Raw genomic sequence first — 72089 nt, 5'->3', positions numbered from 1 at the left:
AAATAGGGATAGAAATTAGTGCAAATTGCTGAAACAAATGTCTTAAAAATGGTGAAACTTTCTTTTAAACTCAGAAATGTACTGTAATGTTCTAGCATCATTCTTCCCATTCTGCTTGAAGCTTGAGATTATGGAATAAAGAAGACAATACAGTTCAATGTCTCAGCAAGCACAGGATAGAGGGCATCATGCATAGGAGGAATCTCATAAATCTTCCCTGTGGTCAGGGTTGTGAGCTAAGAGAGATATTCTTACAGGTCATAAGGGAAAATTAGAAAGTGTTACTGTCAGATCCTAGAGGATCCTACCACACTGTGATCCTTGAATCCTGGAATCCTGGGAACGACACATATACTACTGGTGTTTTCTTTTACTTAAGATGAATATTCTTCCTGATACATTGAAGTATCCTTTCTTTTTTTTTTTTTTTTGGAATTTACTGTTTATTTTTCCATCTTTATTAACTTGAGTATTTCTTATTTACATTTCGATTGTTATTCCCCTTCCCGGTTTCCGGGCCAACATCCCCCGTACCCCCTCCCTCTCCCCTTCTATGGGTGTTCCCCTCTCCATCCTCCCCCCATTACCGCCCTCCCCCCAACAATCCTGTTCACTGGGGCTTCAGTCTTGGCAGGACCAAGGGCTTACCCTTCCACTGGTTCCCTTACTAGGCTATTCATTGCTACCTATGCAGTTGGAGCCCAGGGTCAGTCCATGTATAGTCTTTGGGTAGTGGCTTAGGCCCTGAAAGCTGTGGTTGGTTGGCATTGTTGTTCATATGGGGTCTCAGCCCCTTCAAGCTCTTTTTAGTCCTTTCTAAGATTCTGAAGTATCCTTTCTTACTCACATGATTTACCTGACCATCACTTTTTTTCTTGTTGAGACTTTGGATACTAAGACTCCAATCAGGCCAAAGAAAATGCTTTTCCTAAAATGCCTCCATAGAGGCAAGGTCAAGACTGTTATAACATTAGGGTAAGTGATTTGCAATATTTCCATATTAGAAAAATTACTCTATTGAAATTCTAATAAAATTGAATTATAAGTTGAATAAAAACCATGGCAGATTAAATATGTCTTTTACTGCTTGATGGTTTGTTTTCCTATTAGGCTTATAGTTGTGGATCACCCATAGCGCTTTCTTCTCAGTTTTCTCACCTGTTTGTTGGTAAAATATACTGTGACAATGACTTGAAAATAAATACTTTTGGGTTGAGAAATAGTATTGCAGTGTTTGCTATGAACCTAATGATATGGGAAAAATCATATTAATAAGTGATGGTATCAGGTCTTAGGAGATGCTCAGGCAGTTCCGAGTTTGTCATAAAAGAGTGAAGAACTAACTTTGGGTTCTAGTGTTCATGTAGAAAAGCCTAGGACAGCATCTTATGTCTTAAACCTTCAGTCTCATTGCCAGGAAAGTAGCAAGAGGCCCCTGGAGCTTAATGGTTGACCAGTCTTGCTATGTCAGTGAACTTGGATTCAGTAAGGAACCCTATCCTCAAATAAATGTTAAAGAAACAGATCCACAGATGCACAGAAGAGCAATTGAAGACATCCTTTGCTGACCTCTGAGTTTCATGTACACACACACATAAGCATGGAGAATTGTACATAAACTTGTAGACCCAAACACAAATTCATACACCCTCATTAAATAAGTCATTACTACTACTACTACTAATAATAATGCAAGCATGATGCTTCTCATTTATTAGATTAATCCTGATTTCCAAAGAACTTAATTAAAAAGCAAACCTTCTTTTATCTTTTCAGGTTATTATATAAAATTCTAATTATTTTATTTAAAAAGTCAAGCACAATACATTTATGATTTTGATGAAATCTACTTATTTTCAGTCTTAGCCAGTGGATCGTTTTGTTAGTGGAATATACTGTTATAATAAGTTGAAAAATAAATGCATCATGTGAGAATTAGTTTCAAGTTGCTTGTATATCACTGAATGCAGTCCAAATTTGAAAAAAGAAATACCAATCCATCTATAGTGTTTATTTCCTGAGGTCTGCTTTCTGAATCCATTGTCTAAGAGAACATTTTTATTAAAAATGCTGGGAATGTTCATACATTTTCTTAAGTGTCACCTATAGTATTTTTTCTACAGAATTAAACAAAGCTTTCCATTATACTGAAATTTTTAGCTAATAAGATAGGGTACTTCTGTCCTTTGGGTCTGGGTTAACTCCCTCAGGATTATAATTTCTAATTCTATCCATTGGCCTGCAAAGTTCATGATGTCCTTGTTTTTAATAGTTGTGTTCCATGGTGCAAATGAACCATGTTTTCTGTATCCATTCTTTGGTTCTGAGATTATGTACTCACTGAGAAGTGAATATTAGCCACATGGTACAAAGTACACATGATATACCCCACAAACTAAAAGAAAATAAATAAGAAGGAAGGACCAAGCACAACTGCTTGAATCACACCTAGAAGGGGAAAAAAATAGTCATAGGAGGCAGAGGGAGGGAGGGAAATGGGAGAGATGGGGGATTGGGAAGCTGGATCAAGTGTTGGGGAGACAAAAGAGAGGCCCAGTGGATCAGGACAATGACCAGAAATCTGCAGTTGCCTGGGGTTGGGCACTGGAGAATCTCTGGGAAGTCCCAGAGACTTGGGATAAAGAAAGCTCCCTGTAGTCAATGTGGATGGCAGGTGATCTTAACAGTAGAGATACAGAACCTGTAGAGACCACCTCCTGTAATCAGACAATACCTTCAGTAGGTATTGTCACACCAACCTACCAATTAAACATCCGATCCCAAAATTGTCACATCTATAAAGAAATGCAGGGATGGAGCACAGACTGATAGAAAGGCCAACCAATAACCAACCACCTTGAAACCCACCCCATGGGCAAACTGCAGTCCCTTATATTATTAATGAAAGTTATGCTTGCATACAGGAACCTAGCACAACTTTCTGCTGAGAGACTATACCGGAGCAGTAGATGGAAACAGAAGCAGATACCCACCACCAAACATTTCCAGAGGAAGACCAACAGAATTACAAACAAACAAATAAACAAAACAAACACTGGACCCTGGGAGCTCTCAGAGTCAGAGCTACCAATCAATGAACATATGTGGGTTGGAAGAGTCCTCCTCCCACCCCTACACATATATGTAGCAGAGAGATGGCTTAGTCTTCATGGTTGTCCTTCCTCATCTCAGTGGGAGATTACATCTGACAGAGACTTGATGTAATATCTATATCTATATATCTATGTATCTATATCTATATCTATATCTATGTGTGTGTATTAAAGTTAAAACAAAAATAAAGGGTATTCCATGAGTGTGTAAATAAGGTATTAAATCTCATCACATCACTCTGTATCACTGTAACATTTTATGTCCTTCAACTCAGCCTACGTTTGAAGATACGATAGCTTAGATACAGAACAAAGCATATAGTCCATTCTTTTCTTATTATGGACTTACTCAAAAATTCTATTCATTTTGGGTAAAGGATTAATCTATTTCCATTTAAGAGTTTAACTGAAAGTCAAATTGAATTGAAATTAATTGATAAAACTCTGTACATTCTGCTAAGCTTTTGGCATAATTGCTCACATTTTAGTCTGATCTCATTTAAGCCTGTATTTATTATTAACTTTAGATTATATGGTAATTAGGTTAACAGTAATGAGGGCCTGATGAATTAGGATACTCCCTCACTGCAGGTTTTCTACCTGAGTCCCACTGTGTGTGACTCAATTCATTATTCTTTTTGATTAAAGGGAATATATCAAGCTACTGACCCATAGATTTTTTAAACTAAGGTCTTAGCTGCAACCCAGCCTCCTGATGTTTAAAATAAATATTTTATTAGATGTTATATTAACCAGCATAATTTATTAACCAGTGACAAATGTTTGGAAAGGCTTTGCATACTTAGAAATTCACTAGAATATCATCCTGCTGGGAGGATAAAAACTCTGAAGACTTGTAATGAGGTACATATTCACATCTCTAGTCCCAGAGAGAAGCCATTACCACATGGTGAAAGGAAGGCCAGTTTTTGTATATGTGAGGCTCTGAAAAATGTACAATTTGTTTGTCAAACTGTATTTTTCAAATAACCTTTGCTTTCACAGAAATGTTTAAAAGTACCAAGTGTAAGGTTTCAACATTAAGAATGAAATTTCTGTTCTGAACAGATTTGATCCATTTGAGCTCAATGTTTTGTTTTCTTCAATCGCCCCTTTCTATTAGTGCTATGATGAAATTTCTTCAACAATAACATTGTAAGTAAATTAATTCTAGTGAGAAATGGAGGTGGGAGAGAGGCGAGAGGAGGGAATACAGGTATTATGTTTTCTGTCAACCTAATAGTGTATTTTAGTTTCTACTTGAAGGGTCCTTATATTTAATGTGGAGAATTCAATTCAGACATTATTTTTAATCTCGAAAAGGTAATATATGTTAAATGACATACTGGAATGGAGACACATACTGATTGAGTAGACTTGGGCTTAATAGAGAATCTGAATTGGTTAACTGTAAGACAAGAAGCAGATCCATTACCACACCATCTGAATGAATGGGTGTAGGAGATACCCTGCTGGGAAAACCTGGTACCGAGTTACTAGAAATGGAAGTTAGCAACAAAGCAGTGCAGCATTTATAGCCGATTATCTATTTATTTCCTTTACTATATAATTATTTGAATAACTTAATAAATAAATAAATAAAAATTTCATAAGTGACTTGATTATTAAAGATCACTTTTCTTTCTATAAATGATACAATAAATCACTAGATTAAAGACAAAATAAATGTGTTATGTTGGCCATATTTTAGACAACTGAGTTGACTATCCTGTCCATTATTTTGACAAATTGTTTCTAAGTACTATTTAATACTTCACATTGAAATTATGTGATTTGTATGTTTACTAAATTTAAATAGACATTTGTCAAAGAGCAACATATTAAATGTTAATTTTAGAATATATGCTGTACAACTGTTGGAAATTTTCCTAAGGGAAAAATATTCAAATCTTTTAAATTCCTGGCAGAATATCATTTGAAATAAAGAAATTTCAATATGAATCACAGAATTTGCTTCATTTTTAAATGTCTTAGAATTATTATCCTTTGTTTTGCACACAGGAATTAATTAACAAGTTTCCCGATAGTTCCATAACCCCCACTTAGAGAATTCTGGCTAAATAACTGAAATATTAACCTTTGCTGTAGTAATATATTTAACTATAACTACTTCACTTTTCTTCTTATAATAATGATTTTTTGATATACTTACTCATGTCAATTGATATTTAATGTGCAATCTGTAAAACATAGAAATAAAAGAAGCACAGAATAAAAAGAGGCAAATGGACCCTACTGTTTTCTTAATGGAAAATTTTCCTAAGCAGAGGGTCAGTTTAGGCTTTGTCTCTCCTTTTAAACATAATGTGGCAAGTACAGGAGACCTACCATAAGCTGGAGTTATGCACGCACACACACACACACACACACACACACACACACACACACACACACATGCAGAGAGAGAGAGAGAGAGAGAGAGAGAGAGAGAGAGAGAGAATACATATATGTGTATTATACTTTAAAGTTGAGATTATACCAAGGAGTACAGTGAATGAAGGAATCAGAATCTAACATCACTCAATTATTATACACATTCGAAATATCTGTCTTGGGTATTTTTTATATTTCTTCAAAACTGAAACATTGTTTATTGGAATAGCAGATGGTCTATTTTTTTTTTCTATTTTTCGGAGCTGGGGACCGAACCCAGGGCCTTGTGCTTGCTAGGCAAGTGCTCTACCACTAAGCTAAATCCCCAACCCCATCTATTTTTGTTGAATATTTTATGTATTTACATTTCACATGTTATCCCCTTTCCTCCCTCTCCCATACTCCTCTCTCCCCTCCCCCTGATTCTCTGAGGACGGTCCTACGCCCATCTACCTAACTCCACCTCAACACCCTGTCATTCCCCTACACTGGGGAAATGAGCTTTCACAGGACCAAGGGCTTCTCCTCCTATTGATGCCAGACAATGCCATCCTCTGCTATATATATGTGGCTAGAGCAATGGGTCCCTCCATGTGTATTCTTTGGTTGGTGGTTTATTCCCCGGAAGCTATGGGGAGGGGTCTGGTTCGTTGATTTTGTTGTTCTTCCTATGGTGTTGCAAACCCCTTCAACTCCTTCAGTCCTTTCTGTAACTCCTCCATTGGGTTCCCTGTGCTCAGTCCGATGGTTAGCTGAAAGCATCCTCATCTGTATCAGTAAGGCTCTAGCAGAGCCTCTCAGGAAACATCCATATCAGGCTGCTATTCGTAAGCACTTCTTGGCATCAACAATAGGGACGGAAGGAAAGCAGGTGGCCTCTTAAGAAACAGTTCCATAAGAAAATGTAAAGATCCAACAGGGATGACATTAGCTGAAATAACCAATAAAAGAGAGAGAGAACCTATAGGGACCATATTCCGAGGTTAAGCACATCCCCCAGTAAAGGGTTGGGACCAACCACCCTACACAAAATTTTAACCCAGAATTGTGCCTGTCGAAAGGAAATACAGGAACAAGAGTGGGGCAGAAATTGAAGGGAAGTCCATTAAGAGATTGTCCCATGTGGGGATCCATCCCATATTCAGCCACCAAACCCAGGCACTTGTTGATGCCAAGACTATACGTGGAGACACCCATTGCTCTAGCCATATATTTAGCAGAGGATGGCATTGTCTGGCATCAACGGGAGGGCAAGCCCTGGGTGTTGTGAAGCCTTGATGCCCCAGCATAGGGAAATGATAGAGCAGTGGGGCAGTAGTGGGTAGACGTTTTGGGGAGCACCCTTGTGGAGGAAGGGCAAGGGAGTGAAATAACTGGGAAGGGGGATAATATTTGAAATGTAAATAATCAAAATAACCAATAAAAATTAAATACTTAAATAGTAAAAAAAATTAAAGAGCCACCAAGCTCAGGTATCTTGAAAGACCATAGGATCTCAGAAGGTTACAAGATACACAGGCCTATCCACAAGCTCCTATAAGCAGTAATAAGTTGGTGGAGAGAAGATGATTCTTTGTGGAGCAGGCTGCCTATAGGGAGCTCAAAAAGTCTAGATATTATGGCTCATCCCAGTGCTAGAGTGGAGACTGGAGACTGACTGTTATCAAGCTCACAAAAATCACCCTGATCCATAATCTAATAAAACTCATCCAAGTTCCTGTGAGTTTTATTAGATCACTAACCTAGAGTAATGCCTTTGTTCCTGTCTGTTCAATATTTATTTGTTCACAAGAAATTTTACACAATTGTAAAACATTTACCACCAATGATGTTGTCATCCAAAATATTCCATTGTTTCCAAGATGATATTTTCCCCAGAAATTTTAGTAAGGATTCTACATTTTAAATGTAATTATGGAAAAGTTCCATTTACAATTCCATTTAAATGGAAATTCCTGGTAATTCCTCACTAAAATGCTCATAATTTTTTCTCCCTACTTCTACAAATCATAGCTGATAGGATGATGTTCGATGTATAAGTATTTTCATTTCTTATTTTCATTCCTAGAACATTTTGAGTCATTAGTATTATTTTTTTTTTAATTTCAGCAAAGCTTTCTTAGAAATCATGTCTCTTCCACTATGTTCCTCTGATTTCCTTCCAGGTGCATTCTTGCTCTAAATCAGATTTGAATCTTCATTCCTGGGAATCATTCTTCCTCTTCAGATAGCGTTGCCAACATGTGGTATGTAATGAAATGACGTGAGGGGACTGCTCCCACCCTGCTAGCAGAGCATCCTGGTGTTCTGTCAAGTAAGTCGCGTGCCTGAGGAAGTGGTCTTCATGATTATTTGCTCATGAGAATGTAGCTTTGTTTCTAGTTAACATTAGATAACATATAAAAGAATTGGACTGCTAAGAGATTTCTCAGTCCAAGGTTTGAGTCACCTGGAACAAAGACAAGCTATTGCTAGGGAAAAGAAAGCTGCTGAGTGTTAGAAGCTATTGGAAATCTTTATTCTGCTAGGCTATAAAAGAACTTTGGAATATTCAATAAACTATGCATTGGTTCACTGTGCCTGTGCATCCTCTGTGTCCTGATAAATGCAGCCATCACTTAGGGCTCCAATGCAGTAGATTTTGACTGTAATACATTTTAGAAAGTCAGGTTATAAAACTTCTAATATTTTTATTTTGATATAGAACCTAGAAAAGAATTTTAGTCCAGTAACATGGCTGTTTGGGAAGGGATCACATCCAAAGAACTTCTATTTCTGTGTGATACTGCTGGAATGCACACACATCTTTAATCCCTCTGGATTGTATACAGACAAACCCTTAATGAAGGCAAAATTGGTTTGAAGAAGAAAGCAGCCATGTTTGAAATTTATATCTAATTAATAGGCAGACAAAGTGATGAATCCAAGATGGAATATGCCCAACTCTCAGGAGAACAGGACAGGAAAGAGAAGCTAATTAAGAGCAGTAAAGAGAGAGAAACTCTGTCATTTGGGAGTCCGTACAGTGAGTTCATTGTAGGGGAGCTGAGTTGTTTGTGAGTCCCTTACAGGGGAGCAGAGGCAGTTGTATCCAGAGAATAAGAAAGGCCCATAAGCTTAGAACACATTGCCAGAGATGTTTTGAGGAAAGCAGAGCAATTCAGTGAGAAACTGAGAGCAGTCAGACTGAGTAAGGTAGCTTGGAGAGGTGTTTGAGCCAGATCAGTTCAGTTGAATCAGTCAGCCACAGTATTGAAAGCACTAGAAAGGCTGAGCTTACTCAAGAGTAAGTCAGAGAGATTACATTCACATGAGGTGAATAAAAGTTTCTTTGACAAGAACCACTAACTCCTTTTGATATGTATTATATGAGAGATACTATTTTTTATCTCCCTTACTAATTTTTTTTGCTGTTGTTTCAATTACTAAATCACACTGAATAAAGGGGTTTTTATATCATCTCATTTGGAATTAAATCTAATATAAACCTTTATTCTCTTTTTAAAATTTATTTTACTTCCGTCTCTAAATAGTTCAGTATTGAATGAGGAGATGCCATACCACAATTCTCAGCCAATCAATGACTGTCTTTCAACTGAGCACCCTAATAGTAGGAGAGAAAAACTCTTCAGAGATTTGAAAGCACTCAGTCCTCTAGAGAGACTCGAATTTTGGATTTATGATTCACTTTAACAGATGTTCTTTTTCTGTGTGCCTGCCGCATATGTATGTTTCCTTCTCACCAACAAATGTCTTTCTGAACTGCATGTAAGATTTCTCTGTGGCTACTTGTACTTAAGATTTTTCTTACCTTTCAATTCTTTAATATGCAGAGAAAACGAACCTGATCAAAACCCCTAGACTGTACTTTTTCAAGACCCTAAACTGTACCATTCAAAACCTGGAGGCTGTACCATTTCAAGATACCTAAGATTTTATTAAAAGAAACTTATATTAAATTAAGTGCTATGGTAATGAATTACAAAAACTGATTTCTCAAGGTCCAACTTTCAGGGAGATCCAATGAAGAACATTCCTCTTGTTCAATAATTGTTTACCTAGCCTTATAATCTTATTTAAGGTAGATAGAATCTTAGAACTTTCTAAGTTTTGTGACCCTGGTTAATGCTATGTTTTTTTTCCAGAATTTTCCATGTATCATTAATGTCTTGATGTTAAGTGGTTTGCAAAGTTTTAAAAATATGTTTTTAATGCAAAATATAATTACAACACTCTCTTCTGTCCCTGTCCTTCCTCCAGGCCTTCATAGGTATACTCTCTCAACCCCTCCCATGATAGCCATTTACATGAAGATGAAAGTCTCCTTTCTTTGTTTATTGGTGTGTGTGTGTGTGTGTGTGTGTGTGTGTGTGTGTGTGTGCAAGCACTCACACACATGTGCATAAATACAAAAATACTACCAAGTAAGCTCAATTACTCTGTTTGAGCAACCTAAAAGGGATCATTCCCAGAGAATGCTAAGTGAATCTAAACCCTTCCTACAACATTGAACCCCATAAACATTTTCAAATAATCAAACATCCATATTATATCCTAAAATTTTTATTGGTGCAATAGATTCTAAGACTCTAAGTATGTTAAGAATGTTGTATTGAAATTATTCTGAGAATATTATGCTATTTATACACTTAGAATTTTTGTAATTTCCATAATTACTACAATTAAATCACTTTATCCTGATTACCTACAGCTAGACTTTCAATTTAATTATTTTGTTTTAATATGATCTTCATTTTAATACAATGTCATCCACAGTTCATAGCATACATTTGAAATTATACTTTTATTATAAAATAATACACAATTGTAAGAACCATTGGATAAAAAATTTTAATGACAGATTGAATGCTAGATTGTATTTTATCTTCTTACATCAGAAGTTTGCAAAAGACACTGATATAAGATTTTTAGGCTTTCTTTATTTTGCCCTTGTATTTTCGTGACCAGAACAATGCCTGGTAGATAACAGGGGGACACACATACCAGTTATGTAAGCGAATGCAGAAAACTGGAAAGGTTTTTGTTTTTATGAAGTATGCATAATTTTGTCATTCTTAAGGTTGGGGTAATCTTTGTACTTTTAATTTTAGGACATTAATCATTTTTAGAATCTCAGAGATAACCATGAACACATATTATGTAAGTTTATATTGCTTATTGAGTAAAGTGTTGCTTAATTATTTGAAGAGGGCATTAAACTACCCAAATGCTATAAGAATCTTGAGAGGTTTATAATTGAGATTATTCTGAGGTAAACATGAAGCACAATCATGCATAATATAAAATTTTCTATTGAGCCAATGATAGTTTTTATGTTTCCTTGATTTTCTATATATTCTTTGAGATTATATAGCAATATAGAATTAAACTATGGTTTTGTTGAAATATAATTAACTTTATTGTTACTTAATCCTTTACTATAATAATGTATAATGGGACTATGGATGAATTTTTTTAAAGCAGACTGAAGATGGATGGGCAGTACAACTCCATTTTCACCATTGATGGCGAACAATATATGCTAGCACGTGCATTTGAAAAAATGTTAACAAGTATCCTACTTTGTGGGATTCTTAAACTAATATATATTTTTTATTTTCAGGAAAACAGAAAAACTATATTAATCATTGAACAGCAAGAAGTGCCCTTATCTCCTCTAATAAAATCTTTTATCACCTCCTTCCCTCAGGTAAGATATATAATGATGAACTTTTGAGAATATTTATAGCCCCATTCCTACTGCTCTTTACAGTTAATGCTCAGGGGTAGACTTGCAACGTCAAGCACATACGTAGGAAGGCAAGATGCTTCGGGATAGACTGGCAAAGTCAAATGCCTATGGAGGGAGACAAGATATGTGGATGTTTGAAATATGCTATGTTACTAAATAATCCTCACTTGGAGGAAGCAATAGGACTCTTTATCTTTTCTTGAAATATGTAGCCCTCTGGATAGATTTTTTCTTTCCCCATTTTGGAATAGATAATAATGTAAGATATCGTAACACTAAGTTAAAATAAAAGCAAGAGGAGATTGTGACAGCCCTGATACTTCTAAGCATTATTACAATACAGGGAATGGTGGGAAATAACAAATAGGACTCTCAGTTTCTTGGCAGGCCATAGCTACCATGGTGTATGAAACTGCAGCATACTGTCAGGAGCAGGTTTTTGATGTGTCAAGCCCAACTTCCTAGCTCAGCTAACTTTACAGGGAAGAGTGAAATTTCTATATGAGCAGCAATGAAAGTTTTGTTTCTACACAACTAGTAACAGTTTTATTTCTAAATTCCACCTTAAGAATATATGTAAATAAATATATGTGTAAGAACAGCTATACTGTTCTTGGGCATATACCCAATGAAGCCCCATCATGCCACAGGCATATGTATTCCACTATGGTCATAGCAGCTTTGTATATGTATATACACGTATTTATTTTGCAATTCTCTGACCAACCTCCAGATGGATTTCCAGAGTGGTTGTATCAATTTTCAATCCTGCCATCAATGGAGAAGTATTCTCACCAACATGTGCTGTCTCCTGAGGTTTTGATCTTAGCCATTCTGATTGGTTTAAGGGGGAATCTCGGGGTCATTTTAATTTCCATTTCCTTGATCACTAAGTACTTTGAACATTTCTTTAGTGCTTCTCAGTCACTCAAATTTCCTCTGTCATGAATCTCTATTTAGTTCTATTCCCCATTTTGACTTAGTTTGGTTTATTGGATATTAGCCCTCTACAGGACGTGAGATTAGTGAAGAATTCTCCTAATTTGTAGGTTGCCAATTTGTCCTATTGTCTATGTCTCTTGTCTTCCTAAAGACAAAGCTACATTGTTTTTTTATATCCAATGATGCTGCACCATGGCGTAGGGGTATGTGTTCCACTATTTTCCTAGCAGCCTTGTTGTAATATCCAGAAACTAGAAACAACCCAGATGTTCTAAAATGAAAGAATGCATACAGAAACTGTGGTTCATTTACTCAATGGAATATTACTCAGCTATTAATAACGAGGACATCATGAATAGCAAATGAATGCACTTAGAAAATATCATCCAGAGTGAGGTAACTCAGACTCAAAGGACATGTATGGTATGTACTCACTGTACATATACAGAATGTCCAGAATACAATCCACAAATCTCAAGAATGTTAACAAGGCAAAGGGCCCAAGTGAGGATGCCTCAATCCAACTTGGGAGGGAGAAGAAAGTAACCACAGGAAGGGGGAGGGAGGTAGAGACAGGAAGGGAAAAGGGGAACATGATAAGGTATTTTCGGGAAGAACTAAAGTCCTGAGGGCAAGCAGGAATAATGGAAACAGTCAACCTCAGGATCTAGGAGGTAGGGGAACCATCTTGACTATACCAGAGACCTGGGAGATAAGAGACTCTCAGGAAACAAAGGAGGGTCCTTAGATAAGATGCCCAATGGAGGGGAGAAAGAACTTGTAAAGTCCACCTCCAAAGGGAAAAACAGGGCATCAAATGGAGGGATGGAGCTGCCACCAACAGTCAAAAGCTCTGACTCATAATTGTTCATTTGTGAATATGAAAATAAAATATTTGGAAACACAAGACTAAAGAATTCAATGTATTCATTGGTTTTCAGATAAAGTGAGCTTATACACAGAGAGACATAGATACACACACACACACACACACACACACACACACAAAAACACACACAGTTTGTATGTGTGGGAGGGAGGTGCCACTGAAAAGACCAGGGTTAGAAAATTGTAAATCTATGTAAGACAAGAAGGAAATCTGACTCAGAATAACTCACTAGCCAGTGTTGATTCAAACTACTAGAAAATGACACTGACCAGGTTATTTTAACCATATTTGAGCTGAAAATTCTGGAAAAAATAAGTTCCCGCTTTAGTCATATTTACACTAAACTCCTTGGAAAGTACACACAGGATGAGGTATAATGACTGCAAAATAATGGTAAAAAGAGGGCAGAAAGAATAACTGAGAGAAACATAAAAGTCTGTGAGAATCAGGATGGCCTTAATTAAAAACCATAGAGGTTACCAAGGTTATTGTAAAGTACAGGTGTCATCTCCAATAAGGATGAATTCTCTTGACAGAGTATGTTCAAGAAAAAAGGCCTAGGGAAGAAGAGCTAGGATGAAAGTGATCATCTGGAGATGAAGGTACAGCTTGGTCCTACAGATAACACAGATCTCCAGCTTATTTTTTTATTGGTTATTTTTTATTTAGATTTTAAATGTTAACCCCCTTCCAGGTTTCCCAGCCATGAACCCCTTATCACATCCCCCTTCGGCTGCTTCTATAAGGGTGTTTCCCCACACACCCACCCTTTCCTGCCTCCTTGCCCTGACATTCCCTTACAACAGACCAAGGGCTTCTCCCCACTTTGGTGCCCAACAAGGCCATCATCTGCTACATATTCAGCTGGAGCCAAGGGGCTGTCCGTGTGTATCCTTTGGATGGTGGTTTAGTACCTGGGAACTCTGCTTCGTTGGTATTGTTGTTCTTATGGGGTTGCAAACCCCTTCAGCTTCTTCAATTCTTTCTCTATTTTCTCCATCGGGAATAATGGTCTCATTTCCATGGTTGGCTGAAAGCATCTGCCTCTGTATTTGTCAAGTTCTGGCCAAGCATCTCAGGAGACAGCTATAACAGGCTCCTCTCAGCATGTACCTCTTGGCATCAGCAATATTGTCGGGTTTTGGTGACTGGATCCCCAGATAGAACAGTCGCTGGTTGGCCTTTCCTTCAGTCTCTGCTCCAAAATTTGCCTCCCTATTTCCTCCTATGAGTATTTTTGTTCCCCCTTCTAAGAAGGACTAAACATATGCCCTTTAGTCATCCTTCTTCTTGAGTTTCATGTGGTCTGTGGATTGTATCTTGGGTAATCATAGCTTTTGAGCTAATATCCACTTATTAGTGAGTGCATGCCATGTGTGTATTTTTCTGATTGTGTTACCTCACTCAGCATGATATTTTCTAGTTCCACCCATTTCCCTATAAATTTCATGAGTTCATTGTCTTTAATAGCTGAGTAGTACTTCACTGGATAAATGTACCTCATTTTCTGTATCCATTCCTCAGTTGAAGGGCATCTGGGTTCTTTCCAGCTTCTGCCTATTCTAAATAAAACTGCTATGCACATAGTAGAGCATGTGCCCTTGTTTTATGTGGGAGCATCATTTAAGTATATGCCCAGGAGTGGTATATCTGGGTCCTCAGGTAATACCATGTCCAATTTTCTGAGGAATTGTCAGACTGATTTCTGGAGTGATTGTAACAGCTTGCAATCCCACTAAGAATGGAAGAGTGTTCCTTTTTCTCCACATTCTCACCAGTATCTGTTGTCACCTGAGTTTTAATCTTAGCCATTCCGACTGGTGTGAAGTGGAGTCTCAGGGTTGTTTAAACTTGCATTCTCCTGATGACTAAAGATGTTGAACATTTCTTTTTTATTGGATGTTTTTTATTTACATTTCAAATATTGCTCCCTTTCCCAGTTTGCCATCCATAAGCTTCCTCTCCCACCTCCCTCCCCCTCTACTATAAGGGTCTTCCTTCTCCACAACCATGCCTCCTACCTGCCTCCCTACCCGGATATTCACTTACTTTGGAGGTCCCGCCTTGGCAGGACAAAGGGCTTCTCTTCCAATTAGTGCACAACAAGGCCATCCTCTGCTACAAATACAGCCGGAGCCATAAGTCTGTCCATGTGTACTCTTTGGATGGTGGTTTACTTCCTGGGAGCAATGGTTGGTTGGTGTTGTTCTTATGGGGTTGTTAACCCCATCAGTTCCTTCAATCCTTTCTCTATCTCCTCCAATGGGGACTCTGTCCTCAGTCCAATGGTTGTCTTTGTCTGCAAGCAAGCATTTTCTTCTGTATTTGTTATGCTCTGGCAGAGCCTCTCAAGAGACAGCTAAATCAGGTCTTGTCAGCATGCACTTCTTGGCATAAGCAATGTTGTCTGGGTTTGGTTTCAGCTACTTTGAATCTATCTATCTATCTATCTATCTATCTATCTATCTATCTATCTATCTATCTATCTATCTATCTATATGCATATATGCTAGATCCCCATGTGAGCCAGGCTCAGAATAATCATTCCTTCAATCTCTGCTCCAAACGTTGTCTCCATATCTCCTCCTATGAGTATTTTTATTCCTCCTTTTAATAAGGACTGAAGCATCCACACTTTGGTCATCCTTCTTGAGCTTCATGTTGTCTGTGAATAGTATCTTAGGTAATGGGAGCTTTTGGGCTAATATTCACTTAGCAGTGAGTGCATGCCATGTATTATTATTATTATTCTTTTTTTTGTGATTGCATTACCCCACTCAGGATGATATTTTCTAGTTTCATCCATTTGTCTATGAATTTCATAAAGTCATTGTATTTAATAGCTGAATAGTACTTTAGTGTGTAAAAGTATCACATTTTCTATATTCATTCTTCTGTTGAAGGATATCTGGCTTCTTTCAGCTTCTGGCTATTATAAATAGGGCTGCTATGAACCTAGTGGAGCATGTGTCCTTGTTGTAAGTTGGAGCATCATTTGAGTATATGCCTAAGAGTGGTATAGCTGGGTCCTCAGGTAGTACTGTGTCCAATTTTCTGAGGAGTTGATAGTCTGATTTCCAGTGGGATTTTACCAGCTTGCCATTCCACCAACAGTGGAGGAGTCTTCCTCATTCTCTTTTTTATACAATTTTTTTATTTACCTATTTTGATCTATATACATATGTTTCACCTGCATTTACATCTACATGAGGGTGTCATTTCCCCTGAACTGGAGCTATAGAGAGTTGTAATAGTGGATGTTGGAAATTGAACCCAAGTCATCTGGTAAATAAGCCAGTTATCTAAGTCACAGAGCCATCTCTCTTGCACCTAAAAGATCACTCTGAATTCAAAGTCTATGGTTTTGTAGGAAATCACTTTAAAATTCAGGTACCACTTTATTAAGGTAGAACTGAAATATTGTCTTTCATCCAAATTTTGCTTTAGAAACAGCAGCACCAAAACTACAATATGTAAATAAACAAACAAAAACAAAATAATAAATTCCATTCACTTATCTTGACACAGTTATTCTCTTTTTTCTTTTTTTTTTTTTTTTTTTTTTTTCTTTTTTTTTTCCGAGCTTGGGACCAAACCCCAGGGCCTTGGCTTGCTAGGCAAAGCGCTCACCACTGAGCTAAATCCCCAACCCTTGACACAGTTATTTTCTGTAAACGAATTCGCAAGTCATAAACTGAGTGAAGTTGCCTATATTGGCATATGTATTATACATAATTTATTTTCATTTGAAATATTTTATAATATATAGACATCAGAACATTGTTGTGTTCATTTATTTTTTTAGTCTGCAAGATCTTTTCTCTTGCTTACCACATAGAGATTACATGCTTTAAATATTTCAGTATGCCATCTACATGGGTCATTTCCAAAGCCAGAAAAGAAAAAACCTGATTTATATGTTTACACTTTTATATGTGCTTTGTAATATTTTCATAAATATATGACATTGACTGCACACACCTATTTCTTATCACAACATTACATTTAGAGTATTACAGTTATTTTTCTCATACAAGGCGTGCTTGTGAATCTGTATACAGCTTGGACATCATGCTAGAGAGAAATTCACTTTGGCATATATTTTACAGTGAACACATGTGAAAAGATTTTTATCATTTCTGTGAATAGTCAAAATAAGTTTTGTATTGGTATCAAATAAATCATAAGACTGGGTTGATAATTTTGAGTTAGTAATACTATCTAAAAACAAAACAAAGCAAAAAAAAAATCTGGGAATTAACACATGCTTTTACATGTTGTAGGTGCTCCTGGGGTAAAAACACATTAACACACACACACACACACACACACACACACACACACGCACACACACACACACACACACACACACACACACACACACACTCACACACACAGAGTTAAGCATCATTCTTTTATTTTTTATTTATTTTTTCCATTTTTTTAAAATTAGGTATTTCTTATTTACATTTCAAATGTTATTCCCTTTCTAGGTTTCCTGTCCTATAGCCCCCTGACTCCTACCCCTCCACTTATATAATGGTGTTCTCCTCCCCATCCACCCCCATTTACTGCCCTCCAACAATCTCCTATACTGGGGCTCCAACCTCAGGAAATTTTCAAACACACACACACACACACACACACACACACACACACACACACGATTAAGCATCATTATTTTTTTATCTTTTATTTATTTTTCCATTTTTAATTAGGTATTTATTTACATTTCAAATGTTATTCCCTTTCCTGGTTTCCTGTCCAGTAGCCCCCTAGCCTCTCTCCCTCACCTTCTATAAGGGTGTTCCCCTCCTTATCTACCCCCACTTAACGCGTGTGTTCAAGACTCTTCCCCACCTTTTCTTCTATTAGTTTGAGTGTATCTGGTTTAATATAGAGGTCCTTGATCCACTGGGACTTGAGATTTGTACAGGGTGATAAGAATGGATTGATTTGCATTCTTCTACATGCACACCTCCAGTTGAACCAGCACCATTTGTTGAAAATGTTATCTTTTTTCCATTAGATAGGCTTAGCTCCTCTGTCAAAGATCAAATGACCATAGGTGTGTGCATTAATTTCTGGGTCTTCAGTTCTATTCCACTGGTCTATCTCCCTGTCTCTGTACTAATTAATATCATACAGTTTTTTTTTATCACTATTGCTCTGTAATACTACTTGAGGTCAGGGATGGTGATTTCTCCAGAAAGTTCTTTTATTGTTGAGAATAGTTTTAGCAATCCTGGGATTTTTGTTATTCCACATGAATTTGCAAATTGTTCTTTCAAACTCCATGGTGAATTGAATTGGAATTTTAATGGGAATTGCCCTGAAACTGTAGATTGCTTTTGGTAAAATGGCCATTTTTACTATATTAATCCTGCCAACCCATGAGCATGGGAGGTCTTTCCATCTTATGAGATATTCTTCAATTTCTTTCTTCAGATACTTGAAGTTCTTGTCATACAGATCTTTCACTTGCTTGGCGAAAGTCAAACTGACGTATTTTATATTATTTGGGACTGTTATTAAGGGTGTCATTTCCCTAATTTCTTTCTCAGCTTGTTTAACCTTTGAGTAGAGGAAGGCTACTGATTTATTTGAGTTGATTTTATACTCAGTCACGTTTCTGAAGTTGTTTATGAGGCTTTAGTAGTTCTCTGTGGAACTTTAGGGGTCACTTAAGTATACTATCATATCATGTACAAATAGTGATATTTTGATTTCTTCTTTTACAATTTGTATCCTTGATCTCCTTTTGTTGTTTGATTGCTCTGGCTAGAACTTCAAGAACTATATTGAATAAGTAGGGAGAGAGTGGGCAGCCTTTTCTAGTCCCTGATTGTAGTGAGATTGCTTCAAGTTTCTCTCCATTTAGTTGATATTATCTACTGGTTTGCTGTATATGGCTTTTACTATGTTTAGGTATGGGCTTTGAATTCCTGTTCTTTCTAGTACTTTTATCATTAAGGGGTTTTGAATTTTGTCAAATGCTTTCTCACCATCTAATGAAATGATCGTGTATTTTTCTCTTTGGGTTTGTTTATATAGTGGATACTTTGATTGTTTTCCATATATTGAACCATCCCTGCATCCCTGGGATAAAGCCCACTTGATCATGAGGGAGGACCATTTTGGTGTGTTCTTGGATTCAGTTTGCAAGAATTTTATTGCGTCTATATTCATAAGGGAAATTGGTCTGAAGCTCTCCTTCTGTGTTGGGTCTTTGTGTGGTTGAGAAACAGCATAATTCTGGCTTCACAGAAGTAATTTGGTAGTGCTCAGTCTGGTTCTATTCTGTGGAATAGTTTGTACACTATTGGTATGAGGTCTTCTATGAAGGTCTGATAGATTTCTGCACTGAACCCATCTGGAACTGGGCAATTTTTGGGTCGGAGACTTTTTATTAACTTCTTCTATTTCTATAGGATTTATGAGGATGTTTAGATGGTTTATTTGTTCCTGATTTAACGTTGGTACCTGGTATTTGCCTAGAAAATTGTACATTTCCTCCAGATTTTCAAGTTTTTTCAATATAGACTTTTATAGTAGGATGTGATGATTTTTTGAATTTCTTCATATTTTCTTGTTATGTCTCCCTTTTCATTACTGATATTGTTTATTTGCACACACTCTCTGTGCCCTCTGGTTAGTTTGGCTAAGGGTTTATCTATCTTTCTGATTAACTCAAAGAACAATTTCTTGGTTTTGTTGATTCTTTATTTAGTTTTTTTTCTTTCTACTTGTTTGATTTCAGCCTTGCATTTGATTATTTCCTGCCTTCTGGTTCTCTTGGGTGTATTTGCTTCTTTTTGTTCTAGAGCTTTTAGGTGTGTGGTCAAGCTGCTGATTTATGCTTTCCCTTTTTTATTTTTTATTTTTGCAGGGACTCAGTGCTCTGTGTTTTCCTATTAGCACAGCTTTCATTGTGTTGCATAAGTTTGGGTATGATGTACTTTCATTTTCATTAAATTCTAAGAAGTCTTTAATTTCTTTCTTTATTTCTTCCTTGACCAAGTTATCATTGAGTAGAGTGTTGTTCAACTTCCATATATATGCGGGCATTCTTTCGTTATTGCTTTTTTTGAAGACCAGCATTAGTTCGTGGAGATCTGATAGGATGCATGGAATTATTTCTATCTTCCTGTATCTGTTGAGGCCTATTTTGTGACTGATCATATGATCAATTTTGGAGAAGGTACCATGTGGTACTGAGAAGAAGATATATCCTTTTCTTTTAGGATGGAATGTTCTATAAATGTCTGTTAAGTTCATTTGGTTCATAACTTCTGTTTGTTTCTCTATGTCTTTGTTTAATTTCTGTTTCCATGATCTGTCCATTGATGAGAGTGAGGTGCTGAAATCTCATACTAGTATTGTGTGAGGTGCAATGTGTGCTTTGAGCTTTAGTAAGGTTTCTTTTATGTATGTAGGAGTCCTTGTATTTGGAGCATAGATATTTAGAATTAAAAGTTCATCTTGGTGGATTTTTCCTTTGATGAATATGAAGCATGTTTGAAAGTCGATTTTATTCAACTTTAGAATGACTACTCCAGCTTGCTTCTTCCGACCATTTGAGTGGAAAGTGGTTTTCCAGCCATTTATTCTGATGTAGTGTCTGTCTTTGTCTCTGAGGTTTGTTTCCTGTATCTAGCAAAATAGTGGGTCTGCTTTATGTATCCAGTCTGTTAGGCTATGTCTATTTATTTGGGGAATTAAGTCCATTGATGTTAAGAGATATTAAGGAAGAGTGATTGCTGCTTCCTGTTATTTTTTTTTATTTAGAAATGGCATTATGTTTGTGTGTTTCCCTTCTTTTGGTTTTGTTGCAAAGAGATTACTTTCTTTCTTTTTCTAGAGTCTAGTTTTCCTCCTTTTATTGGTCTTTTCCCTCTATTATTATTCATAGGCCTGGATTTGTAGAAAGATATTCTGTAAATTTGGTTTTGTCATAGAATATCATGTTTTCTTCCTCTGTGTTAATTGAGAGTTTTGCTAAATATAGTAACCTGGGATAGCATGTGTTTTCTCTTCGGGTCTTTATGACATCTGTCCAGGATCTTCTGGCTTTCATAGTCTCTTGTGAGAATTATGGTGTAAACATATAAAGGTCTGCCTTTATATGTTACTTGATCTTTTTCCCTTACTGCCTTTAATATTCTTTCTTTGTTTTGTGCATTTGGTGTTTTGACTATTATGTGACAGGAGGAGTTTCTTTTCTGGTCCAATCTATGTGGAGCTCTGTAGGCTTCTTGTATGTTTATGGGCATCTCTTTCTTTAGGTTAGGGAAGTTTTTTTTTCTATGATTTTGTTTAAGATATTTACTGGTCCTTTAAATTGGGAATCTTTAGTCTCTTCTATACCTATTATCCTTAGGTTTGATCTTCTCATTGTGTCCTACATTTCCTGTATGTTTTGGGCTAGGAACTTTTTCCATTTTACATTATTTTTGAAGGTTGTGTTGATGTTTTATATGGTATCTTCTGCTCCTGAGATTCTCTCTTCAATCTCTTGTAATCTGTTGTTGATGCTTACATCTATGGCTCCTGATTTCTTCCCTAGGTTTTCCATCTCTAGGGTTTTTCCCTCTGTGCTTTCTTTATTGTTTCTATTTACATTTTTAAATCCTTGATGGTTTTGTTCAATTCATTCTCTTGTTTGCTTGTGATTTCCTCTGATTCTTTAAGTGATTTCTGTGTTTCCTCTTTAAGTGTTTCTACTGCTTTACTTGTGTTGCCCTGTATTTTCCTAAGGAAGTTACTTATAACTTCTTAAATTCCTAAATCATCATGATAAAATGAGATTTTAAATCTAAATCTAGCTTTTGGTGTGTTTGGCTTTCCACTGTTTTCTTTGGTGGGAGAATTGGGCTCTTATGAGGCTAAATAGTCTTGGTTTCTGTTGTTTGGATTCCTGCACTTGCCTCTCAATATCAGGTTGTGTCTGGTGTTAGCTTGTCTTCCTGTTTCTGAAGGTGGCTTGACCCTCCTGTAGGCCTGTGTGTCAGCACTCCTGTAGACCTATTTTTCTGTTTTATTTCAGCCAGTTCTTGGAACAGAGAGTTTTCTTTTCAGGTGTGTAGTCACTTCTGGAGGAGGCTGACTTTCAGTTCTAGTCGAGTGCAGCAACTGGAAGGTTCCTGCCCCTGACTGCTACTAGTTCCCTGTGCTCAGGGGGCACAGATGGCACTAAGCGTTTTTCTCTTGGGTCAGGAGTGTGGTCAGAGAGTAGTCTCCTCTGATTTCTCAGGAGTGTCCACACTTCTGAGGGTCCAACTCTCCCTCCCATGCCATTTGGGTGCATGGAGCTCTTTGACCAGTTCAGTTCAGTTCTGGGCACAGAGTTGAACCAAGGACTCCTGCAGCTGACTGCTCCTATAATACTGTGTCTGGAAGCAATATGCAGTTTCCTTTTGGGCCAGGGATATGGGGAAGGGTGGGCAGAAATGGCAGTCAGTCCTGCGGTCTCTGGATTGTCCAGACATCTTGGTGTTCAACTTTCTCTCTCAAGTGATTTGGGAGCAGGGAGCTGTACAATGGGATCAGATGCGTTCCAGGCGCAGCCAGAAACCCTTAGCATCTTTTTGAAGGAGTGAAATTGATTTCATTGTTAAAAGTTCATTCTGGGAAAAACCATTTTCACTTCATTTTTTCCTATATTTTATACAAGCTTCCTTGAAGAAAAGCATTTTCTCCATCATTAATACTATTATTTTTAAAGTTATTCTACAATTAGAGCTTAATATTTTGTAGGTCTTCCTAGTTAAGTAGAAAATTAAATGACACTAAATGGGTTCTTTATTGACAGTTTGAAAAATATTATTTTTCTTTAATGCTTGAGAATTTTTTATATGAATACACTGAATTTTGATTAAATACCCTTCCAGATAAAACTGAGATTGATTCATCACATTCAAAGATTCAAGTATGTATCTTCAGCAGTAGTATCCTTCAGTCACGTTCTGGAGGGTAGACAAGAACGTCCTACCGAAGCTTTCACATTCTATTATTTTTGTTTCCCCTTAATGCTCTCTGGACTTAATCTCACCTTCTCTGATGGTTCCTTCCTCATTGTGACCACTTAAAAGTGATGTGACCATGCTATTTGCAGCATGAATCCAATTTGCCTGATGGATCTCTTCCCTCTATGTTCTGGGTGTAATGAGAACTCCCTTGATTTCCTGGATTCCATGTGGGTTTTAGAAATCAGAACTCTGATCCTAGTGTTTGAATAAAGTGCTATGTATATTTTCCTAATACTTTTATTTTAGGGCAACTTATAGAAAGATACATGCTGAAAGCATTTGTGCATTTGTCATTATGAAAACAACTAGTTTCAGCAGCACATTTTGTTGCATTGAAAATACTGAAACCATATCTCAAGGAGACACTATTCTCATAGTAAATTTTGCAATATAATTTCAAACAATTGAATCATAGCTAATTAATGTGTAGCTCACTATTCCAGTTCATTTAGAATAATTTTGTTCTCTCTTGGCATTGAGTTTGAACATTTATTAGCTAACTGATTGAATTAAGTGAATGCAAAGGAAATTGAATTGAAACAGGAATCTTTGTTTCTCTGTATATATAGAAATAAATAACAGTGACAGCTTTGAATGTAATAGTGCCTGTCAGATGCCAGTTGCTCTTTACTGAAAAACATAGGAGTGTCACACTCACTGTTTCCAAAGACAACTTGGACAGTGTTCTTACTTTATATTCTCATAAGAGTAAACAATAAAGATGCTGACTCTAATGGGAGTATGAAACACTGCATGCAACTCTGAAGCAAACTTTATTAAGAATTACACAGAGGTTAAAAAAAATGAAATATAACTGGGAGGTTAAGTAAAAAAGAAAGTCCTGAAAGATGGATGGATTTCTAGGAGACAAAAATGGTATAAAGTATGTTCCCTGTTGGGTAGTATAAGGTCATGGCAAAATTTACACAAAGGCAAAGGTAATATGCATTGGAGTTGCTTAATTAACTGGTTCTTCAATGGCCACACAAATGAAGCTTCACATCTTCTATGACTATCTCTCTGGCCCAACCAGGTAGATAACCATATATGACTTCCATTTTCTGCCAAATCATTTAGAGGTGATTGAAGGGACCCTCTCTGTCCAGTTAGTGACCTTGATTGTCAAGAAGCTTGATTGTAACTTTGCTGGCTTTAATATCTTCAGTTTCAAAAGTCTTACAAGTACTAACAATAGTATTGAAATTTCTTTGAAAACACAAGTATCCAGATATTTCGAAATTCCTGTTTATAATCTGTTTTGTTTATGGATGCAACCAGATCTCCTTTTTTGGTGAGGGTGCAGACTATTAGTAGACATATAATTTCTGTTCACTCTAATGTAAATACCTGTAAAATAAACAAGAAAATGATAAAAATAGTACCTAGCACATGTTTCCCAGACGATCGCGCAGATTCTACTGAATGAGCCTGCAACTACCCCAGTTAGCAGCTTCTGTCTGTCTTACCTCTGATCCACTTGGCTATTCCACATCACGTTATAAGCGACCCGACCTCTGTTTCCTGCCCTCACTATAACCCTATTATTTTTCTTTTGTTTATAATGTTATTGTGTTTATAATTTAATTGCATATTTTCTTTTTCCATTCCCTGCCTCCAAGACCTCTCTGCTCTCTGTCAATATTATAACATCAATTCTTTATTAGTTGTTGTTATTAACACACACACACACACACATTCTTAAGCAAAGAAATACAACCTTCTTAGTCTGTATAATTTTATTTGTATGTTTTTTTTTGTTCCCCTCCACCTCCCCCATTGCCGCCCTCCCCCGACAGTCTAGTTCACTGGGGGTTCAGTCTTAGGGACCAGGGCTTCCCCTTCCACTGGTGCTCTTACTAGGATATTCATTGCTACCTATGAGGTCAGAGTCCAGGGTCAGTCCATGTATAGTCTTTAGGTAGTGGCTTAGTCCCTGGAAGCTCTGGTTGCTTGGCATTGTTGTACATATGGGGTCTCAAGCCCCTTCAAGCTCTTCAGTTCATTCTCTGATTCCTTCAGCAGGGGTCCCGTTCTCAGTTCAGTGGTTTGCTGCTGGCATTCGCCTCTGTATTTGCTGTGTTCTGGCTGTGTCTCTCAGGAGAGATCTACATCCGGCTCCTGTCGGTCTGCACTTCTTTGCTTCATCCATCTTGTCTAATTGGGTGGCTCTATGTGTATGGGCCACATGTGGGGCAGGCTCTGAATGGGTGTTCCTTCAGTCTCTGTTTTAATCTTTGCCTCTCTCTTCCCTGCCAAGGGTATTCTTGTTCCCCTTTTAAAGAAGGAGTGAAGCATTCACATTTTTGATCATCCGTCTTGAATTTCATTTGTTCTAGGCAACTAGGGTAATTCAAGCATTTGGGCTAATAGCCACTTATCAGTGAGTGCATACCATGTATGTCTTTCTGTGATTGGGTTAGCTCACTGTATGTTTTTTTTTAACCCCAACAAAAGTTATTTCTCCTGTTCTCAGCATTCCTTAGTTACCTATAGTCCTTTATGTAGGTGTGGAGACTGTGGTGATTTAAATAGGCTTGTATCAGGGCATGATTCTTCGACCAGAGATGTGGTTTGTTGGAGGAAGTGCGTTACTGTGGGGTGAGCTTTGAGGCTCCTGTGATCAGATTCTGCCCAATGTGGAATGAGAGCTTCTGCCTAGCTGTCTGTGGTTGACAGTCTCTCCTGGATGCCTGCAGATCAAGATAAAGAAATTTCAGTTCCTTTTCTAGCACTATGTTTATTTGGACATTGCCATGCTTATGCTTCCTTCCATGATGATGATGAACTAAAGCTCTGAAACTGTAACAGTACCCCAATTAAATTTTTCCTTTGTAAGACACCTGGTCCTGGTGTCTCTTCAGCTCAATGGAAGACCAAGACAGAGGTTGGTAACACAGACAAAAGTCAGGCTGTGTTAGGCCTGACCTTTCTTGTTTGGAGGAATGTAGATTTAAGGACTTTGGATTTGGAAAGCAGTGGAAAGCTTTAAGTGGGGTTTAATTGGCCATGCTAGTAGGAGTATGGAAGATAGTTTGTACTGAGGGTATTTTGAACTGTTAGGGTCTGGTGCTAGAGGTTTCAGAGAACAATTTTAGTATGTGGTCTAGAGCCTATTCTGCCCAGCTAAATTTACACATTTGCAGTTATACAAGGGATACTTATATAGTGTTAGGTGCTGTTATGACCTGGTCAATGTTTGTATTTGGACATAAGGAGATATGATATTGTCTTAAATTGATATAGGACAGAGTCTGGGTTTGACTAAAATCTATAAAGAAAAACTTAGATTCAGGCATGGTGTTAAATTCCTTTAAGCACAGCACTCAAGAGACAAAGGTATGCAGTTCTCTGAGCTCAAGGTTAGTCTACAGGGCAAATTTCAGTACAGCCAAGCAAAGGCTGTAAAAATAGAAAGCTTCCGATGACGTAATTGAATGAGAGATCCATGTTCTCGCCCCAGCAGTACTTGGTAGCTTCAGCCACGTGGCTCTAGCTTTATAATCAAGAACAGAAGGGGATACTGGGAGAGTTGATGTGGGTTAGCTGGGGCTATGAAATTAGTGGTGATTAAGAAGGGACCCACATCATTGAAGTGAAATCTAGAAATTGTTTTCTGAGAGCACAGAGAAGTTCTGTTCCAGGGATAGACATTGTGCCTGCAGCCAGTCTTAGTAATGGGGAAGTGTTGGTTTTAAAGGCATGAAGGGGTCATGGAGAGCAGCTGAACCTTGACACTGTGAGAGGACAGAAAAGACCATGGGTGAATGTGCAGCTTCAGTTTGAGCTGACGTCCTAGAACTGAAGCACTAATGCAAAGAAACTAAGTCTTGGTACCACAAAGAAAGCCTAGGAGAGGCTATTGGTGAAGTATTGTTTTAGCAAAACACCCTAGAGTACTGAAAATGCTAATACTACAAGATGATCACCAAGAACAACAGCCGTGGAGTTGAAGCAACCAGAGCCTTGATTCTTACAGAGGGCAGAGCTGAAGAAAAGACCTAAACACATGGGAGGGGGCTAGAAGATCATGTGTGGTTCCCAGACACTGGAACAAAAATCGGTGATGTTGAAATTGTCATGATGTCAGAGATGTCAGAGCCCCGGGACACTTGCTGAATAAACCTGCAAAGAGGGAGTGTAACCAGCCCAAGACAAAGAAGCACACTGCTGTCCTTACAGCTGAAAGCACACTGCTGTCCTTACAGCGGAAGGAGTGTGTTTGTTTGTTTGTTGTCTTGATTTGGTCCAGTATTTCTTCACTGTGATGTTTCAGAAAAGTGACATATATCCTGTGCCATATTATGTTGGAAGTATGTGTTTTGATTTTATAAAGGATTACAGTTATGAGCTTGCATGAATCTCAGAAAACACTTTTAACTTTGGACTTTTAACATTGTTGAGACTATTATAGACTACTGGAACTTTGGAAGTTGGATTAGCTGTATCTTGTATTATGCTATAACTAGGTATAAGCAAGAGTTTTTGGGGGGCAGTGAGTAGACTCAGTTCCTTTTCCACCATTATGTTTGCCAGGACACAGCCTTGCATCCTACCTTGATGATAATGGACATGGTGCTTCCTCACATATCACTGGTACCAGAACTGAGACAGGGCTTCATGGTCTCTCCTCCTTAGGTTTATGACACCTATTGTTTTGTTTCTTTTGGCTATGTTTCCTTTTCTTCCTCCTAGTCTTTTCTTCCTCTTTTCTAATTCATTTTCTTCTTCATATTCTAGATATAGATCTAGTAAAACATTTTAAAAGCTCTAATGAAATAAATACATATATGTGTATAAAGTTTTAAGTAAACAATTAGATTTAGATTTAGATCTAGATCTAGATATTTAGATATAATAGATGTTTGAATTTTGGACAAATACCATTTTGAATCATTTTTTCATAATACTATCATTGTGCATCAGAAATTCAAATTAAAATTTATATAGCTTCTATATTTTTTTATATTGAAAATTGATTTTTTTATACAATGTATGCTGATCATGATTCCCCTAGCCTCAACTGCTCCTGGATCATCCCCTATTCTCACCCACCTAACTCCACAAACTTTCTTTATCATTCCAATCACAACAAAAATTAGAATTCTCTATTTTTTCTTGACAGTATTGGCAACCGTAATATAGAACTTCTACTAAAGAAAGTAATGTGTGAAGCTTTCACCATACTATGCTAAAGAAATATAGATTGAACAATTTTCCCATGGATTATTTATCCATGCTTATTTTAAAAACCACATTTTTTGTTAATGTTCACTAGATCTGGGTATAGATTATATCTATGTATCTATGTTTCTATCTATTTGGCATATTTATATATTATATCATTTTATGTATCTCTACTATCTATCTACATGTGCATAGCTATTATAACCTTCAAGATGAATAGTTTAGGGTCTTTTTATGTTTTTCAACATTATTATACAGCAATTAAATTGTATAATTGTGAATTTGCCTCCTACAGAATTTTGGTTTTAGTCTAGTTTATGAATGGTCATTTAATTTAAACATGTTCTGTTTACACATTGTGGTGGTCTTTTTGTTATTATTGCTTACAGCTTTAATTGCACTTGTGTATGAAACTAGGATTTAGCTCTCTATCAAAACCATTTTTATAACTTTTTGCCATTGCATGAGTTTCATCTCTTTTGTAAATTTTAGAATCTATGAAAGAAATCGTTAAATATTTTCTTGAATATATTTCAAAAATGTTATCCGCAGTAAGATCAGAGTCTTTATTAGAGTAAACCTTTACTTTTTAAATAAAATTTTAATATATATTTTTTCATGTGCAAAGAAATTATATTTTACTATAAATACATCACTTACTGAGAATGTCATAGTTCAGAACTCAACTTGTTTAACTCAAACTTTCTGAACACCAGTGCTGAGCTGAAGTCCAGATCAAAATGGTCCAGGAGTGATTCTTCTCTGCAAAGAATTAAAATGACCACTCTACACAATTATAGTTTTGTGGAATGATACAGAAAATTACTGACTAATCCCACGTTTGTCAATGAAAAAGTAAGGAATAATTAAAAGGTTTAACTATAAAGTCATCCTTCCATCTACTGCTATCTGAATTATGTATTGTAGATCTCAAAAAGAGACTGTGAGAAGTAAAGGGCAGGCACCCTGAAAGACTGAGACTCTGAGTGAAGAGTCTTGACCAAGATCTAAGTTAAAGTTATGGATCACTCACAGATGGCACATTAGATTGTTTGAGGAGACTAGAAATGGAACTTCAGCATGAGACTCTTTCAGAAGTCTATCCCCATCTGTTCACCATTAGTTAGAATTACAAACATAACGGTATCTCTTATTGGAGATGTTTATGACAATTTATAGACATCACATGACACTGTGAGGGAAAAAAATCCTGCAATGTTGCAGCTGGCTTTATATTGATTTGTCTAATTACTAAGTTTCTTGTTTTGATTTTAGTCTAGTATGGCATTTAATTCTTTAAAACCCAGTTTGCTGATTTACTTTTTAAAGTGTATATATGTGCCTTAAGATTTAATTATAAACCTGTAATAAAAATTTCAGTTTACCACCAAAAATAGGACACCGATTCATATTTTTAAAGCTGGTAAAATGTCTGCCTTGCAAGTCAGAAAACCCAGACATAATTGATCCCCAAAACTACAATAAAAACAGTTGTGCACCATTGTTCATAAGTATAGTCCTAGCAATTGTGAAGATATTGAGACAGGTGGTCCTCTGTAGTTCCCTGGTCAACCATATTTATTTGCTTGGTAATTAGTATGTTAATGAGATTCTGTCTCAGAAAACAAGGCAGAGGACATGAAGAAATATAACAAAATCTTGTCTTCTGAAATCTGCTTGTACATGTGGTCCTGTATACATCACAACCACATACTGGACCACTTTGGGAGTGAACATTTACCACATATACAAACAGATAAACTGACAGATACATACGTACACACACACACATACACACATACACACAGACACACACACAGACACACAGACACACACACACACACACACACACTAATTCACATTCTAAGAGCAACATTGTCTTTTGCAGCAATAACATTTTGGAGCTCTGAGAGATTCCACTTCAGCATAAATGTGCTAAATGCTTGGAGTAGTCACTGTTTCCTGGACACAAAAAGAGTCTATTTACTTTTGGTGTTGCAACTTGGTATTGTGATCTGAATCTTTTTATTTTGGTTTCTGAACTAAGAAATATTTATAGCATTCATATCAACAATATTTTGTATTTATTAAACTTAACAAATATTATTTTTTCAGTTTTGAATCCTAAGAGTCCAGTCAGATACACTAAATGCTCTAAAATTCCTCCCACACTTTTGATCACTGTATCTAATATTTAGCCCATATTTTTCTTACTAAATAACTGAAACCATAATTTGGACATACATAGGCCTTGCTTCAGATCTAGTATATTCATTCTTGTAACAGAAAGATAACATTTTGAGAAATTTGTTTTATCCTCCAAACTCTTCACCTCATGCTAAAATAAAACTTAGCAAACAAGAGGTATGTCTTAAAACTTTACATATATCATAATACTTTACCTCTTAAGTTTTTGTAATTTACTTATTCATAAATGCATATTATTTGCAATTTAAAAGCTCCAGTGGAAGCACGAGGTATAGTTAGCCTTAAGGTTAAGAACACTGACTGCTCTTCCAGCGGATCAGTGTTGAATTCACAGCTTTCACAGGTTGACTAACAATTATGACCAGGAACAAGAATCTCGTACCCTTTTCTTGTATCCTTGGGCAACAGGCACACTATTGGTGAAGAGACAACCGGGTAGTTTAAACATGCATATACATGAAAATTAAAATGAAATAAAATATTTTTAAATGTTCCAATGAAAAAATACACATATGTGTATATAGTTTTAAATAGTCAACAGAAGACACTGAAATTAAAATACATCATAATTCATGTTATTTTCACTCATGTTAACTTATCTTTTTATAACATGAACAAACTTAATTTAAATGTAGCTGTGACAGAGATTTGAATTTGTATTATAAAGTTCGGATATTTTCAACATAATTTTCTAAGAGACAAGCTTGCTTCGATCTGTTATTTACGAGAACATTCTGCAAATTCAAATAAAATGTGATTAGCTGCCATGAGCAGGTTAATTTCAATCGCTTATTGGAATCCTCCTCAGATTTAACTAAGCATTAAAGTGACTCTAGACTAGAAATACAATCAAATGATTATTCCTCTGAAAAGAAAAGAATATGAAATATGCTTAAATAGCAGATGGTTGTTGCAAATAAGAGGATACTAAGCTGAAAGAAGAACATTTCATTGACTTTTAAAAAATGGATAGCATAAATCTCCCACTAGTAATATAATTTGATTTTGGAACGTTTATTACTATAAAATCATTCCTTTTGGGTTTCTGAAACTTCTTTTCTCCTGAGTGTTGTAACCTTTAGCAATATAGCTCCAAAATTTTGTAGTAATTATTCAGAGTTCACTGCCTAGTTTACATAGTTTATTAATCTCTTGGTATCTGATGCATATTGTTAAAAAGAAAAATATAATACCAGACAATTTAAAAATTACACTGCTATCTTTTGTTAGCTGAAGCCTCTCAGCGTATGACAAACAGAAAGCAGAAGGATAAGAGGGAACGGTGAAATATATGCATTATTCAAAGTTTTGACCTCAGTGATCCATTTCTTCCAACCAGTAGCTACATCCTAGTTTTCATTGTTTCCCAAAATTACCATCAAATTCTGAGTTCAACACCGTATAATCTACCTGGTTAGAGTTCTGATAATTCAAAAAATATCTACAAGCTGATTATAATGCCTATAACATGCAGCATTTGGGAGTGACATTTAACCAAACCAATAATAACAGTAGGCACTAAGTGTACGGTAGAAATAGAGATATATGAGGGCATTAGCCAAAATACCCAACAGTGGGGAGACAGAACCTTAATAGACCACCTCCAGTAGATAGATATGGTCCGCAGTGGAGGGATGGGGCCACCCTCCCATCTCAAAATTATTAGCCCACAATTGCCCCTGTCTAAATGAAGTGCAAGGACAAAATTGGGGAAGAGGCTGAAGGAAAGGCATCCTCTCCACTATGTGATCCATTACATCCACAGACAGTAAACCACAACATTATTGCTGATGCCAAGATGTACTTATACCTATGAGCCTGGCATTGTTGTCCTCTGAGAGGTTTGGGAAGTACTTGAATAAGACAGATGCAGAAACCATTGGAATGAACCCAGGGAACCTAAAGGAGGAGATAAGAAAGGACCGAAGGAACTGAAAGGGATTGAACTCCATAGAAAGAAATTCAGTATCAACTAACGGGACCCCTCAGAGCTCCTATGATCTAAACCATTAACTAAAGAGTACACATTGGCCAGTCCATGGCTCTGTTACATATGTAGCAGAGGACTGACCTATCTGACCTCAGTGGGAGGGGATGGACTTGATCCTGTGGAGACTTGATGCCCCACAGAAGGACGATGCTAGCAGTGTGAGGTGTGAGTGGGTAGAGTCAAGGGGAGGAGGATGGGATGTGGGGTTTGTCAAAGGGAGACCAGGAAATAAACAAGTAAAATTATTAATAAATTAAAAAAAGAAACATAGAAAGGGGTAATTGTAGGCAGGAATTTCCTACAGACAAGAGAGACTGCAGGAAGAGGCTGTATGAAAGGAGAAGAGATACAATGGGAAAAAGATTTAGTGGGATAAGACATATGACTGTAGGGCAGAGAAAGGAGTTGGGGAGGGTTAACTAATACAAGTGGAATGTGAATATGATCAAAACATACTATATAATATATGAAGCAGTTAATATTGAGAAAATATTATTTTAAACCAAAAAGAACTGCCAAAGACCAAGCCAGTTAATATTCTAGCATTGGTAGGATGGAGACTAAGAGAGTTCAACTCACACTGAGGATCGATTGTCACATGACAGCTACATCAGGAATGGACTTGCCAGAAGCCCATGCACCCATACCCCATTCTCATTAGACAATTAGACAAACACTAATTGGATTCAGTAAATTAACAATAATGAGTCAATATCAAAGCAATCTTTAGATTTGATATACACGTTACACAAATTCTAATGATATTATTTGAATAAAAATACTAAAAATATAATGCAATTTCATTGGAATATTTTATTATACTCATCATCTTGAAAGAAAAAAAGGATGAAAATGATCAATGTCTGATTTCTCAATCCACTATGATACTATCATAATTTATTTACTATGGCATTGGCATATAGAACAAGAAGGTAGAACAGTCTGTATATAGAATCTTAACTTTGGAGTCAGATGACTTCCAACACAAAGCTAAGGTTGTCTGATGAGGAAATATATTCCCACCCACTCTACCACACCTACCCAGCCACCTAGAGATACTTACACACCTATGTACACATGAAAACACAATAACAAAAATGCACACACATACGTACTCTTTCAGCTGTCTGTTCTGAGAAAACTGGACCTCGGTATGCAAACACATGAACTTACTCTCACCTAGTCCATAAAAAATTAGATAGGAATGAATCTGTGATATAAGTCATATACAATACATTCAAAATTTTTTGAGACATTATTCGTCAACGGCTGGGGTTGTATGTTTTCTTATGCCTTCACATCATAACTAATTGCTAATAACAAAAAAGGCAATGAAGGAATAATCAATATAGGAAACATTTGCAAATCTCCTCTATGAAAAGTAATTAGTACTACAATATGAAGGGCAAAAAGCTTAACAAAATTGTTTCTGATTATAAAATTGATAACCATAGTGATGATGATAATGATGATGTTGGTGAGTTTCTAGTCATTTCATAAATCCTTTTGATGTATAAAGAATTTGATTTAGAGAAAACTCTTCAGGTCTGTAGAGATGCCTCAACAGTTAATTAAAACACTTAAACAAATATGAAGAGATGAGTTATGATCTGACTAGGTGTGGTAGTCATCTGTAATTTCGGCCTTAAAAGGCAATGATGGAAGATTGATTTTTAGCTTTTAATTCTTTTTAAGTTTCTGAAATGCTCAGTGAAGGGGAGATATCTACTTCCAGTAGATAGGTACAGTCCCCAGTCGAGGTATGGGGACACCCACCCACCCATCTCAAAGTTTCTAGCCCAGAAAAGTTCCTGTCCAAGAGAAAGACAGGAACAAAAATGGAGCAGAGACTGATGGACCGGCCAAACAATGGCCACCGCACCTGGGTATCCATCATGTCAGCAGACACTAAACTGCTACACTGTTGCTGTTGCCAAGAGGCACTTGCTGACAGAAACCTGGTATGGCTCTTCCCTGTGAGGTTCTGCCAGCACTTGAACAATGCAGATGTGGTTCCTCAACAACTAATCATCAGACTGAGCTCAGGGACCCTGGTAGTTGAACTGGAAGAAGCACTGGAGGAGAGGAGGAGTATTGTAACTCCATAGGAGGAACAATGTCCCTGGCTGGGCCACCCAGTGCTTCCAGGGACTAGATCACCAACCAAGGAGGAATCCATGGCTCCAGATACATAGGTAGCAGAGGATGGCCATGTCTGTCATCAGTGGGAGTAGAGGGTCTTGTTCCTGTGATGGTCTGATGCCCCAGTGTACGGGGATGCTAGGGAAGGGGGTGGGAGAGGGTGGTTAGGTGTGAAAACATCCTCATATAGGCAAATGGAAGGGGGAAGAAGGCAAATGGGATGGGGTTTTTTAGCGGGGTAACCGGGAATGGGGATATCATTTGAGATATAAACGAATCAAATGAGTAATTATAAAAAGAAGGAAAGAGAGAGAGAGAGAGAGAGAGAGAGAGAGAGAGAGAGAGAGAGAGAAATTCATCTTTTCCCTTCAAACAATATCGGTTTGCATATACACGTGCAAGCAAAACACCACATGAAAATAAAATAAATAAATCTAATGCTTTTTAAAATATATAATGTTATAATATGGGATGTCATAGTTACTTTTGTCAGTGTATTTCTATTGCAGACCCTGAGGCATCCTGTTTTCAGATATTTATTATGTGGTTTTGACCATGCATTGTCATCTATCTTGCTGGGTTATTCTCCGCTAGTGGTCTGTGCTTCAACTACTGGAGAAAGATGATGTCTCTGCCTGTATTGCACAGTGTGTTTCCTTTCACTCAGCTCCTCATTGAGCTCCATGTTTATCACCCTTTTCCTTTTTCCCATAATGCTCTTGAAATATATATGGATGACTTGTCTATTTTAATATGGTTTCTAAGTGACTAAACCAAAAGGGTACCCTGGAATATCAGCAAAAATAATAGTTGTGTCCTCATGGTAGTTTGTTCAAAAGATTTTAAATCTAATTTACAGCCTATATATAAATCCAAATTTACACTCTACACACATTGGTGAAAATATTTACATAATATATAATTTAAATTCACTTAAAATACTATGAAAACAAAAATATGTGAACCAGTGTTGTCTGAGAGTAAAACTTTTGTTGAGCATTTGACATTATGTAAATGGGGAGCCTCCACATTATATCAGATCCTCTTTTAAAATATACCTCCTCATATAATCGACGACTCTGCGTTTTATATGCTCCATTATTATACTGCCTTGCTGTCTTCATTTAATAGCAGCCTCCTTTCAGTGATAAATTATTGCTTCATTATTGCTTAAGTAGCCTATTGTTGATCATATATATATGATGTAAAAATTGACAGGATGTGATTATGAGTTTTCTGGGTGGTTTAGACATAATATTCTGTCATGGCAAGTGACTCAATTGCCTTTGATAGTGCTATTACTACCATCTGTGGTGGGTATAAGGTCCGCATCAATTGTGTGGGAAAATTGCTCTGAGGTTTGTGATCATCAATGTGAAGATAATATGTAAAGGTTAATGCAGTTAACCATGAGGCAATTTTGTTATGGATGAACTGTTCATAAAATGACAACATTTTTAAAACCAGCTCTACCTAAATGATGGAATATTCACAAAGTCAATACCAACATTTAGGTCTAGAGGAAACATTGAATTATACATATTATGCACACACACACACACACACACACACACACACACACATATATATATATATATATATATGTACATATATACATATACATACATACACATGTGTCTTATTTTTCTGCTGCTATAATAAAACACCATGGTCAAGGCAACTTATCAAAGAAAGCATTTAATATAGTACTCAGAGTTCCAGAAAGTGAGACTCCATGATTATTATGGTGGGGATCACAGTGGTGAGTGGGCAAGCAGGCATGGATCTGGAGTGGTAGATGAGAGGCCAATGCCAATTCTGGTTCCATAAGCAGGAGGCAGAAAAATGTAACTAGAAACAGCATGGCTTTGGACACCTCAAAGTCTAACCCCAGTGATATACCTCTAATAGACCACAGCTCCTGATCTTTCCCAAAATGGTTATATGAAGACCAAGTATTCTACTTTATGAGTCAATGGAGGCCATTCTCAGTTAAACCATTTTACCAGTTATAATACACATACCTATGTCATACTACATACCCCTCCCACACGGATACACAGACACACAGACACACACACCCACACACACAAACACACACACCCACACACACAGGCACACAGACACACACACACAGACACATAGACACACACACACACACACACACACAAACACACCACACACCACACACATATATATATCTCCAACCCCTACCTCCAACCATCTCCCTCTCTCTGTGTGTGCACGCTAGCGTGTGTGTGTGTGTGTGTATGTGTGTGTGTGTGTGTGTGTGTGTGTGTGTGTAACTTTTTTTCATCTGATGTAATTATTGTCCCAGAGGCTTACTGCTGAATAAGCTCACCCTCCCTTTCTACATCTTTCTGACCTCTGGCTAGCTGATTCAAATCAGCTGTTCTGGCTCAAACTCTTCTTCAAGCTGACTGATTCTACCTGCCTTCTTTCGGCTTCTCTCTCTGAATTGCTCTACTTGGGCTCAAACTAACTCTATCACTTTGTTCTAATCTTCTGGCTCCTTTTTCTTCTCTGGCTTCAATTGTGTCTGCTGACCTGCACTGTTTTGCAAACACTCACAAGCTGAGATTAATTCCACTGCACTGCTTCCTGTGCTGACTGACACAAGAAAACTCAATTGACTGAGCAGAACCAACTGATTCCCTGTACTGCTGTTAAATATTCTCCCCTTCATGACTGGTTGTATCCTGGCCCTGACTTGTCAAGTATTTCTCTAATTTGTCACTGTGTTTATTGTTCAATTAGATGTTGTATCCTGGTATGGATGCTTCCTTCTACAAATTAAACTTACCCACATTGCTTGGAACTAAAGTTATTTGCTAAGGTCATGTCTATATTCCTGCCAGAGCAGCCGTGTTGCTGGACAAAACTTTCTCTACATATATACTTAATTTTTATTTTAACAAAAAATATAATTATGTATACTGCATACAAATATTGTATATATTACAATTATGTATTAAAATTATGTATGCTACATACAAATATATTGACTCATGAACTATAATTCTCTTCTATCTCTATGTGAAATTACTTTTAGATTTATTAATAAAATTGGCAGATATTATATTAGATAAAAATTTAAAGTACTCTCTCTCAGTATCGAACCTTGAGAACTAGGAGGAGTATAACTGTTTCAACAGAGTAATATCCTCTGTCTACATAGTCCCCCATAAACAAGTAACTTGTATCTGGTGGTTTACCGCCAATTCTAAAGAGTTCCATGAGGTCATGAAATTGCCCATGCACATCTCCATACACAGTGATTGAACATTGAACCTCTTGTATGTTGGATTCTTATGTCAGGATTTCTTTAGCCTTCTCCCAGAGGCTCTTGGCCTGGGACTCGGAGAGCTGCTTGCCCTTGTTCAGCTGCTTGAACCACACTGGTCCAGCTCCTTGGTGAGCAAATTTTTGTCTATGATACCATCCACTGGAATCTGTTGCCTATCCATGCTGCTCTTATGCTGCCACCCCGACTTGGGCCACTTGCACAGGTCTACACCGCTGCTCCCCAGGGGTGCTTCCCCATTGTTTTCTGTCTGCCACACTTATCTGTGAACTGTGTGCTGGTTTCCAAGGTCTTCTTTATTTTTTCATGACAAAACAAAACAAAACAAAACAAACAACAACAAAAAAGCCCACATGCTCCACTATGTTCATAGTAGCCTTATTTATAATAACTAGAAGCTAGAAAGAACCCAGATGTCCTTCAACAGAGAAATGGATACAGAAAATGTACATCTACGCAATAGAGTACTACTCAGCTATCAAAAGCAATGACGTCATGAAATACTTAGTGAAATGGATGGAACTAGAAAATACCATCCTGAGTAAGGTAACCCAGTCACTAAGGACATACATAGTACATACTCACTGATAAGTGAATGTAAAGCAAAAAGAAGCTTGGGAAACCTAAGATACAATTCACAGACCATGTGAAACTCAAGTGGAAGGAAGACCAAAGTGTGGATGCTTCAGTCCTACTTAGAAGGGGAAACAAAATAGTCACGGAAGGTGGAGGGTGGGTGGAACTTGGAAGGAAGAGAGGAGGGAGAGGGGTCAAAAGGGAGGCAGAATCAGGTATGAGAGGAGGGTGGGAAGATGAACAGATGGTCATGAAATTGAACAGAGGTGTGTAGTAATGGGGTATGAAGAACCAGGGCTGGCTATCAAAAATTCCCTGATGCCAGGAAAGCATGAAGCTCCCACGACCCAACTGGGATGACATTAGCTGAAATATCCAACAAAGGGGAAGGAGAACCTCTACAGACTATATCCAAAGGTTAGGCAGGGCCCTCGATTGAGGGATGGGGCCACTTACCCATCTCTAAAAATTTAACCCAGACCCTCCCATGGCTCCCAGTGACTAAACCACCAACCAAAGAATACACATGGAGGGACCTATGGCTCCAGCTGCATGTTTAGCAGAGAATGGTCTTATCTGGCATCAATGAGAAGAGAGGCCTTTGGTCCTCTGAAGGATTGATGCTCCAGTGTAGAGGAATGATAAGGCAGTGAAGTGGGAGTGGGTGGGTGGGTAGGGGAGCACCCTGATAGAAGTAGGGGGAAGTGGTATGGTATAGGGGACTTGCAGAGGGGAAGCCCCCAAAGAGGGATAGCATTTGAAATGTAAATAATAAAAAAACAAAAAAAACAAAAAACAAAAAAAAAGGCATTATGAATTTTTGAGGTAAAATGATGGAACTTGAGAATATCACCCTGAATGATGTAACCTAGTCCCAATAGCACATGCATGATGCATGTTATGCATCCACTTATATGTGGATATTAGCCACAAAATACAAGATATCAATGCTACACTTCCCAGATCTAAAGAAGCCAAACAAGAAGGAAGGCTCAAGTGAGGACACTGCAATCTCAGAAGGGAAAATATGATAGTTTTAGGACTCTGAGGAGAAGAAGGTGGTAGGAGAGGGAGTGGGCAAGCACCTATCCCTGACATTATTAACCATTTTACTTGCATTCAGGAGCCTAGCATGGCTGTTCTCTAAGAGGCTCTACCCAGGAGCTAACACAGTCACATGCAGAGACCCACACCCAAACACTGGATAGAGCTTAGAGACTTATCGAAGATTTGCAGGAAGAATTGCGGACCCCCAAGGGAATAGAAACTCCACAGGAAAACCAACAGAGTCAACTAACCTGAAATCTCGGAGGCTCTCAGAGGCTGAATCACCAAGCAAAGAGCATAAAGAGCTGGACCTAGGACCCCAACACATATGTAACAGATGTGCAGCTTGCTCTTAAGAACTGGAGCATGGGCTACCCTGTATGTGGAATCTGTTTCCCTAACTCTCAGAGGAGGACTGAGGGTATAGAGGAGGGGCATCAGGAAGAAGGAATGTAGAGGGGAGACAGTGATTGAATAAAAAATTCTAATATATGTGTGTGTGTGGTCCTGTATATGTTTGTACATAACATATGATACGATGTTTTGTAACTTAATTTCTGGATTCATTATTTATATGCCTCTATAACTCTTTTATTTATTAGTCATTTTATTTGTTTACATTTCAAATATTATCCCACCTTCCAGGACGCCCCTCTATGAGCCATTCACCCCCATCACCCTCCATTTGCCTCTAAGAGGATGTTCAAAATTCCAACTCAATTTTTCACAGAGATAGAGCAATTCTCAGCTTCATCAGGAATAACAACAACAACAACAACAACAACAACAAAAATACAGGAAAAAAAAACTATTCTCAATAACAAAGAACTTCTGTGGGAGCATGTAGCAAAGGATGACCTTCGGGCATTGATGAGAGGTGAGGCCCTTAGCCCTGTGAAGGCTCAAAGCCACCATGTAGGGGAATGAAAGGGCAGGGAGCTGGGAGGAAGTGGGTGGGTAGGTGAAGGAACATTTTCATAGAGGCAAGGAGAGCAGGAAAGGGATAGGGGCATTCCAGAGGGGATAAACATTTGAAATGTGAGTTAAGAAATTATCCAATATAAAACAAAAACAAACAAACAAGCAAAAAACAAAAATACTTCTCTGGAACTCACCATCCCTTAACTCAAGCTGTACTACAAAGCAATAGGGATGAACACAGCATGGTGTTGGTACAGAGACAGACAGGTAGATCACTAGAATAGAAATAAAGACCCAGAAATAAAGCCACATGTCAGACCCTCCTGGGGCTCCAACAGTGTTTGACCCCTGCTGAAGCCTTGCTGATGCATGTGGAAGCCTTTTGTTCCTAACAAAGGAAAGCCCTGGCCCTGAAGCTACATGCCTGGGTGGTACACCTGGGCAAGTATCTCTTTGAGCAAGTCACTCTCAAGCAGGAGTAGGAGGCCTCCTGGGCTCAAAAGGGCTCCCTCCTCTGCTCTGCACCAGCCGCCTCAGGACCTCTACCTGAATGAACCTCTAAAGTCATCCTGGAGCCTCTCCTAAGTCTTGGACCAAGTAAAAATAAAGCTTTTTGAAACAAACAAACAAACAGAGATGAGTTCATGAACTTTGTACTAGAAAATATCCTGAGTGAGGTATCTCAGAACCAAAAGGGCATACATGATAGGTACTCACAGATAACTCGATATTATTCCAAAAGCTCAGAATACCCATGATAAGACTCACAGACCACAGACCCTATGAAGTTTAACAAGATGGAAAGCCAAAGTGTTGCTGCTTCAAGCCCACTTAAAGTGGGAAAGAAAATAATCATGGAAGGCGAAGCAAGGGAGGGCCGTACATAATTCTCTAGATATTTAAAATGTATCTATTCAGAAATATTTGGCATGAATATTCCTAAAGACAGAATCTTCTTGATCTGGCTGATTTGGCTGACCAGTAAGTTTACATATGGCATGATTTCCTTTGTTTATATATTCTAATAATTTCAAACTTAATTTTTCTGTCCTTTTCTTCTATGGCCATGCACTATGAAATCTACACTACATAACAGTCAGCAATTCTGTCCTCGACTAGTAATACTTTCTTTGTCTAGCTAGTGAATTCTTGTTTTTTTCATTGTGAACCTTTTTATTATTAATGATTGCTTAGAGTGTGTATTTTTCCTCAGAACATGGCACTGAGTTTAATCAGTATGGGAGCATGAAAGACAAAGATCACAGCAACAGTACTCATTCCTTTCTCAGAAATTTGGCTTATTGCTAGGAATGGGAGACCTAAATTGTCTTCATGTTCTCATTAAACGTGTCACCTGTTTATCAGGTAAAGGGCAGCATTTTACCTAGTCACCATCAGAATCAAAATCAGAGTTAAGTAATATTTATAAGTAATGCATTAATAACTGAGAGTGCACAGTCGTCCAGAACTCCTGATAGCATGGCTCTTATCTTATTCTTGAATTAAATTATTTGTATGTACTGCTATTATTTTCACAAAGCCCATAGTTATGATATTTATGTTAACATTAGAATCAGACTTGGATTTTAAGCTTTGAATTCTTAAAGGCATTTTTTAACATTCTTTTATTTTGGTTTTGTTTTGTTAAGTCAAAAGGCAAAGAAATGCATGTAGCTTGGCAAACATGCGATTTCTTTTTATTTATATTTAACCATCTGTTTCTGGACAGTTTGAAACTTATATCCCAATGCTAAACATATATGGAAAGAAAAAAAAATCCACGAGCTGCTCTTAGAAGCATTGCCAATTAGTTTTAGCTTCATAAACTGAATGATGTCCTGATGAAGGCCATCACAGAACAGATCATTACTTGGAAATTTGGCAGCTATAACAGCATTCACAAAAGCAGTAATTAAAATTAGCAAAAAAGAAAAAAAAAAGAGGCAAACTTCTTCAACATGGAGTCTTCACAAAAACCATGATCTTGTATGCTAATGATGAATATCAGTTATACTTCTGGCAACTCTTGCATGTAGGTTAGACATTTGGTTCTCACATTTCTGAGTAGGAACTTCTGAGATTGGTGCCATATTAACATTTGAAGAAGAAAGATTTTTTTCTTCATATTACCATTGTCCATTTCTCTTTTATTCTAAAATCGTAGATTTCATGTATTTATGGAAAAATTTTATGTTTTTCTGTGATATTACAAATAGTGAATATTATAATATAAAACGTTGTCTAGCGAATATCAAAATTAAACAACTACAGGTTAAGACACGACTACAACAATATAGGTATAATTATTCTTATAGTATAAGAGGAATAAGGAGAGTGAAATGAGAATGCACACCTTTCTGCAAAGGGGAAAATACTTGAGGTACCACCTTCTTGAAAACTACACTGTTTAAATTTAAGCTAAGACATCTAAAATTATATTTAAGCTATGGTGTCACAGACAGCAGTGTAAATTTATTTAGACTGTGTAAAATCTTTGCTCTACTAATGAAATATATTATCCATATATATAAAGTTCAGTATTAAGTACTGGTTAACTGTTTAGTGTTTCTATTTGTACATTCCTAGACATTTTTACATGGTATATTTGATGTAAAAAGCATTTTCCTTTGAAAAATGACTATGAACTCTATTTAATATTTAATAATGTTTAGGCAAAGAAAGTGAAACTGAATATTGTCCAAACAACTAAAGGAATATTGGCAAAAGGAAAACATATGTAAAAGTTCACTTTATAAAGACAGAGAGAAAACAGCTAATGACTTAAAAGAGACAAGGACAATTGTTGAATATAAGAAATATTTGTCTGTTTTATTTTATAATTGAATCACAACATAACTAGAAAGAATATTTTTTAGAAAAATCCAGGTAAATAGTAGATTAAAATCTGACAAAGAAGTTCAGAAAGGTTTATATAAAGAAAGAGTAGACTATTCTTACAAGAGAAAAGCTGAAAACCAAGGCAGTAAGCTGAAGTAAGATGGGCAGTAGCTGGGATTGACTCATTATTCTTTTGGTGGCCTAGGATTTGTGGTAGTGGAAATTCAGGTACTGTTTGTTCCTAAACAGCAGTGCCACAGCTGGTTAGAGATAAATCTGGAAACTTTGATAATGTGGTGAAGAATGGGATATGCCATTTACACCTCAAGAGGTGGCCAGAGTAACTGCTAACTGTGGAGATTGGAATGTGGTGTGGTATAGGGAAACTCAAGACTTTTAGTCAAAATTCATGTCTGTATAGGTGCATCAGTGCATGGGTGTAGGCTTAGATTTTTTTCAAAGCCTATTTTATGTAGGGTTCTTAGAAATGCTACCATCTCTCTTCTAGCCCATCTGCCAGAGGGAGGGAAAAACAAGGTTAGTAAGAAAGGATGATGTGGACCTTTTAGAAGTAGTTCTTTGGTGGCAATTCTACTCCTTATTGTCAGGATACCAGCAGTCCAGTTCAATAGCAAACATCAAACAAATATGAGCAGTGGTGGCATGATCCAGCAAAACAGCAAGGCTCTGAGAAATCAGCACAAGCCAGCAGACACGGCCAGACTCAGCTGGAATACCATGAGCATTTCTTTGGTGTGCTTCTCTCTATAAATTGAAGACCAGGTGAAGCATTGCACATCATAACAATGCAAGAACACCCTCTCACTGTTTGTGGGGTTCTATATATATTCTGATTCTGATGCATCCTCTCAAGTCTCCGTTTTCAGTCAGACCTCACATTCCCTTTCACAAGACATCTTTCAGAAAAACTTCGCATGATACACTGAGTTGTACATGAAAGCAAAAATTTTTACTTCACTTGAGTGTGTTAATAAGTAAGGGCAAAATATATCTCATGTACAGGAAACAGGAAACAGTTATTAGTGTCTATATTAACAATGTATGTTCAAAATATAATAGTGATTTATCAATGATTTGACATTGTAATGTTTTTTTAATAAAAACTATTTCCACAGCATGAACTTTAACTTATTATTACAGAGAATATAAGTCTAAAAATAATGTTTATACATAATCCATACCATTAATACAATCATAGAGTTATAAAATAATGATGGATGTTAAATGTATGTACATAATTGTAAAGACTGTACAGATTAAGCCTTAAAATTTAGCATTTAAAAATATATGCAAGCTTGTTGTATCGACATCAAGACATTTGTATGAACCAGAGCAATAAAACATGCATAAAATATTTTGTCAAGTTGTTCTGTAACCAGAATTAATGAACTGCAAAATTCATTGATCCGAGAACAATGCGTTGCATGCCAACTATGTTCTAGGTGCGATGTTAAAAGTGAGAAGTGACCTTTAAACTGTATTTGAAATTAACTTTGTAAGGAAGGGAGATTCAAGAGATTGAAAATAAATAGGCAAATATTCTCAATTCAAATGCTTGTTTTGCTAGATATTTATACACATGAAGGAGATAAACACAATTGCTTCAAGGAATGGTTCATGACTTATTGGTACATTGCTACCTCAGTGTAATGTTACATTTTTTTTATTTGTTTGTTTGGTTGTTGTTTTTGTTTGTTTTTGCTTTTGAAAATGAACCAAGGATGGAACTGGAGTTAAGTATAAAGAGGATCAAGATACATTATATAGGTATGAAATCTTCAGAAATTAAATAAAAATGCAAGCGAAATTTAAAATTAAGTCACAAAATGAAATAGAAGATATTAGAGCAATCTTCTTAGTTTAGATTGAGGTCATTTATACCAGCCCTTGATTGATCTTTTCTTACAGTATATGTAGGTTGTTGGGTGTTGTTAGGGAGGGATGCTGGCATAACTGAAAAAAAATCCCTTACTATGCTTTTCTAGTTTGCAGCAATTTCCCACTCCGAGGTTTCCTCTCTTCTAGTTCTATCTATGTCACTTGATTCCAGTGTAAAATATTGAGGCAGGGCAGGGAATGAAGAGTGTTAGTTTGCAGAAGAAACTGACATTTTTCTCTTAAAAATTTCTTACATTACCTAGAATAAAGTTTTAACAGGTGGGCTTTGACCTAAATAGGAGGTATCATAATATATGAAGACATTTCCTCATCAGATCTCAGACAGAGGTCAAGGAAATTGCTAATGCTGTTAAGGAGCACAGGATAAAATACCATAACAAAAACTTGTTTGATGAAAATAGTCATCAAACTATTGAGGGAACCCTTACTTAGAAACAGACTTGTATGTGCTTTGCTTCCTTTTTGACACCTAGCTCTAAAATTAAAACAGGGGGAACTGTGGCTGGGATAAATTGTGTGAGAGAAGAATCTATTTTTAGCAAAAAGGAAAAAAAGAAAAGAAAAGAAAAATATAAAATTATAAAAGTCAAATGGAATGGAAAATTCAAACTGATTTAATTTCCTTTTCCTTTAGTTGTATTACTTAGAAAGCCACACTACCCTTATATCCTGGCATTTAAAGTTGTGAATAAATAATTTAATTCAGCAATGCATGCTAGCCAGGTGGACCCTGTAACTGATAGGGGCTGAGGGATCTTGGGAAAGCCTGACAGTGATGTTTGTTTTAATATAATGAATAGGTACATTAACAATTTGTCCCAAGGTTTGAGACTTAACAAAATGTCTAAGACATGGTTTGTGCGATGTAATGACTGAATAAAATAATTTCATCAGCAATCAATTTGAGTCTTCCACAAGACAGAACAACAACAAAAAAACTACCACCAACAAAATATAAACCCTCAAAATCCCCCAAGGTTTTGTTACATACTGACTCTTCAGAGCAATAAATTTTTTATACTGTAAAATTTAAAAAAAAAAAAAAACAGAAGGAAAAATATCAACCATGGATCTTCTTGCTGTCTACTGCTGGAAGGCAGGTACATGGAAAACCACAGAGCACCACCAGCAAAATAAGTTTACTGAATTATAACTTTTAAATTTAATGAAATCTGAGATGGCAACAGACTATATGCAGTCTTGCATTCTTTGTTTTTCATCTTGATCAAAGAGAAGAAAGTGTATTCTGTATTATTGATGCTTTTTATAAATAAGCATCTGGGTATAATAAATGAAATAAAAAATAATATTTGGCATGGTTTATATTAACATTTGATATCAACTTATGTAAAACCATATATGAAACAGGAAATCAAATGTAACAAATCAAAGGGAAAGAATACCATTATATTCACTAATTTTTACATATGCTTCTATTTTTTATCAATATAGTTAGATATTTATAACTGTTTATATAGTGACCTGCCCTTCAATAATTGTCCTGCGTACTGTCTCTCTTTACAGATCTAAAGTTTAATCTGAGGTAACCTTTTCTTCTTTATATTACTGTTATATTTGAATAATATATGGATTTTATAAATATATATTTGAATTAGCTATGAAATTCTAGCATTGAAAAAAAATCAAGTAAACTTAAGTCAAAAGTTCATATAAAGCAATAAGCAGAATGAAATTAGAAACCTTACAAATCCATCCTTGTATGGGCCTTTGAAGTTCAGATTTCCTTCATTTCTTCATCCATCTGTCTATATTTGTAAAAAAGGAGCTCTTTTTAAACATTTTTATTGGTTATTTTATTTATTTATATTTCAAATGTTGTCTGGCTTCCTGGATTCCCCTCTGCAACATTCCATCCCATCCCCCCTTCACTTTGCCTCTGTGAGGCTGCTCCTCAATCCACACACTGCCATTTCCCCATCTAACATTTCCTTACACTGGGGCATCGAGCCTCCCATTGATTCCAGATAAGGCAATCCTCTGCTATATATCCAGCTGTAGCCATGGGTCCCTCCATGTGTAATATTTTTCTTAGCTTAGTCCCTGGGAACACAAGGTGGTCAGGTTATTGGTATTGTTTTTCTTCCTATGGAGTTGCAATTCTTTTCAGCTCCTTCAATCCTTCCCCTAACTCTTCCACTGAGGTTCCAGAGCACAGTCCAATTTTTGCCTGTGAGTATATGCAACTGTATTGGTCAGGTAGTGGCAGAGATTTTCAGGGGACAGGTACACCAGGCTCCTATCAGTCAGCACGTCTTGGCATCAGCAATAGTGTCTGGGTTTGGTGTACACAGGTAGGATGAACACCTAGTTAGGATTGGCTCTCAATGGCCTTTCCTTTAGTCTCTGTTCCATTTTATTTCTCAAAATTTGCTTTAGATAGGAACAATACTGGGTTAAAATTTTTGAGATGGGTGGTGGCCCCATCACACAAATGAAGGGTCTACCTATGTACTGGAGCTGGTCTCTACAGGTTCTCTCTCCCCTTTGTTGGATATTTTGATTAATGTCATTCCTGTTGGGTCCTGGAACCTCATGCTTCCCTGGCATCTGGGATATTCTAGGGGCTACGCTGAGTTCCCTGTCTCCCCAGTGCCTATATTTCTGTTTGATCTCCTAATCCTTTGTACTTCTCTCCTGTCTCTTCACATACTTGATTCTGCCCCTCTTTTGTTTCCTCCTCCTCCTCTCTCCCTCCTACTTCCCTCATTCATTCTATCTCCCTTGATTATTTTGTTCTTTCTGCTAAGTAGGACTGAAGAATCCACTTCTTCTTAAGCTTCATATGGTCTGTGAGTTGTATTAGGGGTATTCTGGGTTTGGGGGTAGTATCTACTTATCAGTGAGTTCATACCATGTGTGTTCTTTTGTGTCTGAGTTACCTCACTCAGGGTGATATTTTCTAGTTCCATTCTTTTGCCAGTGAATGTCATGAAGTCATTGTTTTTAATAGCTAAGTAATGTTCCATTGTGTAATTGTACCACATTTTCTGAATCCATTCCTCTGTTGAAGGACATCTGGATTGTTACAAGCTTGTGGCTATTACAAGTAATACTGCTGTGAACATAATGGAGCATTTGTTCTTGTTAGATGATGGAGCATCTTTTGGATATATGCCCAGGAATGGTATAGCTGGGTTGTCAGGTAGAAATACTTCCAATTGTCTGAGAAACCGGCAGACTGATTTCCAGAGTAGTTGTACAAGATTGCAATCCAACCAGCAATACCAGAGTGCTCCTCTTTCTTTGCATCCTTGTCAGCCTCTGTAGTTACCTCAGTTTTTGATCTTAATCATTCTGACTGATGTGAGGTTCTAGGAGAAACACCATCCCTGAACTCAAACTGTACTACAGAAAAATAGTGAAAAAGCTTCACTGATATTTGTACACAGACAGACAGGTATGTCAATGGAATAGAATTGAAGACACAGAAATAAACCCACATAACTATGGCCACCTGATCTTTCACAAAGATGCCGAGTGGACAAAGGACAGCATATTCCACAAGTGTGACTGGTTCAAATGGTGGTCAGCATGTAGAAGAATGTAAATTGATCCATTCTTATCCTCTTGTACAAAGCTCAAGTCTTAGTGGATCAAGGCCCTCCACATAAAACCAGATACACTGAATCTAATAGAAGAGAAAGTGGAGAAGAGCCTCAAACATATCAGCACAGGAGAAATTTTCCTGAACAGAATACCAATGGCTCAGACTCTAAGATAAACAACTGATAAATGGGGTATCTTAAAATTGCAAAGCTTTTGTAAGGCAAAGGACAAAACAGCAATCTACAGATTGCAAAAAGATTTTTACCAATCCTACATACAGTAGAGGACTAATATCTAATATACATAAAAAAACTGAAAAAGGTAGACTCCAGAGAACTATATAACCCAATTAAAAATGAAGTACAGAGTTAAACAAAGGACTCTCAACTGAGGAATCTCAAATGGCCAAAAAGCACCTAAAGAAATGTTCACCATCCTTAGTCATTAGAACAATGCCAATCAAAATGTTCCAAGCTCCTTTTTAATAAACATCTTTATCAATTCTCATGTCTCCTTAAATGTAGACTCTATATTTATACTTCTATAACTTTACTATTATGTTTCACTTTTATTATTCTGCATCTATGCATGCTTTATAAGTGACATTGTGGAAGGACTAACAGGAAAGCAATATTTGTGAGACATTGTTGGGGTTTCTTTATCTGAAGAATGGAATTCTTTAATAAAGGTGAAGCATATCTACCTTTTTCCCTGTGATTTCTTCTGGGCAATTAACAGTTGATAAGACAACAAAGGACCATAATGCTATCTATGGTCTATTTAATGATAGTTTTTTTATAACTTCATAATAGCATTGTGTTTCAATAAGAAGTAAGAAAGCTTTGGAAGTAATTTTGACTGATTGAAGCAGTTGCTCTATGGCAACAATTTAATATTCTTAATAATGCTCACATGACATAATTTCATCCACTACTAGCCACAGATTAGACATACACAGATGTGTACATGTTATCACCTGAAGGTTTGGTTTGCTTTGATGTCTGTCGTTTTGTGGAGGAATGATGCATCAATGGAAGTGAAGTGATAACTTTCAGTGGTTGGTTTCCTCATATACTTTGCAGATCCAGGCTAGTGAACTGACGTTAGCAGACTTAGTTTCAAGCTCTTTTTCCCCTGAGCAATCTCATTGGTATTGAACAGAAAGTTTTACCTTTATCTTCAATGTATCATGCATCTTATTGATAAATATTAATCTCATTAAAATGTTTTCTTAATATGTATCAACTGAATAAAATAATGAGCATTGGCCTTTTCATCCACCGTAAGTTGTTCTCACCTATGCAATGATTCATTTTCCCAAATATACAGCTCCTTTCATTTCATGCAGAAATGACAAGACTATTTGTGATAGGACAGCAACTTTTTAAAGTAGTAGTTTTCAAGTGAAGGCTATTTTTCCAAGCTCCTAACACTCCAAGTAGGGATGATGGGCACGTCTATTCTTTTCATAGAACGTTATGCAAGTTAAACTGAACATTAATTAAGAAGTTGACTGCTAATAAGTTAAGAATGAGAGTTCTTGTCAGGAAAAAGCATCATACTTAAATATAATCCCCTGGTTGTGAAAGACTTGCCAATCCCTCTTTTCTCCATTTGTGTTATACGGTACTTGATAGCTAACAAGTTATAAATAATTTGGAAACAAAACCTAACACACATTCTAATTCTGGGATGTTTATTTCCATAAAACCTCACAGCAGTATTTCTCAATGTGTGCATTTGCTTCACTTGTTAAAGTGAAGGTTTGGTGGTACTAGTGCAGGGATGGGAACTGAAAAGTTAAGATTCCCTAAGTTTGTGTACACATCAGGTAGTGTTGGTAACTTTGAAACAAGTAGCAGATGTTTCCAAGGTTTGGTTCTTTTTTTAACAAAAAAAAAAAATCTTCATACTGATGCCCTCATTGATATATGCACTCACTATAAACTGAATTTACACACAGTAAACTTAATATCTGATAAATAAGTTCAGAAAACACTGGGATAATTTGTATGCTGCCATTTTGTTGTTTGTTTTATAGAAGCATGAGCTATTAAGGTATAAAGGAATCCATCAGATTCCAAGAGTTGTTTTTGTCTCTATTGTTGTTGTTTTGCTTTTAAATGTATGAATGAGACAAAGGTCTCATGAATGTATTCACATTGGTCATGACTTCTCTAAATCAAAACACACTTTAACAGCTCTTGCTTTTCAAAATCATATGTGTTCTGCTTCTAGTTTTTCTACAGTGACAGTACAAAGACTTGTCGTGGGAATATTTGCTTTGTTGGAGTTAACATTTTAACCACGATTTGATTCAAAATAAGCTAACTGGGTATAATTCTTCAAGTTTTTTTGACTTTTTAAAATATTACCTTATCATTAGGAAGGCATTCAAGTGGCAATTAAAAACAACATATGCTATTCCAATCATAAAATTAACTATTTTAATAACAGTAGTATCAAAAGTAATGATTATATTTGCATAGGTACAGTTACCAGCACTAAAAACAATGAATATTAAAAGCTGTGTTTTAAAGGTTCATGAGGGAAATTATTAATGCTAAAAAAGAATTGTTACAAGTATACATATGCCGATAGTAAAAATAGCTTCCATTGTTCATGATGTAGTGTGAGATGATACATACCATTAACACTCTGCTGAGGAAAATAAAGCTGAGAAATAACTTACAATTATAAGAATATTAAAGTTCAGAATATATTTTTCAATAATGTTAAAGTCCAGTACAACATGTATATGTGAGATCTTTTGTTCAAAGTTTAATACACTTTGATACATGAGAAACACAAAACTTTAATCTAGGTAATCCCCCTAAGGGTAGAGTCAATGTGAGTATGTTGGTCATATTCCTATGAACATATTATACACAGTGCTAGCTTAGAAGTCTCATTGCTTTATTGAAGCATATTTATTACTATTATAAAACTCAAAATGGTGCCAAGACTACCTATATCAACTCTTATTTTTACATTAAGAATTTTTATGAAATTGACCTGTTAAAATTGTCATATTTATCTTTGTTTAACAATCTATAAAATCAGTAATAATATAAGGGGACAAATAAAGTTTTTAAAAATTGCATCATATATTTAGTCCTGAAATAGAACTGAAGCTCGAAGGTGAAGAGACACACCTTTTTACTTATGGTCATTTACCAAGTAGTTAGCTAAGGAAATTCTTTTATTAACATCATACTAACCTCTTGAATTCATAGATGACTATTTTGAGATCACGAACTGTTGAACTGTTTACTACCATTCCATGGTAAATGATATTAACCTTTGGGTCATGATGAAGTTCTACCAGTGATCACTGGCGTACTTTTGTTATTATATTGTGTGAACTTATACATCCCTTGCTATTCTGTCCATTCTCTGTATGCTTCTTTTTCATATATTTATGTCGAACTTTCTTTTTTACCCCCAAGAAAAATGAATGTTATTGCATTTAGAGTCCTTACAAATAGGCAAGAAAAGCATCTTTTATCAAGTGTATTTTTATGAATTGATTGAAATTACTTTCACATAATGATGGCTTTCATGAAGATGTGTATGTCTTTGTTCAGACCAAGATCACCTCCCACACTCTATTTTACCTATTTCTCCTCTGTCTCACTATCACTGTGCAACTTCTGTTGTAACTTACTGTATTTTATAGCATGTAGTACTATGCTAGAGACTTTTTCTGTTTATGTTATAAAAGAACCTGACAAAAGCAAGAAAAGTCAGAGAAGATTTTCATTCACGGTAGTCATCATACTTCACTGATAGATTAAGTAAGTGAAGTAATTAAAATTACTCTGGATTTCATCTGTCATGCAAGAACAAGGTGTTTTCTACACTACTCTTTCAATTTGCTGCAAATGTCACATTTCAGAATGCAGTTCATTTGTACACAAAACACAGTACAAGTAATTAAGTTGAATTCATTTGAATGCAATTATCTGGCATACGTGTATGAGGTATACGTTTGTTTTTCCTCACTGGGCCAATTTTAGTCTGTTTGAAATTGTGGTGTCATGTTTCCAAAGCTGTTTTTGATTGTTTTGCCTCACGCTTTCCTTTCTCATGATCCTCAGTTGCTCATATCCATTCATCATTCTTATGGGTTCTAAATCATTTTTTTATTTTTCTTCTTTTTTCATAGAAACTGGAAAAACAACTTGGTAACTCTGAGAACTATTTTCTGCTTTGCTTGGTATATTGTGCACATACATGATATGCATTCAATGCATTATGTGAGCTACAGAAGCAGCATAATTTTTTATCAAAGCAATATCATTTAAGTGTTTTTAGTGAATTCACAGGTATGCTTACAAGTACATTAAGTCAATTGAATATGGACTGTAAAATCCTCTCTTAAATCTTAAATAAGTAGAAAACTATCTACACCAATGTTCACCACGTAAAATTGTATGTTGATGTCTTTATGTAGGTGAAGGCAGGTGCAGGTTAGAAAGAGGCTTGTCATTGGATAAGAAGGAAGGATGGGCAGGAGAAAATTTTTAGAGAGGAGAATATCAGAGCAAGAGGAGAGGGAGCAGCAGAGAGAACATGGAGGCAGATGTAAAAATTTCTCTCTGCACATTTACAGGTTGTTACGACTATTCTTAAGGGATGGATGTGTACAGGATTTGTAGGTCTAGATGAACAAATTATATCTTATCTAGGTGGGCAGTTTATATCAATTGTGTGTAAGTTCATTGTGTGGATATATTGTATATTGAGCATTTAACATATAAATCTTGTTGGGTCCCAGTTTGTTGAGTCAGGACTTACCTGGGTTGTTGGGAGTGAGAGCAGAGTCCATGACAGGAAGCCACACTAGGCTATAGAGTGCTTGGGGCTAGAGTGGCATGGGACTAGCATGGCCCTCATAACTTGATGGCAACAGGCATGGTAACCTGCCAAGGGGATAGTGTTTAAGTGACTGACAGAGAAACAGCTAGAGTATGCAAATCTGTGCAGAGTGGGAACTCAGGGGAACCAGGTCAGTCGTGTGCCTGCAAAATATAACAAAGGACATTTTCAGAGCATGAGTGAGAGATTGAGAGATTAAACACAGGACCATGTCTAACCTAATGTCTCCATTCCACATATATGATGACTTGCCAGAGCCACTTAGATGGAACCCCTTTTAAGTAATCCATCTCTAGTCTTTAGATTCCAGTATCATCAGAAGCATGAGTCAGTGTGCCATTAAGGTCTAATTTCACACAGTAACCGGAATTAGGAACTGTGATATCTGGTGAAAGTCCTATTTAGCAAACCATTTCACTTTCTCCTCTAAAGGAATGTCAGTGGTAAATGTTTTCCCTCCTAATGGCTTGGTTTCAACAAATTTTTATAATAAAATAATATTGAAAAATCTTATGTCAAGGGATCTTTTAAATACATTGACAGAAATATTGAATGGGTAGTCACAGTGGAGCAGAATTATCTGCCATAGGCCACAACTGATATTTGATAACATTGTTAAAACTTTGATGGATGGAGAATGGGATTTGCTTAAGTTGAACCATTCTTAAGGTATTCCTCTGTTTGTCAAGACATTAGATTCAGTTAATCTAATAGTCACACAGTATTAAACCCAAGACAAAGGTATGCAATGACTGGTTCCTTCAGGGCAAATGTTGCTCAATATAAATTGTAATTAGGCTCTAGACCTGCATCAATTTAAACCCACCCATAGTGAGGTTTCAATCAGAGTCAGCCAGTTTACTCTCAGGACTTCTCATTCACCTTTGTTCCATGCTGTTCAGGCATCAAAGTTTGTTCTTGTCTGTGAGTAGAGCACATATGTAAGCCACCATTAAATATTATTATGTCCAAAGTTGCTCCACAGGGCCAGGCTTGTTATCTTTTTTTTTTTTTTTTTTTATTAACTTGAGTATTTCTTATATACATTTCGAGTGTTATTCCCTTTCCCGGTTTTCGGGCAAACATCCCCCTCCCCCTCCCCTTCCTTATGGGTGTTCCCCTCCACACCCTCCCCTCAGTGCCGCCCTCCCCCCGACAGTCTAGTTCACTGGGGGTTCAGTCTTAGCAGGACCCAGGGCTTCCCCTTCCACTGGTGCTCTTACTAGGATATTCATTGCTACCTATAAGGTCAGAGTCCAGGGTCAGTCCATGTATAGTCTTTAGGTAGTAGCTTAGTCCTTGGAAGCTCTGGTTGCTTGGCATTGTTGTACATATGGGGTCTCAAGCCCCTTCAAGCTCTTCCAGTTCTTTCTCTGATTTCTCTGAACGGGGGTCCCGTTCTCAGTTCAGTGGTTTGCTGCTGGCATTCGCCTCTGTATTTGCTGTGTTCTGGCTGTGTCTCTCAGGATCGATCAACATCCGGCTCCTGTCGGTCTGCACTTCTTTGCTTCATCCATCTTGTCTAATTGGGTGGCTCTATATGTATGGGCCACATGTGGGGCAGGCTCTGAATGGGTGTTCCTTCAGTCTCTGTTTTAATCTTTGCCTCTCTGTCCCCTGCCAAGGGTATTCTTGTTCCCCTTTTAAAGAAGGAGTGAAGCATTCACATTTTGATCATCCGTCTTGAGTTTCATTTGTTCTAGGCAACTAGGGTAATTCAAGCATTTGGGCTAATAGCCACTTCTCAGTGAGTGCATACCATGTATGTCTTTTCTGTGATTGGGTTAGCTCACTCAGGATGATATTTTCCAGTTCCAACCATTTGCCTACAAAATTTCATAAACTGCGTTTTTTGATAGCTGAGTAATATTCCATTGTGTAGATGTACCACATTTTCTGTATCCATTCCTCTGTTGAAGGGCATCTGGGTTCTTTCCAGCTTCTGGCTATTATAAATAAGGCTGATGAACATAGTGGAGCACGTGTCCTTTTTATATGTTGGGGCATCTTTTGGGTATATGCCCAAGAGAGATATAGCTGGATCCTCAGGCAGTTCAATGTTCAATTTTCTGAGGAACCTCCAGATTGATTTCCAGAATGGTTGTACCAGTCTGCAACCCCACCAACAATGGAGGAGTGTTCCTCTTTCTCCGCATCCTCGCCAGCATTTGCTGTCACCTGAGTTTTTGATCTTAGCCATTCTCACTGGTGTGAGGTGAAATCTCAGGGTTGTTTTGATTTGCATTTCCCTGATGACTAAAGATGTTGAACATTTCTTTAGGTGTTTCTCAGCCATTCGGCATTCCTCAGCTGTGAATTCTTTGTTTAGCTCTGAACCCCATTTTTTAATAGGGTTATTTGTCTCCCTGCGGTCTAACTTTTTGAGTTCTTTGTATATTTTGGATATAAGGCCTCTATCTGTTGTAGGATTGGTAAAGATCTTTTCCCAATCTGTTGGTTGCCGTTTTGTCCTAACCACAGTGTCCTTTGCCTTACAGAAGCTTTGCAGTTTTATGAGATCCCATTTGTCAATTCTTGATCTTAGAGCATAAGCCATTGGTGTTTTGTTCAGGAAATTTTTTCCAGTGCCCATGTGTTCCAGATGCTTCCCTAGTTTTTCTTCTATTAGTTTGAGTGTGTCTGGTTTGATGTGGAGGTCCTTGATCCACTTGGACTTATCTTATGTGTATACGACTAAGTAGTAGGCTGAAGAGAATGTCTAGTAAAAAAAATAGCTATGAAAGACACTTAAGAAAGAAACTCCTGAGTTGCATAAAGCTGTTGCTTATAATAATTTGGACTTGTTTTAAATTTTATTGTTTGTATCTAACAGAACAATCACAGGTGACATATAATCAGACTACTATATATTTATACTTAAAATTAAAAGTTACTAACATTTTTTGTTGGCCTACAGGAATGAATGTAATATAAGTAAACATACATTTTAGATGACCAAGATCTACATTTTTTAGACCAATATTGACTGTTTTTCCTTGAATTAAGATTGATTTGTGCTCCATGGACTATATTTTTACATTGGTATTGTGACAGATTTTCTTTGAAAATAGTAATGGAATGCCATATTACAGAACAATTTAGATAAAAATATATCATAGCTTAAGTTTTCTTTTATATTTACACTATTGATAGTTTTAATAGAAAGGGAAATATCAGTAATATTGTATCAGTGTTTACACAGATGCTCTCATCCATGCACTTACTTGATCTCTGCGTTCACTAAAGCATTTGTGCTCAGTATATACCAAAGTGTAAATTTAGAGCACGATCTCCATTTGCCCACAGCTCTCATGCACTTCTTTTAGTTTCTTTAGTTTTATAGGAGATGTAGGTGTAGTATTGAAATCTGTGGCTAGCTCCTCATGAGATGAAAATAGTCACCACTCTAAATTATTGAAAATAAAGACAACTTCCTTAGTAAAGAAAATAATATTTTCAAATATTTTGAAAAATACATGCACACATGTGGATATCCTATAATATGCATTTTTCTAAAGTGTGAAAAATAAAAAAAATAATAGAAATATTTTATAAGAAAATAATAATATTTTAGAGGAAAATATACTTCAGAGAATGATCTTAATGTGAGTTAATTTGTTGGTTCTCATATCTGAGTGACATTGTTTGCTAAAAGGCCAGATACTTATTGCTTTCAGCACATTGTTAGAACAGAAATCATTAAACAACAGAGAGAAATGTGGAGGAAGCAAACACATTACTAAAACAAAGGAGAGGAAATTTGCCCCTGTCAGCTTATTAACAACTCATTGAAGGAGGATAATTAATCTTTATATTGGAAAGGGAGAAAGCATAATGGCTAAAACTTTTTTTTCATTTTACATATTCCAGTTTGCAAATAAAAAAGAAATTGATAGTTCCTGTGAAATCTCTACCTACGTTTCATCACTAGTTTATATTGTTCTCATATATTTGTTGTCGTTAGTAAAATCACATTCATTTACCATTATATATCTTCCATCTATTCTGATTTCCTTAATTTGACCTATGTCTTTTTCTGTCACATTTTCTACTTTAGCCTTAACATCTGAAGCTTCTCTGGCTGCAGTGTTTTTCAGACTTCCTTTCTTTATGAAGAAGTTGAGAATTTTGAGAATTGTGGGTCAAATTACTTGTAGGTATTGTCATACCAGAACTTGGAACCTGGGTCTTTAGATGAGTATGTATTTGTGGAGGATAAGGGAAGGATGAATTGGACTCTTCCTTATGTCCACATAGACCACCAGTAGGGCTTACATTCTGGGCCTTACATATCTAACTAGAACCTTGTTTTTCTTTGTTTGTTTGGTTTTCTGCTTGCTACTGTTTTCTGCTTGATGTTTTCCACTAATATTTCCACTACTATTTTCCATATTCTGAAGAGTAATTTGGGAGCAAGTCACTATTCATTTGTATGACTGGAAAGCTCAATTTCTCTTTCTTGAAGAAATAGAACCTACATGAATTATTGAGAAATGTGCCAGGATGTTTTTTTCTTCATAATATTTTTGTTGCTAATCACCATTTTTTCCAATTGAATTTTGAGTTATGTCTTCTTTGACAAACTCTGAAACAGTATAATGTACATATATTTTCAAAACAGTTTCTTAATTTATGGTACAAAATGTCATATGTTTCCAGTCATCTCATATGCCTTTCTCACTTTCCTAGAATTAGCCAGTTCTACCAGGAGCTAGGACTTACATTTTTGTTTTTGTTTGTTTGTTTTGATTTTTTTTTTTAGGTTTTTGGAGAACTTTATTAGAAATATTATCAGAGGACGTTTTACTTTCTTCCTTGGAGATTTCAAATTTTAGGGTGTCTGTGCCACCAAAATCAAAAGGTATTATTTAAAGCATTCAAGCATCACTCACACACACACACACACACACACACACACAAACACACACACACATCTGCGTATAAAATTACACTAATATTGAAATAAACATGAGCTTGTATTTATGCAGCATATTCTAATTTTAGTGGATCAAATCCAGCCTCATGCCACAGTTTATCTATGAATGTTCACACTAATTTTGTCAGACAGGCACCTTACTTTCCAGCATTTATTTTATTTCATTGTGTGGGTTTATTGTCAGCTTATTGGAGGGAAGAACAGGTAGCACAGTTCCTTGAATTAAAAACAAATGTGTTTAGCTCTACCTGTGTAGAGTTTATATATGTGTCATTCACAAAATTTTCTTAGATTACAAATGTGCCTCCAACCCTCTTCACTGGAATTATCTGCCTTTTAACCAGTCGTCGTTATTTATTAGAGTCGTCATCTGCTGTTATACATAGAATTCTTGATATAAAGAGTGGTGTCTTGTAATAATAAGTCAAATCTTGTGTCAATCCAGTTTTTACAAATATTTTGAAAGTGTTCCAACCAGAAAATAAATTTAAATCACCTTAAAAGGGAGCAATAATTAGAATCTCTACTCAAATCATAAGAAAGTATGAAAAATATAATAATAGTGTTTACCTGGAGCTCTATAAATATATTTAATTTTCACAAGACTCTATATAAAACAGACTAGGTTAGGAAGGTATGGAGGGTATCTCTGCAACACAGATTGTCTTTGTGGTATATTCCCAAGAGTGGTATTGCTGGATCTTTAGGTAAGTCTATTTCCAATATTCTGAGGAATCTCCCATTTGATTTCCAGAATGGTTGTTAGAATTGACAATCCTATGAGCAATGGAGGAGTGTTCCTTTCTCTACACATCATCACCAACATGTGTTGTCACCTGAGGTTTTGATCTTAGCCATTCTGACTAGTATAAGGTGGAATCTCAATGTCATTTTGATTTGTACTTCTCTGATCACTAAGGACTTTGAACATTTCTTTAGGTGCTTCTCTCCCATTCAAGATTCCTCTATTGTGAATTCTTGGTTTAGTTCTATACCCCATTTTTGATTGTGTTGTTTGGGTTTTTGGTGGTTAGTGGTTAGTTTCTTAGAAAAATAATAATAATAATAATATATATATATATATATATATATATATAATTAGCCCTCTATGAGAATTGAAGTTAGTGAAGATTTTTTCCCAATCTGTAAGATGCTGATTTGTCTTATTGACTATGTCCTTTGCCTTACAGAAGCTTTGCAGTTTCATGAGGTCCCATATATCAATTCATGATCTTACAACATGGGCCACTGAAGTTCTTTTTAGGAAATTTTTGCCTGTGCCAATTAGTTCAAGGTTCTTCCCACTTTCTCTTTCATTAGATTCAGTGCATCTGCTTTTATGTTAAGGTCTTTGGTCCACTTGGACTTGATCTTAGTGCATGGTGACAAATATGGTACTATTTTCATTTTTCAACATACAGATACCCAGGTAGAACAGCGCCATTTTCCATTGTATATTTTTGACTTTTTTGTCAAAGATGAAGTGTGCATAAGACTGTGGTATTACTTCTGGGTCTTCTATTCTATTCCATTGATCAACCCAGCGATGTCTGTAGCAATACCATACAATTTTTATCACTATTGCCCTGTAGTAGTGCTTGACATCATGCTTGGTGATTTCCCTAGCCACTCTTTTATTAAGAACTGTTTTCTCTATTCTGGGTTTTTTCCCTTTTCAGTTGAATTTGAGAATTGCTTTTCCCATGTCTTTGACAAATCATGTTGGGATTTTGACGGGGAGTGTACTGAATTTGTAGATTGCCTTCAGTAGGATGGACATTTTTACCATATTAATGCTACCAATCCATGAGCATGGGAGATCTCTCCATCTGCTGAGATCTTCTTTGATTTCTTTCATGAGAGACTTGAAGTTCTTACCTAAAGATCTTTCACTTGTTTGGATAGAGTTACCCCCTAGGTATTTTATATTATCTGTGGGTATTGTGAAGGGAGTTGTTTCCATCATTTCTTTTAAGGCTATTTTATCATTTCTTTAAAGAAAAGCTACTTATTTATTTGAGTTAATTTTATATCTAGCCACTTTGCTGAAGAAGTTGTTTATTAGCTAAAGAAGTTCTCTGGTGGAATTTTTTGGGTCACTTAGATATACTGTCATCTGCAAATAGTGATAGCCTTAATTCATCTTTGACAATTCATATCACCTTAATCTCTTTTTGTTGCCTTATTGTTCTAGCCAGCACTTCAAGTTCTATATTGAATAGATATGAATCATGAGAGATTCATAAGAGTGGGCCTTCTTGCTTTGTCCCTGATTTTAGTAGGATTGTTTCAAGTGTCTCTCCATTTAATTTCTATTAGCTGTTGGCATGCATCAAATTGCTTTTATTATCTTTAGACATGGACCTTGAATTCCTGATATTTCCAATAATTTTAACATGAAGCGTTGTTGCATCTAAGGAAATGATCATGAGCTTTCTTAGAGCTTATTTATATGGTGGATTATATAAATGAATCTTTGTATATTGAAGCAACATTGCATCCCTGGGATGAAGTCTACTTGATCATGGTGAATGATAGCTTTGATGTATTCTTCAAATCAGTTTGTAAAAATTTTATTGAGTATATTTGCATAAGTATTTATAAGTTTAGTTTAAAGTTCTCATTTTTGGTAGGGTCCTTCTGTGGTTTAGGTATCAGAGTAATTTTGCCCTCATTGATGAATTAGGTAATGTTCCTTCTGTTTCTATTTTATAGAATAGTTTGAGGGATATTGGTATCAGTTCTTCTTTGAAGGTCTGGTAGACCTTCATCCATCTGACATTTTTTGGTTGGAAAGTTATTAATGACTTATTTCCTTACGGGATATGGGCTTCTTTAGAAAGTATATCTGCTCTTTATTTAATGTTTGCATGTGACATCTTTCTAGAAAACCATTTATTTCATCTAGATTTTCCAGTTTTGTTGAGTATAGGCTTTTGTAGTAGGGTCTGATGATTTTTTTTAACTTCCTTATAACATAATTAAAACATATGTTCCTTTAACATTTGTAGTTATGTCTTCCTTTTAATTTCTGATTTTGTTAATTTGGATACTGTCTCTGGGCCCGTTATTTACTTTGGCTAGTGGTTTATCTATCTTGTTGATTCTTTCAAAGAACCGGTTTTTGTTTTTGCTTATTCTTTGCATTGTGTTGTTTATTTCTATTTGGTTGATTTTAACCCTGAATTTGATTATTTTCTTCAGTCTTCTCCTCTTGGATGAGTTTGCTTCCTTTTGTTCTAGAGCTCTCAAGTGTGCCTTTAAGTTGGTAGTGTAAGATCTCTCCAGTTTCTTTACCAGTGCACTTACTGTATGAATTTTTCTCTTAGTACTCCTTTTATTGTGTCCCATAATTTTGGATATGACGTTTCAACATTTTCATTAAATTTTAGGAAGTCTTTAATTTCTTTATTTATTTTATCCATGACCAATTTCTTATTGAGTAGAGAGTTCAGTTTCCACATGTATGTGGAATTTCTTTTGCTTTTGCTGTTATTGAAGACCAGCTTTAGGTCATGGTGTCCTGATCTAGAAAAGAGGACTAGAATTACAGATGTAGGTGTCAGCAACAGAATACAAGATAAAGAAGAGAGAATCACAGGTGTAGAAGACACTCTAGAAAAGATTGGAACAACAGTCAAAATTCAAAACTTAAAACCTCCTAACCCAAAATATCCATGAAATTCAGGACAAAATGAAAGACAAAAATCTAAGAATAATTGGAATAGAGGAGAATGAAGATTCCAAGCTCAAAGGACCTGAAAATGTCTTCAACAAAATCATAGAAGAAAACTTACCCAAACTAATGAGATGGCCATAAAGGTACAAGAAGCCTACATAACACCAAGCAAATGGGACCAGGAAAGAAAATCCTCTCATCACATAATTTTCAAAACACTAAATGCACAGAACCAAGAAAGAATATTAAAAACTGAAAAGGAAATATGACAAGAAACATACAAGGCAGACCTATCAGAATTGCACCATACTTCTCAACAGAGACTAGGAAAGCCAGAAGAGCCTTGTCAGAAGTTATGCAGACTCTAAGAGAACACAAATGTGAGCACAGGCTACTATTCCCAGGAAAACTCTCAACCAACATAGATGGAGAATCCAAAATATCCTAGGACAAACTAAATTCAAAGAATATCTATTAACCAATCCAGCCCTACAGAGGATCATAGAAGGAAAACTCCAATACAAGGAAGATACCTACAACAAAGAAAAGTCAAGATATTAAGAATTTCACAAGAAAGCCAAAAGGAGAAAACCATAAGCACATAAAGCTACCTTCAAAAACATATATAACAGGAACCAACAGTCACCTGTCTTTAATAGCTTTCAATATTAATAAACACAACTTACCTATAAAAAGATATAACCTAACAGATTGGATATGCAGACAAGATTCAGCATTTTGCTGCATGCAGTAAACACACCTCAATAACAAAGACAGAAACTATCTCAGAATAAAAGGATACAAGAAGGTCTTCCAAGTAAATGGTCCCAAGAAAGAAGCTGGATATCCTAATATCCAATAAAATAGACTTTCAACAAAATGTTATCAAGTGTGATGTGGAACAAAACTTCATATTCATCAAAGGGAAAATCCACCAAAAAGAAAATCTCAATTCTGGACATCTATGCCCCAAATGCTGTGACACCCACATCCATAAAAGAAACTTTACTAAATCTCAAAACACACATTGAACACCACACAATGATAGGCTTCAACACCCTATTCTCACCAATAGACAGGTCATTGAACCAGAAATTAAACAGAGACAGAGTGAAACTAATAGAGTTTATGAATAAAATAGATTTAACTCATGTCTACAGAACATTTCACCCTAAAACAAAAGAATAAACTCTCTCTCTCTTTTTTTTTATTATTATTAACTTGAGTATTTTTTACATACATTTCGAGTGTTATTCCCTTTCCCGGTTTCCGTGCAAACATCCCCCTCCCCCCTCCCCTTCCTTATGGGTGTTCCCCTCCCAACCCTCCCCCCATTGCCGCCCTCCCCCCAACAGTCTAGTTCACTGGGGGTTCAGCACCTCATACTACCTTCTTCTCCAAAATCGACCATATAGTTAGTCACAAAATAACCCTCGACTGATACAAAATTTAAATAATTCCATGCCATCCTATCAATTTTTTTTCTTTTTAAGTCGAACCAATTAAAGCATACTTCATGAGAAACGAGAATGACCCAGTTAAGAGAGAAAATTAGATTCAGTGGAGAGAGAAGAAAAGGGAAAATGATGACGGAAAATTCTTCAGGTGATTGAGGTAGAATGATGTTTATTACCTGAGAGAAAGAATTCCTTGATTAATGATTATATATTATATTATTTATATCCAATTAAAGGTAGGAAAGGTAACTGTCCAGTTAAGATGTTGATAAGAGGTGGGACACTGTGGAGAACAGCTTTCATATTTCTCTTCTTATTGTTTTGTATTTACCAGGAAGAAGGAATGTCTTTAAGCTAAAGTAATGTGGGCCTCTGCAAATGTGGATTTCACTGTATGTGCTCTCAAATATATTTATTTTGACGCACAAGAAACCAAGAGAAACCAAGTTAAATTGCTGTTCTTCTTACCTTATTTTAACATATGGTATTCTCGTATCAATTTTTCTGGACCCTATCTTGTTCCAAATTCAATTTCCTAGCAACAGAAAAACATAAAAAGATTATTTCATGGCATTTTGAATCCAAAGGTTAAAGGAAAAAATAGTGTATCTAACAGTGAAGGTTACTTCTAAATCCTTTCTGTACAAAGTATTTTGACTCATTTCAAGTAAAATTATTGCCATTTTGTTGAAATTAATTAGATGTTGAAATTAATTATTTCAAATTGAATCAACGTGCTTACTTTTAAGATTTACATAAAGATCAATTATTTCTATCTTTATTTTACAGCAGGATTTTTTTTTGATGGAAAAGAAGGCATGACATATATGATCCATCTGAATTTTAGGTAATACTTGCCTAGGAAGATAAATCACTCAGAAATCCACAGCTTCAGTATGCTCTCTGATAGAAAAAATCTACTTAGAACTAGTACACATGATGAAATTGAAAATGATGAACCTCTGATAGTTCAGGTTTGCCAAGATAAAGTCAGAAATTCTTAGAAATAGCATAGCTATAGATGATTGTTGACAAAAGTAGAAGAAAGCGTTTGACCTCCTTTAACAGAGTTTGCACAATATAAAAGAAAGTGCATAAGTAATATATATTATCACACTTTATCATTGGTTGGGATATTTTCACATATTTATATTACAGAATTTTAGAAATAATATTTTGCTTTAGTTACCTGAAACCGAAAAGTTGTCTCTTATTTGAAACATGCAACACTATCAATAGTTCAAATTTCTTATACTGTGTTAAATATATTGCATGAACATATACATGCACATAGTTATTTTATAATGGCAATATAGCAATATTAATATTTAGGGCATGTGCATGTCAAATATTTAACCATCGAGATTTATTTTTTGTAAAAGATTATTATTTTTGTTGTCTGTGTGTGTCTGTGTGTCTGTCTGTCTCTGTGTGTGTGTATTTGTGTGTGTGTGTGTGTGTGTGTGTGTGTGCACATGGTTATAGATGTTCAAAAGGGTCAGAGATGTAGGATTTTCTGTAGCAGGAGTTACAGGTAATTCTAATCTGTTTGACATAGATGTTGGAAATTTAACTCAGATTCTGTGTAACATAGTATACTCATAACTGCTGATACTATTCATAATAACACTTAACTCCAGACAGTTTGACCAAGGGAAGTTCAATTATACATATGATAAACAATATATTTGACACAGTAATTCTGTCATGAAATCAATGAATCAAACTAGCATATATTTTATGATTATTGCAACCTTATAAGTATAACTAAAATAATAGCAGGAAGATGCATAACTAATCTCTTATGTTGAAAAGCCATTTTCTGGAAAAGTATATTGAAAGCACTACGCAGCTCCACATTTTTAAACCCTTTTTCTGACATATTCTTTAAATTACTAGTTATCACTTATATTGCACAACTCATCTACTTATCCATACTTTTTTAAAAAAATTATTTTTTAATTCACTAAATGTCACGATCATAGTCCCCCTCCCTCTTTTCCTCACAGTTTTACCCCTACAAATCCTCTCCCATACCCCTCTCTTCTTTTCCTGAGAAAGGGGAGTCCTGTTGGGTAGTAATTCATCCTGTAGATCTAGTCCAATCCGGCCTATTCATATCCTTTCCAAGTGAGGCTCAAGCAGGCAGTCAGAGTATGAAGGAAGGTGCTCTAATGGCAGAAAACAGAGACCAAGATAGCCCCCATTCCATCTGTTACATGAATAGCATGAACATAAAGCTGTACTTTTGCTACACATGTGTAGCAGGTATAGGTTCAGCTCCTGTGTGTTCTCTTGTTTGTGGTCAAGGCTATGTGAGGTTTTATATTCAAAGGTTAGTTGACCCTCTGGGTCTTCTTGGGGTATCCTTGATAACTCTGACTTGGTCATTTTTCTCCTCTACCTTTCCACAACACTCCCTGGGCTCTGCCTAATGCTTGACTGAGGTTCTCTACATCTGCCTTAATCCACTGCTAGATGAAGCCTCTTGAGAGACAGCTATGCTAGCTTCCTGACTGCAAGCATACAATATATATTATTAATATTGTCAGCAGTTACTCACCTCATTTCACATGTAATTGGTCTCAAGTTGAAGCAGTCTTAGTTTGTTGTTCCCTCAATCTCTATTTTATCTCTATCCCTGCAAATATTGTAGAAAGACAAATTTTAGTTTGAAGGTTTAGGGTGGATTGATGTTCTCCTTCCTCCTCTGGAAATCATGCCTAGCTACAGCAGATGGCCATTTCAGTCTCTATATCTTCCTCTAGTAGATGACTAAACTAAGGTCACCACCATAGACTCCCTGTATCCTCTATCTCTGGACTCTAGCTAGCCAACAGAAATGTTTCTCACCCTAGTTTCCATTCTCACTGCAAGGGCTCTCCTATATTCTTTATCCCCCAACCTGATCACTCTCCCCATTCCTGATCACTTATCCTTTCCTGGGTAAGATTCATAAATATAGAAGGACACAAATAGAACCATATTTATAATCCTTCACAAAAGTCTAGGCTAGTGGATCTAAGACCTAAAGTAAGAGTAGATACACTGAATGTAATAGAACAGAAAGTGGGTAACATCCTTGGATTTATTGAAAGAGAAGACAACTTCCTGAACAGAACACTAATGGCTCAGGCTCAAAGATCAACAGTTGATAAATGGGACCTCATGAAACTGAAAAGCTTCTGTAAGGCAAAGAAAACTGTCAAAAGGAAAAAGAAAGGGCTGCCTATAGATTGGTAAAGGATCTTCACATCTGAGAGGATAATATCCAAAATTTATCAAAAATTCAAGAAGCTAAACACCAATAAACCAAATAACATAATTAAAAAATGAGATAAAGGGGTTGGGGATTTAGCTCAGTGGTAGAGCGCTTGCCTAGGAAGCACAAGGCCCTGGGTTCGGTCCCCAGCTCCGAAAAAAAGAACCAAAAAAAAAATGAGATAAAGAGTTAAATAGAGAATTCTCAAAAGAACAATCATGCATGGTCTAGAAACCTTTAAAGACATGTTCAACATCCATAGTCATCAGGGAAAGACAAATCAAAACAACTCTGAGATTCTATCTTAAAACAGTTATAATGGCTAAATTCAAAAACTCAAGAAATAGCACATGCTGGGAAATGCAGAGCAAGAGGAACACTCCTCCATAGATTGTGGGAGTTCAAACTTATATAACCACTTTGGAGATCAATTTGACAGTTTCTCAGAATACTGGGAATAGCTCTACTTCAAGATCTAGCTATACCACTACTGGGCATATACTCAAAAGATACCCTGCTATACTACAGGACACTTGCACAACTATTTTCATAGCAGTTTTATTGTAATAGCCAGAAACTAGATACAGTTTCAAGTTGTCCCTCAACTGAAGAATAGATAAAGAAAAGGGGATAATCAAAATGTAATACTATACAGCGATTAAAAACGAAGACATCATGATGGCATGAAGATGCCATGGCAGGCAAATTAATGGGGTTGATAATCCTGAGTGAGGTAACAGAGAATTGGAAGCACATGTATTGTGCATACTCATTTATAATTGGATAATAGTCTTAAAGTTTAGGATTTTGTGCCTGTTTTTGCATGTGGGGTTTATAATTGTGTGTTTGCATATCTGTGTATATACAGGTACCTATATTTGTCAGATAAGTGGAGTCACACAGTAGGGAAACTATTTATAATATATCATCTCTTATATATCTTTTCTTATTCTTTAATAAGGCATGTAATCAAATGTTTGTACATTTTTAGTTGAGGTAATTGTTTTTTTTATTTGAGTTTTCAAAACATCTTTTTAGGTCTCAATTAAATGTCATGTGGGTCCAATATGATATGACAGGGAGGGGGAGACTATCAGGAGCTAAAATATTAAGTAAAGATTGAGACAGGCAAGGGAAGGAAAGAAATATAGGGTAAATTTACTAAACAAAAGATATATAGGATGTTTTATAAAACCATAGTAATAACCAACTTAGAAATATTTTTAATTCATCGGGAAGAAGATAATATTTTGTATTTGTCAACAGTATTACTCCAGAAAGACTTGGGTCACTAGATGAAAGTCTCAATGCCAGGCATGTACCACCTCTTTATGAGTTACTGATGATAGGATCTTCAAGGACATCCAAAACCATACAGACTATTGATATTTTTCTTGATTGCCCACCATAATTAGATGGTAAGACTGTATTGTATATGACAATATACCCTTTGATCATAAGAAAAGGAAAAATTAATATTGAACTGACCAGGAGAACTTCACTGTAGTCTGCATTTTATACACTGAAAGCTGTGATGTAGACTACTAAAGGAGATGTGAAGAAAAAGAAGAAAAAACACCATTGTCCAATCCAACACTGAACACAATACCTTGGGCTTCATATTTCAGCTCACAACATCTACAGAACACATCTACTTTCCCAAAAGTCATGTGAATTCTAGGGAACCTAGAGCCCAAGGTTGTTTTCCAAAATGCTAGATTAGGAGAAGAATCCCAGCTCAAAGGACCCTATTTTCAACAAAATTATAGAATGGAGTTTCCTTCACCTAAAGTAAGAGATGCCCATAAACATATAGGAAGCTTGTAAAACAGCCACCAAACCCAGTCACTATTGCTGATACCAGAAAGTGCTTGCTGACAGGAGCCTGATATGCATGTCTCCTGAGAAGCTCTGCCATAGCCTGACTGATACAAATGTGGATGCTAGCAGCTAACCATGGGACTGAACATGGGGACCCTATTGAAAGAGCTAATGGACTGAAGGAGCTAAAGTGTTTGCAATGCCATAGGAAGAACAACAATATTAAACAAATAGATTCCCCAGAACTTCCAGGGAATAAACCATCAACTAGTGAGTACACATGGAGGGATCCATGGCACCAGCCACATATGTAGCAGAGGATTGCATTGTCTGGCATCAGTAGGAAGAGAAGACCTTGATCCTATGACAACTCATTTCCCCAGTGTAGTGGAATGCCAGGTTTTTGAAGTGCGAATGGGTGGGTGGCAGTGGGAACATATTCCTAGAAGAAGGAGGAGGGGATGGGAAGGAGGAGGCAGATGGGATAGGGCGGAAATGGATAACATTTGAAATGTAAATACATAAAATATCTTAAAAAAAAAAACCCTAATAGATTGAAGCAAAAAAGAAAGTTACCTTGCCATATCAAAATGAAAAAAACTAAATGTACAGAACAAGAAAAGAATATTCAAAGCTACATGGGTAAAAGACCAAGTAATCTATAAAGGCACACGTTATTAGAATTACACCAGACTTCTCAACAGATACTGTGAAAGCAAGGATGACCTGCTTTTGTTGTTGAACATTCTCTAAAAGGCCACAGATGCCAGTCCAGGCTACTCAGGATCCTCATATACCTCCTGGTCAGATTTATTGTGTTTCATCATAGAGGTTTAATTATTCACTTCTTCAGTTTTAATTTTAATTGTAATGTTATCATTATTTAAAATCTTCAGATCTAATTTTATGTTCATCCGTAGTGTAATGAAGTTCTAACTTTATTTTTTTTATAATCTTAAGTGTATAGAAGGCCTTTATATATTTACTGTGTACCCAGAGGTACTGTATATTTTTCATAAATAGGATATTAAACTGAAAGAATCACAACCTCACAACCACTGCTCTGTGTGATTATGTTCTCAGATATTGATTTTGTGCCACATATTTAACTTGAAACTTCATAAACGCCAAAGTTGTAAATGCATTCATTTGAATGTATTAACATTCAGGAATATATACAGGTGTCTAATCTGAGCTTAGCAAGATATAAATAAAATTTTACATCAATTAATTGATTAAATTACTTTATATTTGAGTATCTATTTTTAAGCTGAAATTGTATTTTCAGAAAACTGATAAAGTTTTAAGCTCCCTTTCTTATATATTTCTGTTTTAAATGTTATTTATCATTCATCTTATGTTTAATATGTATGAACTATCATTTGCTTCCCTAATTCTTTCCCCCAAAACATTTCCTTAATATTTCTCCAAGTAGAATGGTCAATTGTAGTCTTAATTGTCTGCTTCATTCCTTAGTTTGTCCAAATGAGTTGGTCCTGCAAACTCTTCTCCAGATAATTATAATAATTTATGCAAATTTTAAATACTCATTATTTCTGGACATTAAATATATAATTGATATTAAATTATCCTACTTATTCTATTATCTTTTTATAATCTTACATTAAACTAAATTAATCAATGCAGGTAATGTCAAATATGTTGATTTGAATAATCAATACATAATTTCTCATATGTTATTTATTGGTATTAATTTGGTATTAACATATCAGTGGTTTATTCATTTTATATTTTAGCATTTAGCATTAGACTATGCTTATTTAAAAACTTTTAAATGTCTTTCACCCTCTGCTCCTACCAACTCTTCATATCTTAGTTGTTGTAGCTGATTGGTTTAATTTTTATATATTCATATATTGTATCAAACATATTACATGTGATAGACAATATATAGAATATAAAAAGTAAAATGTAATCAATAAGAATTTAAACAAAAGAACATAATCAATAAATATCTTAGTGAATAGACAGAGGTCTCACCTCAATAGTTGAAGTACAATTGCACAATAAGCCCATGATTAAAATCTGTAACTTCTAGTGATCAAAAAGATGTTAATCAAAACTACATTCATATATTATCTTAGCCCATTTAGAAGAGCAGCATTAAAATGATCAGTCTTTCAGTTTCCTACTGAAATCATTCAACAAACAAGTCAAATTAGCTCCAACTTTAATTTAATATTTTATATGTATATTTTAAAGTTTGATTTTATTAATATAGTGAAGAGAAGTAGAGGTAGAGGTCTGGATTTGGGAAGAAAAGAGCATTAGATACCTTATAACTGGAAATATTAGGCAACAAAAGGGCAACTAAACTCCTTCAAGAAACCCTAAACATTTTCCCTTTAATTTTAAATTGAAATTTACTTATTATACAATATATTATAATTATGGTTCCTATTTCTTGAACTTCTCCCAGAGTCTTCACACCTTCCATGTTCCCAAGTCAATAGCCTTTCTTGTTCTCTTTCATTAGAAATAAGTAGTTACCTAAAATAATGATGATAGTAGTAGTAGTAGTAGTAGTAGTAGTAGTAGTAGTAGTAGTAGTAGTAGTAGTAGTAGTAGTAGCAGCAGCAGCAGCAATAATACAATTGGAGAGGTAGCACAACAATGAAGAACACTGGGTTTTCTTCTAAAAGACTCAGTTTCAATCCCAATACCTAGATGGTAGAGATGGTGGTCTAAAATTATCCAGTTTCATGGAATAAGATGCACTGTTTGGACTACCTTAGATTTAGCCATGCCCTGGGATATAGACATACATCCTAGCAAAACACCCCAAATTAGGTTCAGATTTTTTTAAACCCTTTGTCCAAAGGTAGGGGAGAAAAGAGGGTAAATAGGACAAGGGGATGTGGACCTGTTTAGAAGTAATTTCTTGTTGTGATTCCAATCTCTGTTTTTCAGGTCACTAAACATAAATCAGCACTAGTGGCTCTATCCAGCAGAAACTGCCAAGCCTCCACTCAACCAGCACAAGTCAGAGTTAGAGACCAGGACCAATTGCAAACCAAGAGAAGTTCTCTGCCATGCCTCTCTTCATATAGTCAAAATCAGCAAAGAGGAAGACATGAGACCAAGGAAGCACCACAAATCTAGCTATGCAATCACACCTTCCCTGTCCATTGAGTCTTATTTATATTATTTCCAAACATCACTTTTCCTCCCGTGGACAGCCTCAGCAAAACACCAA

Source organism: Rattus rattus, chromosome 3, assembly GCF_011064425.1.
Source record: "Rattus rattus isolate New Zealand chromosome 3, Rrattus_CSIRO_v1, whole genome shotgun sequence".
In the NCBI taxonomy this organism is placed as follows: domain Eukaryota; kingdom Metazoa; phylum Chordata; class Mammalia; order Rodentia; family Muridae; genus Rattus; species Rattus rattus.
This window is presented reverse-complemented; position numbering follows the sequence as displayed.